Source organism: Canis lupus, chromosome 11 (genome assembly GCF_011100685.1).
Source record: "Canis lupus familiaris isolate Mischka breed German Shepherd chromosome 11, alternate assembly UU_Cfam_GSD_1.0, whole genome shotgun sequence".
NCBI lineage: Eukaryota > Metazoa > Chordata > Mammalia > Carnivora > Canidae > Canis > Canis lupus.
The window spans coordinates 56,855,846-56,916,415 of NC_049232.1; the positions used below are offsets into that span (position 1 = coordinate 56,855,846).

The 60,570-nt window shown below is 42.1% G+C and overlaps 2 long non-coding RNA genes across 2 annotated transcripts; both read left to right on the plus strand.

Annotated features, from left to right (window-relative positions):
* The first annotated feature begins 19,630 nt into the window (after positions 1 to 19,630).
* LOC111097951 lies at positions 19,631 to 26,914 on the plus strand. Its single transcript, XR_005366425.1, has 3 exons — positions 19,631 to 19,881; positions 21,787 to 21,936; positions 26,795 to 26,914. It is a non-coding gene; the product is annotated as an uncharacterized LOC111097951 (long non-coding RNA).
* A 723-nt stretch (positions 26,915 to 27,637) lies between these two features.
* On the plus strand, positions 27,638 to 56,379 carry LOC102153715. The gene is made up of 5 exons (XR_005367049.1): positions 27,638 to 27,938; positions 41,298 to 41,468; positions 49,620 to 49,749; positions 51,449 to 51,956; positions 56,027 to 56,379. It is a non-coding gene; the product is annotated as an uncharacterized LOC102153715 (long non-coding RNA).
* Positions 56,380 to 60,570: the final 4,191 nt, after the last annotated feature.

Below are 60,570 nucleotides of genomic sequence, written 5' to 3' on the forward strand. Positions count from 1 at the left end.
ATCATTAAATCAAAGAATAAGAGCATTGCAGAGGTTCTTAATGCTTAGTGTCTTATTAAAGTTAGGTTACATCGCTATGAGCAATACTTAAGTGTTCTGGTTTCAACATAACATCACCTGTGTTAGGTATCACAATTATCTAACATTTTAGCTAATTTAGAATATATAATGTATAATCTTGTTTAAAAAATTATCCTTCTTTAATCACTGGTGAGATTGGAAGGTTTCCCTTATGTTTTTCACTAATCATGTTGCCTCTTGAATATTCGGACAGCACCAGAATTTCTGCCCTGGTGGTCCAGCTTCCCTATGTTTGTGTTCTTGCATTTCTAACTTGTTTTCCCTGGCTTTGGCTTTATAACCCATTTGCTAATCTCCCTGACACCACTTGATCCTACCTGTGTCTACCAATGTCTACAAACTTGGGTAGGGATTTATAATCATGGATTAAGAGAAAGTCATCTGCAGTTAGAAGTCTGGGTTCTAGTACAAACTCTGATTTTTTTTTAAACTATGTGACAATAACTGATACACTTTTCCTCTCAAGGCCCCTCTTTTCTCACCTATAAAAAGAATAACACCACTTATCCGCTTACCCCACAAGTTATATGAGCACTCAACCCTGTAAAAGCAGGGCTACCTAACTTCTTCCGAAAAAAGCGATATGGTAAATATTTTAGACTTACAAGTCATGTGGTCTCTGTTACAACTACGCAATCCTGCTATGATAGCATGAAAGTAGCACAGACAATGACAGTAAAGGAATGAGCATGACTGTGGTCCAGTAAAACTTTCTTTCTAGATACTCAATTTAATTTTATATTTGTATATAAACATGCTATATTTACATATGTTATATATGCAAAATATATGTATAATAACATATTATAGTATAACACATAATAGATAACTATATATAAATAACATAAATAATATACTTACATTTATATATACATATATAATAAAATTTCATATAATTTATATATATGCTATAACATATAATGATATATGACACAAAATATATTATTTTATGTATTATAGATTTATATATGCGTATTTACATATTATATAATATATAATTGTATATTATAATATATAATGTTATATTTTTAACAACCCCTTGCCAAGGGTCGTAGTTTGCCAAGACCTTTTCTAAAGCCTTATCTAGCAAAAGATCTCATGGTCAACAAATAAGTACAAGGAACAGGCAATAGTATTGTCACTGATTTTTAGTTGTGAAAACAAGACACCAAGAAGGTGAAGTGACCTGCCTAAGGCTGTTTAGCCTTTTTTTTTTTAAAGGAAGCAGAACAGATGCTGAAGAACATTCCTCAGGATGAGGCAGCAGATTCAAGGTAAGGAAATGTAAAGAACAATGGGGTTTGAGTCAGCAAGAGATAAGGAATGGAGGGCCCAGGTCCTAAAGTGCTGACAGTCTTTTAAGTTTTATCCCGAGGATAATAATATCCTGAGGAGCCACTGACAATTCTTGAGGAGCGATGGGATCACTTTGGCCTTAGTGTAGTTTAGGAACAGCAAGCTCAGAGGTGCTTGAGTAGCCAGAGGAGGGAAAGGAGAGGTTGACCTGGGAAGAGAAAATGAGGTCACCCCCACCTCAGGAGTCTTCCAGCCCCAACAGTGCAACTGGGATTCTGACCACATCTATCGTCTCCAAACCCCCAAGCAGTGTCTGCGGCTAGCCACCTTCGCAATGATCCCAGCCCTGGGCCAATTCTTTCCTGCCAGAACTTATTCCCAGACTTCTCCTTCCTCAGCGGGCTCGACACTGCCCCTACCCAAGGCCAGGGGCTACCATGGTCATAATCACTTTAACAGAGAAAGAGCAAGCCCAGCTCCTCTGGCCCTTACAAAGGGGCCCTTGATTCTAACCACCACAAGGCCATGTATTTGCAGGGTCAAGTGCCAGTTTTCCACATTCAAGATGTTTAGTGCTATACAGACAGAGCTCAATCTGCCTGCCACATTCTGCAAATAGTCCTTTGGGCATCTCTGATTATAAATCTTCTCTGTCATGATGTGTAACCATAGTCCTATCTTTCTTTTTAGTCTGCTTTTGAGGAGTTCTATACTCTGGGAGGACAAGACCAGCTAATAGCAACAAAGAAGCAAGAACCTTACTACAATAGGAGCCCAAGTAGTCTAGTAGGAAGAGCACACAATTTGGAAAGTGATGACCAAAGTTCAAGCCATAGATCACTTGACCCCTTGAAGTTTAGTTTCTCAGCTGAAAATGAGGATAATTAGCTTTAAATGAGAAAATATACGTAAAGGCGCATTATAAACTGTTGGGCGCTGTACAAACACTTGTTGACAACGCTATTACCAGGCTTGTACTATTCTCAACAAACACGGTAACTCAAATCATTTCTCTGTTAGCCCCATTCAAAATGTGATGTTCGTCATCTTCTACAGAAACTCTAAGGCAATGTTTTCGGATTTTTTTCCCCCAAGCCTTACTTTCTTTCCTGCATGAATGGGAAACTGAATTCATTATGAATTCTCCTGGCACCAGCACAAATCCAAAGTGCATGTGGTTTGAAGTGACAAATGATAGGATGTTATTGCAGGGGCTCATGGGGGCTGGCAGCGGCATCAGCGGCCTCTGCATGGCACCACAGCTGCCACCTACACTGAGCACATCACAAAGCACCCCATCCCCACCCTGGCATAGGCTCTCAGCCAGGCCCGACTCTCAAATCCCATGGTTGTCAGATACACACTTCTCCCTGCCTTTCTGAAAACTCAGTCACCTCGACAAGAATCCTTTCCTTGGGTTCTGATCAGTGCCTATTTAAAGCTTAAAAAGTCCCTGCATCACCTGGTCCCATCTATTCCTTTTACAATGGGGAAACTGAGGCTGATATAGTAGTAAAGGTGACTTATCCCAAGTTACGTAAGCCCTGGTCTTAGCATTAGGAGACTTTGGTGTGAATTCCTGTCCTGCAACCAACTGGATTTGTGACTTTGGTCAAATCATCATTGTTGAAAGATGATTAATGGTATCATCGATGAAAGCTAGTATTTCAATAGTACTTTGGGATTGATCAGCTGTTTTCACCCTCAAAGCCTTACAGTATACTGTAAGACAGGACAGACGTCGTGCTCTTCTGCATTTTATTGAAGAAGAAATAGAAGCTCAGAGAAACTAAGCGATTTGCAAGGTTACACAACTAGTAACTGGCACCTTCTGGTTCCAAATATCATATTTTCTCCACCAATATATATTGCCGAAATTCCTCAGTAATGAAATGGAATTAAAACTTGTCTTGCAAGATGTATAGAATATATGTGAAAGTGTGCTTGAACTCAAAACTGTTTGACTTATTGGTTCCCAACATTTTGAAAACGAGGACCTATATTAGTTACCCATTGCTGGGGAATAAACCACCCTACAAATTTAGTAGCTTATAACAACAAACATTTATGTTCTCAAACAGTTTCAGGTCAGGAATACAGGGGCGACTTAGCTCTGAGCCAGAGTCCCTAACCAAGTTACAGTCAAGCTGTCAGCCAGGGCTGCAGCCATCTCAAGACTGGGGCCAGAATCCTCTCGCAGGCTCTTTCCTGTGGTTGGTGATGGCAGTTCCTCACTGGCTGTTGGCGTGAGGCCTCTACTCCTCCCCATGGAGGTCTTTCCATCGGCTGTCTGAGTGTCTTCATTATGTGACAGCTGGCATCCTTCAGACTGAGAGATCCAAGAGGGAGACAGAGAAAGTACACCCAAGATGGAAGCCAAAGTGTTTTTATAACCTAATTTTAAGGGAGATACATTGCCACTTCTGCAATCTTCTATTCATTAGAAATGTGTCACTAAGTCCGGCTCATGCTCAAGGGAGAGGATTACACAAAGACGTGAACACCGTGTGATGAGGATTGCGAAAGCCATTTTGGAGGGTGGCTGACATAGGACTTCTTTATTATCCCAAAATCTTTGCTTACTTCTCCCACAAAATCAAGATCATAATTTTTGTATCATGTGTTTTATTGAAAAAATATTAGATTGAACTATATGAAATAGCCCTATATTTGATGATTTGGACTCACAAAAATGGCAATTTCATATGGTTCAATCAAATTTAAAACCTCTGGAAGTTCTTAGATATCTGCTAGCATTTTGTGTTTAAGTTGTATCTTGTTAATCACATTAGCGTATGTGTTCACTGGAAAGCATGTTACTATGTATTGTTGGAGGTACATTATTTATTTGGTTTCCAACAATGGTTGGTGGAAAATGGATTCCCGCCTACCCACCCCCCCTTCCTAGAGTTAACTTGTCTTGCAAGATGTATAGAATACATGGGGATCTAGAACTTCATAGATGCAATCATTGCACAAGCCAGGAATGAGATTCTTTCAACTCCACTAGATGCCAAATGACCTTTCTATAGCAGCATGCTATCTTCCACTAAGTGTCGTTATCAGATATAGAAACAACCTTTTCAAAAAAAAAAAAAAAAAAAAAAAACACAACCTTTTCTGTTCAAATTAACAATTCCAATAAATCAGTTCTGATTTACTAATCACTACCCCATATCAATCAGGGTGGGTTTTTCTGGTCATACTTACCAGTATTGAAGCAATGAAACTGAAGGAATCACTTTTTAACTTCATTTATCATTTTATCCTTCCAATTTCTGATGGACTGTATTTCAGGTCATTGGCCTATTATAAATCCTTGCTGATTTACATGGTTAATGCTTTACTATTAATACTACTCTATAGAAAGTAGTTGATATCAATGATCTGGTCCAGGGAATGGCTTTCCTACATAGTTACTGAGAAACTGCTCTGGGCAGAAGCTGCTCCAGCTCCTCCAGATACAGTGGTGAACAAGAGAGGCAAGATCTCTATTCTCATGGACCTCACATTCCAATGGTTCTCAAACCTGGCTTCTTAGAAATATGGATCCTTGGAACCCCCTGGACTTACTGAATCAGAAAATGTGGCATGGAGGGCAGGAATTCCTAATCCCTAATGCCTCATAGATGACTCTGATGTATCTGAGTCCATGGTCCAGCATTTGGGAGCCACTGGTACATATTTCAATTCTCAATTGCTTACCTCCCATTTACTCTATGACTCACAACAATGATTTCCACTTCATCATTTCACAGAAACTGGTCTTGCTAACATCACCAATGAACTCCTGATAGTCAAGTCCATGGCTTATTTCAGACTTCATCATACTTTCTCCCTTTGTGGCATATTACTGTTGGCCTCATGGTGCTTCTTGAAATCCCCCTCCCTTGGCTTTTCAACATTCTTTTTTGGCTCTCCTCCTACCTTAACTCAGGTTACTCCCTCTCAGTGTCCCACTGATCCTCTTCCTTTCTCCCTGGATAAATGGTGGAGGTGGTGTGTGTGTGTATAATGGAGATAGCAACAGTACCTACCCCACATGATTATTATGAAAAGTAAATGAACTAATATAAATAAAATACTGAACAGTATCTGGTACATAGTAAGGATACTTTCACATCAACATCCTTCCAAACACTCCATAATCCTACTAGTTTAAGCAAATACAAAAATTTGCATTTGAATTAGATTCAGTTGTTAAGCCCAATCTTAGCCCAGAGGATAGGTAACTGCACCCCTAAAACTGTATGCATAATTTTGTATAAACCTGCTTATGTTTGCTTTTCTGAGGATAGAAGCCATTACTCTCATGAGATTCTCAAAGGAGCCCTTGTATCTAAAAACATCCAGAATGCTTTAATATCATCTGCTTGCTGGTCAACACTTCAACAACCATTGCCATTCTCACTGGTTTCTAAAGCACACTTCTTTCCCATCAGGATATGCACCTGTGACTCAAAGACGCTTCTTTTTAATGTTAGTAGAGTCTTCATTCATTAGTGCACTCATTTATTTACTTGTGTAATAGGAAATTATTGGTACTGACTCTACATCTGACGTCGCTAAGTCCAGGGTACAGAGACACACAGACCCTGAAGTCATTCACAAGGCAACTACCTAAGCTGTGATGAAGGCTTAAAGGGACCATAAAATTTGAAAAAGGAACTTGCAGCTTGGCAGCAATAGCTTTAAAATTTGCTACGTTGAACAATAAGAAAAATATTTCTAAGGAAGAGAGATCACTCAGTAGGGAACAGATACATAAGTTAGAGAATGCTTTCTGTTTAACTGGACAGAAGCTAAAGAAAAACAGTCTCCCAAAAAAAAAAAAAGAAAAAGAAAAACAGTCTCCCAAAGTCTTCCACCTATCCTCCTTGCCTATTTATTTTAGTTGTTTTAAATCCAGATCTTCTCTTTACATTCTAGATTTTGTTTTTCAGCTCAGTGTGAATTGTGGATTCTTGGACTCCCTCATCCACAGACACAGCATACAAATTGGGTCTGATCTTGAAGATCTCCAAGCGTAGGGGGTCTCACTACCTTGAGAGGCCCATTCTATATATGAGTGGGCTTAATAATCAGTAATTTCTTTCTTGTCTTGAGCTGAAATATACTTTAATTTTACCCTCAAAGTCCTAATTCCATCCTCTGGGATTGTATATGCCTTCCACGTCAATGTTTTTCATTAATGGGTCATAAAATCAATTTTGGAATTACATTCAGCGTTATGTTCAATGAAGTTAGGGTAGGATAGGAGAATGGAATGGAATAGAATAGAATAGAATAGAATAGAATAGAATAGAATAGAATAGAATAGAATAGAATGATAGAATAGTTCATGGCATGTGAGAGAGACAAGTTTTATTTTTCAAAGTTTTGTTTCAGAGTTTTTGGATTTATGTAAATCCAAAGTTTTTGGATCAAATTTTTTGGATTTATGTAAAATGTGTACTAGGTTGTGATACAGAATGTATTTTTTACTATAGGTTGCCACTGAAAAGTTTGAAATACACCAATTCCTTCAGATAATTTAAGATGGTTGTGTCATGGAGCCCTATGCCTTTTGTTCTCCACATTCAATATCCCAGTCCCCTTGAATGCTCCTCATGTGTCTTTTTTTCAACTCCCTTCCCTACTCGGGTCTCTCTCCTCTGACTATGTTCTGTCTCAAGTCTTCCTACTGAAACGGAATGCACAGGACCTCCCGGCCGTGACAGGACTGGGAGGCAGAGGGACAGTACACTGCTAGGGGCAAGGAGGCAGGCAGGCATTCTCCCTGCTTCAGTGTTTGCTGAGTTCTCTGGTGCCCTCAGCAGTGGAGTACCAAGGTCATTGACTATCACCAGAAAGCTTCCAGGAAGGTATATATGGCAAACATGGATTCAAAAATACATAATGTCCAGCTACTCTACTAGAGCTCAGGCTAGTGCTGAGAGAGAAGTAATACTAGGATCCTGCACCTTATAGGCCCACTCATGGCCATTATCTCACTGAATATATGAGCTAAAGGTTACTTCATTTTACAGTGAGAAACCTGAGGCTCAGAGAAGCAGGCAGAAAGTTCTTGATGTATTTTAAGGACTTGTCATAAAGCTTGTAATAAATGTTTGTCAGACAACCTACAATGTGACATAGGAGACAGTGGTGGTAGCTCTCACTTTAATGGCATTTCATTGTTTTCAAGACACTCTTCTATTCCTTACCCAGATCATCCAGTGATACATGCAGGGAAGATGATAGTTTTCCCATCTTTCAGATGAGAACATGGGCCCAAGGAGATTAAATTACTTATCCAAGGCCACATAGCTGGAGAGTAGCATAGCTAACTCTAACTTAGACCCCAACACCCAACACTACATCCAAAGTTATCTGCAGGGGCCCCACTGCCTGATGCTGACACCGTTACCCAGATCCATAGAAGCAAACTGCTCTTTATCTTTCCTGGCCCATAAATTTGCAAAGAGATCGATGCTAGGGTGCTAATGCTCTACCCGGCTATCCTGTTATGACCACAATGGCAGCAGCCTTTGCTACTCTTAGCATAAGATGGATTCTTCCCGCAAATGGCCAACAAGTTTGGGCCAAGTTATAAACATTATTTACATCAACTTTAGACAGCAGCTGAGTCTGTGGTCAGGGTGCCAGGGAATATATGAGAAAATCCCTGTAGCATGTGGAAGGAAATAAAGACCACCTTGACTGATGGTTGGCTTGATCTATCTGAAGAGGATTAAGTCTGAATGCGACAGAAACGGCTGGGGAACCAAAGCGAAGACAACTCGATGAGGTATGGCCTTCAAAGTTTAAACTTCTAATCTCCAAGGACCAGAGTGACTTTGTAAGGAATTCAAGAAGAACGCAATTCACTCAACATATAATAGGATCCTGAAATCCTAAGAATGTTTTCTTGAAGCCAGAAAAAGGAAAAAAGCGTCCCGGTGCCCACCGTGGGGTGACAGGTGTCAGGCAGACTGTGCCGTGCTACTTTGATAACTCAGTGCTGCAAGGGTATTACAGGCCTGGTGACATTTGCAGGTGTTGACACCTACCCAAACTCATCCTCTAACCGGAGAGCTTAATAGATAGAGGCGAGCAACTAAACATATCCATGCATTCACCCCAAACAGCAGACTGGCAAAGTCAAGCCGAGAAATAAATGGAGTTTCATCTCTGGAGTTTAACCTTAAATCCCAGCACTGGATTCTTGAGGTGATTCTCTTACATCCCTCCTCCCGCCCCCACTCACTGTTTCTCTTCCTTTGGGGGTTCATCTTTTGATAATAAGCTCTACTTGCATTTGCAAAATATGAAAAAGTGAACTTCCAGATGGACTTCTCAAAGTGCAATCCAAACATGAAGGAAACAAGAAATCCAAAAGTCAAAGGCGAGTGGGAGGTTTTCTTCTCCCCCAAATCTCTGGGGAGTCCAATTCATTCAACATGCTCGCATTCTGGTTTCATTTCCATTTTCTATAATAGGAGATGAAGATGTAATATGTCAATGTTGATGTATCAGAGAGATGATGAATTCCAGGCTAAAACACAGCGACATCTGCTTGGAAACGAGATGGAAGAAATTAAGATGCTTACCATGATTATTTTCCTCCCGAGCAAATTTATAGTATCTCTGGTCTCAAGGGCAGAAATTCCAGACAGATTAGCTTTTCATCTCCTAGGTAACTCTCTGAACTGCATAGCTATAGAAATTCATTGCTTTAACACTGGGTGTCCTTATTAGGGAAATATCTTAAATTCTGTGCCAACAAAGAAACTCATTGACTACTAAGCAATAGTCATGAAAATATTTATGACCTGGATTACAAACAGGTGCTCCAAATAGAACAAAAGCTGGGGTTATTCACCACTTGGACTAACTGGGGGGAAAAATTATTTACACCTAGTACAGTACATTTTATGCTTTCAGTAAATATTTTTTCTGGGTTACGTGCCCTCATTTCTAGGAATGGTAAATTTACTCAAGTACCAGAGGGAACTGGCAAATGTGAATAGAGCCATACGAATAATAGGTGCTAGAGCTATAGAACTGCCTATATTATAGTCATTCATAAATCATTCAAAAACAGGTATCCAGTTCCTCCTACGTGCACTACGTGCCTGGTTTTGGCAGTGGAGATGCAAAAATAAATACAACATGACCCCTGCCTACTTCAAAATTTGCCTTATTTATTCTTTAGAAATGTCTTTGGAAACTGTGCAGATATAAGCACGTCCATTTCACAGATGTGGAAGCTGAGGCTAGATGAGGTCACACTCCAGGAAGTGACAAAGTACAGAATGGCACCCCAATTTTCTTTTTTTCAAGCCCAGTGTCCTGCCTACACCCTCATATACAGGCATGATTGAGATGAGACCCAAAGAGGGATTTGGGTGACCCAAGGGCAACCACTTACGTTGTCTGAGGACATCAAAGCTGGCTTTTGACCCATTACTCACATCCCAATGCATTTCATTTGTATTTTCCATCCAGATGTTTCGCACCATGTAGACCCAGCTGTGGTCTCAATCAGGACCAAGCGATACTTTGCATGAATGCCTGGGATACTCACTGAAAAACTCTTCTCTTCTAAATGTGTTTTGAAATGATCCAATGTAGGGAAGGGGTAGCGGCTTTTTTGAAGCAGCTTCTCTCAGAACTTTAGCACTGGAGTTGTAAAATGTTCCCAAAAATATTGCTTGGCGTGAAAACCTCTTTCAATGCAAATGAGCCATTGATAAAAAGGAATTTGTTAAGAGAGACAGGAGTTCGGGTGAAGCTCATTAGCCATTTGGTTGCCAAGGAAGCGAAACTGCCAGAAAAGCCCCAGTTGGATGGGGGAGGAATGCTTAGGGGGTTGGGAGGTGTACACCAAGCACGTGGGGTCATTTGCAGTCAATAAGATACAAGGAGGACATTTTTAATACCGATCTTAGGTACTATTGCTTTGATTTTTTAGATACTAGCAGAATTAATATGTGACTAAAATAGCCATGAGAAAATGGGGAAGCGCACCATAAAATGAAAATGATTTTCGTTCAGAAAACCTGGATTTGCGGATTCCCTCACCTGCTCATTATGCGACCTTGGGCAAGTCCCTGAACTGCTCTGAACTTCCCTTCGCCGTCTCCAAAAGGAAGAGAATCATTCCTACTTCACAGGATAAATATGGCAGATTTGACAGTGCTTATTAAATTGTAAAACAGTGTATGAATCCAAGTTTCCCTTTTCTATTTACACAAAAATTCAGATCCAAATACAGGGATGAACGTCTATCTGTGCTCAAATATTATTCATCACTAATTCAGCCTAACTTTTAGCGGCCCCAGCCTCTGTCATTCAGAGCGCCTTCTGTGGGCACCCTCCACCCTCACCCCTGAGGCTTGGGGTCCGTGACCTCAGACCTGAGAGCGTTGCTGCGTCCCTGACTTGGGAAAGCAGGCCTTCTACGGGTCTTCCAAGCACTCTTACATGCAAAAGGCCACACAGCAACTGATCCAGATGCCTGACCGCTATCTCAAGCTTGACCCTTGACCTCCTCGGCCAGTTCCGCACCACTTCCTCTCATTTCAGTAAATAGCAACTCCGTTCACCCCATAGCTCAAATCAAAAGAGTTAGGGTCAACTTAGGCTCTTCTATTCCATCTGTTCTCTATCAATATCCAATCCAGCCCCCAGTACTGTCAATTTGCCTTTAAAGGGTATCATGCACACCACCACACCTTACCTCCTCCACCACTGTCACCCCACTCCTACCCCAAACATTTCATGTCTGGAATACTGTCAAAGAGTCTTCATTCTTCCTGCTTTTGCTACCCTTACCCTTTTATCATCTGTTCTTGCTATAGCAACCAGCGTGGCCCTTTAAAGATATGTTAGGCCAATCACAAAGACCTCCGGTAGTGTTCTGTCTCATTCAAAATCAAGGTCAACATCTCTACCATGACCCACACCGTGCCATCTGAGCTTCAACTTCATTCCCTTCCAGCTCCCCACTTGACTCCAGTCACTCTAGTGCTCCAACCCACTACTTACACTCTGGCCTGGAGAAATTTGTGCTTGTCATTCCCCTTGCTTGGATCATTTTCACCCCAGATATTTACAAGCTACATTTTTTCACTTTATCCAAGATTCTGCACAAATATTGCTTCTTTACAGAGGCCTTTCCGGGTCTCCTCCACTGCTTATTTTTCTTCTTAGCACTGATTTATATCATATTTTATATTATATTATATGATATGATATTCTCGTTTATTTTCTATCTCCTCGCTGAAACATAAGCCCAGTAATACAATACAAGGGCACACACTGGTCTTTTTCATTTATCACCATATCTGCAGCATTAGATTACACTGGTACATTGTAGATGCTTTAAGAGGCTGTGTGACGCATCCTTGGGCCCATCAGGTGCCTATAGTGTTCAAAGTTCCCAGCCGCCTTGGACATGGCCAGGATTGAGGTGCCTGGGCCTGCAGCACAGATGGAGCCTGAAAAGAACCTCTCTGGGATGACAAAGGGGCCCTGAACTCAGAGGTACATTCCCCAAGCCCTGCTCTCTTGGATTTGATTTCACCAAGGAGTTCCTTAATTGAGTATGATTTCCTTAATTGGCATAAGCCCAAGAAGGCGGGCCTTGCCCTAAGTAATGACCAGACCAAGGAGAAACTTCGACTTCTGTCTCTCATTTTGTTGGTGTATTTTTAATCTATAATGTATTGAAAGCCTCCTCCATCTATCATTTATTGAGGGCTACTCCATGCTAGGCCTTGTGTTAAACAATGTGCATGCGTTGTGTCATTCATATTATTTAAGAAATGAGATCTTAGGGACGCCTGGGTGGCTTAGTGGTTGAGCATCCACCTTTGGCTCAGGGAGTGATTCTGGAGTTCTGGGATCGAGTCCCACATCGGGCTCCCTGCATGGAGCCTGCTTCTCCTTCTGCCTGTGTCTGCCTCTCTGTGTGTCTCTCATGAATAAATAAATAAAATCTTAAAAAAAAAAAAAAAGAAATGAGATCTTATCCCTATTTCACAGGTGATTAAACTGAAGCTCACAGGGGTTCAGTAACTTGTCCAGCATTACATGGACGGAAAACAAACACTGAGACGTGAACCGAAAGGGTTCAGAACACACCACCAAAACAGATTATTTTGGCATATTGGTTATTTGGAGCTGAAGGCACTTGGGAAATAGTAGATGTGGGAGGGGCTCTCTGACTTCCTCTGACTTCCTCCTTCCACCCAGAAACAGGTTATAAAATTTCCCATGGGAAAGGTGACCTCCTTGCCCCAGGAAGACAACATTCTGACCACCAGGGCAGCTGACACCAAAATGGATCATACAAACCAACCTACTAAAATGATCTGCATTCTTCCCACAGTCCCCCTACATATCACCTAGTCACTATCCCATAGCTTACTACCCTAGAAGCATAAACCCCTTTTCCTCTGTCTTGTCATTTTTCTACACATTGATCATTCTTCCTTAAAAAAGGTCTGAAGCATTTCTTAGGGTCTTCATTTTTCTTAGGACCTATTGGTGGCTCCTGTGTACATGTAAAAATATTAAATAAAATGCCTATGCTTTTCTCCTAGTGATCTGGCTCACGTCAGTCTGATTCTCAGGTCCAGCCACAGAACCTAAGGAGGTAATGGAAAAGTGTTTTCTCTTCTATAGAGCCATCCTCTAAACAACAATACCTCCCCACCACATTGTCACTGAATAGAATGTCCCTGTGGAGTCCCCCAGAGATAGGTGACCTGAACTTCTGAGTTACTTCCTGCAGTGTGAAGGGGTATCTCTAGAGCTGATCAGCAGAGACATTGAACCTGAATCACAAGGACCATTCCAGGGAGCTCTAGTGGCTGCTGCCTCCGGCCCCCAGGAGGCTAGGAAAGGGGCAGCCTCTTCTCAGGCCCTGAATGGGTCTCCCAAAGGAAGACTCTGGCCCACTAGGCCAGCCTGAGTTGGGATCATGGGACTCACCCACAGAAAAGGTGAACTTTAACTTGTTTAATGATTGTGAAACTCTTTGGGTTTCAGTTCCTAGGGACTGCCTCTTTCTTCTAATTCTCTTGAACTCTCTGGTCACCAGAAAGATGTCTTTCAAGGGCCCTGTCCTGGGACTGAAGACACCATCCTGACCCTTGAGGCCTACCAGGTCCTCTGAGGTTGGCAGAGGAGATGGGCCCATGTTTGTCTACACGTCTAAGGAAGACACCTTCAGGCAGGCATCACTAAGCTTTGATAAAGGCATTTGTCTCCTGTCTTGTGAGAGGCTGGGTGCTGTCCCTTGTGTAGCTGGCAAATCCCAGCGCATCCTGAAGTGAACTGTCATTACCAAAGATGAAATAAGTGAAAATCCTCAGCAAGACATTCAGATCTCATACAAGTGTCAGTTCTTATGATCCCCCAGACTCTCTCACTGTGCTCTGCACAGGAACTACCAATAACCAAAGTTATTCTCTCCAGAGCATGCTGAGAGAGAAAGCTATTTTGTTGAAGATTGTGTCTTTGACATTCACGCTCCAACAAGGATCGTCTCTTCTGGGCCTAATTTGACTTCTTTATGTGCCAAGAGGAAACTTTCCTTCTGAAGGGCAGGCATACAGATATCTGAAGAGGCCTTTAGAAGGCACTTTATAATTTCCTTGAATTTCCTAGAATGTTTGGAGAATAATGCGTATTGATTAACTGTCTCTTTCAAAATGCTTAAAGTTCTCCTATCCTTTCCTTTTTTTTTTTTTAAAGGGAATTAACAGTGAAGAAAAAGAAAAAAGAGAGAATATACCTATTTACTCACTCACGTTTTCTAACTGCAAAGAGTGTGGCCTAAAATCCTATGAAATGGAATGGAGTCTACACAGGTGCAGTGGAAACCCAGCAGCTTATTCCTGATGAATGTGGAATCTAGGCTGTGGGAATAAGAGAGATGGCAAAGACTCCTGGAGACCATGTCTGGATCTGGCTCTGACACTAGGCTGGCCAGCATGACGGCACAGAGACACGGACAGTGTAGGGTTATCAGAGCCACATGACCTTCTGCTATCCTGTACAAATCTCAGTTTTCCCATCTGCAAAATAGGAACACAAATATCTACTTCACCTAACTTGCAGAGTTGTTCTGATGATCACACATGAAAAATAGGTGAGAGAGGTTTATATCTCATGTAACATCTTACTGTGAATGTCCAATTTTTATAAGTTGTACGAGAGGCGGGTGACTTGCCTTAAGCCCTAGAGAAGGGCTCTTTTATGGCTCCCTTCCTCCTCTCCAAGCTCCTCTCGGGCCTCCAAGCTCTCAGGCAGGGGAAGGGACATACCCCAAATCACACACAGAGACAGAGGCAGAGCCAGGACTGATGTCCTTTCCACCCAACTGTCTTGTGCTGCATCCCTTCTACGTCTTCTTGAGTCAATTTCCACATGCCTAAATGGCTCCTTCAACCCCTATGGAAACCATTCCCCACCTTTACCACACACAATACTGAGACAAGAAGGTCCCAGATCAAGTGTCTGTTAAATATGACCTTAGTTGCATGTACCGTCGTTAGAGGCCCAAAAATATTTTTGCACAGGCCAACCTGACCCATAATAGTTCTCTAATTTTCACTCATTATTTTAATGAGAGACCTTATCAACATCTCCTCTTATTCTCCCCCTGAAAAAATAAATACATTTTTCCCCTATAGAAGTTTAGGTTCACTATTACATGATCATTGCATGCCCGGGGAGAGAAGAGCTCAAAGCTAAAGTGTGTGGAGCTGAGGTAGGGGCAGGGAAACGGGGGTTGTGAAGCAAGAAGAGCAAATGCTGCGACTGCACTTTCTCTAGCAGTATAGGCTAAGCTTTTAGCCTGTGGGATCTGAATTCCTTCTTAAGACAGTCTTAGTAAGGTGGTAGATTCTGTTAAATAATGTCTCCCCAAAACTCTTGTCCACCTGTAATCTCAGAATGTGGCCTTATTTGGAAATTGGATCTCTGTAGATGTGATTAGTTAAGATGAGATGCTACTGGATTGAGGAGGGCCCTGATCCAATGACTGGTGTCCTTGTAAGAAGAGAAAGCCAAGACGAAGACATGCAGAGAGGACACCTATCACCAAGCAAGCAGAGACCAGAGTGATGCATCTATGAGCCAAGGAACACAAGAGTTGCCAGCACACACCAGAAACTAGGAAAAGGCAAGAAAAGACTCCTCTTTAAGCCTTGGGAGAGAATCTGGGTCTGCTGACATCTTGATCTTGGATTTCTAGCCTCTAGAAGTGTGAGACAATAAATTGCTGTTGTTTTAAGCCATCTAGTTTGTGGTACTTTGTTACAGCAGCTCCAGAAAACAAATATACAGGAGATATTAAAATTCCCACAGCCTATATAGAATTAGAAAGTATTTCAAATCCAGCGTCTTTGATCTTGATAAGAACCCCCAGGATGGGTAGGGAATCCTGTGATTAGCCTCCATTTCATGGGTGGGGCCACTGGGGCAAGAGAGATCAAGCAAAATGCCAATGCCACATGAAAGCAAGCTTTGGAGTTGAGATTCAAATCTATATCCATCTTAAGTCAGGTCCAGAGGGATGCTCCCAAAGATACACAACACCCTTCCCATTGCTCCCACCCTTTACCCCCTCGTATGGACAAAGGGGAAAAGTCAGATCTCTTTCTCACCATAATCACTTCCACCAGGCCTGTTTCTGGGTGTCAAGTCAACCCTTCTCAGAGCAGACTTCGGACTCTGGCTTGTGGGTCCAGCAGAGAATCCAAAAACTCATGGATCCTTGAGTCTTGATTTAATAAGACAAAACTGAGCTACATTTGAAATGGTAGTAGACGGTAAGCTTGTTGTTTGGCCTTGAAGGTGAAAACATTTCAACTAATGTGGCTTTTCCTAGTCATTAATTCTCCTGAGGAGAAATTTACTAAGAGTCTTCTCCCTTAAAGGGTTATGAAAATTAGACACTATTAAAATGGAGATGTTAAAATGAAATCAAGCAATTGTTTTAGATGGTAAGATTTTAGTTAATTGACTGAGAGCATTGAATGTCAAGCTCAAGAGTTCTAACTACTCCAGAAGCTATAGGAAACATCATCAGAGGGCTGTGAGTGAGGAGTGATGTGCTCTCTAGAAGCTAACTTGGGAGCCATGAGAAGGGTGGATTAAGACAAGAGACTGGGAGACTATTTGAGGAAGTTGTGGTAAGAGTACAAAAGAGAGAACCGAGGGTGGGGCTGGAGCAGGAGGGTTGGAGTGAGGGGCAGGTCAAAGACGCATGACTGATGTACAATGGCATTTATTCCTGACTGGTGGTGGGAAATTGAAAAAAAGATAAAGCCTGGATTGCCAATGAAGAAAGGAGGGCATGGCAAAGGAAGGCAGGAAGAGGAGTTGGGTCTGGGCACCACTGAAGCTGATGTGCCCATGGGAACCCTGGCCAGTTACCTGAATTTTGGTCTGCTCATATCTGAACTTTATTTTAGTAACAGAAATATAAACTTCTATCTGGCTTAAGTCATTGTTATTTGGGGTTTATCTGTCCCTTGCAATCAAACATGAGCCTAACAAATACCAATACTGGGGCTTTGTTTTCCCCCATGACCACAGTCTCCTTTGAAGAGGTAACTGCTTTACCCCCAAAATATTGCCTAGTTTTGAAAGACGATTCTTCTCCCTCCCAAAGTCTTCATGCTCAATCTGTCTCCAAAGATTATAGTTTCACCTTTATTTTTTTAAAAAGATTTTACTTATTTATTCATAAGAGACACACAGAGAGAGAGAGGCAAAGACACAGGCAGAGGGAGAAGCAGGCTCCATGCAAGGAGCCTGACGTGGGATTCGATCCCCTGACGTGGGTCTCCAGGATCACACCCTGGGCTGAAGTCAGCGCTAAACCGCTGCGCCACCCGGGCTGCCCCAGTTTCTCCTTTAAAGATAAATTTTAGGCTCACCTTTCCAGTGTAGTGTCCTGGAGGATGCTCCTGTCTAGGTGATTGCCCACCTGGATGAACATCTCTCCTTTCCACCCCACCAGTGCAGACACTGCTGACGGCCAGCCACAAACTGCCCTTCAACCTCTTCTTCCCCAACAATTCTGAACCTTTCAAGATCCTCTCAAATCTGGCTTCATCTGATATGACAGCCTTTCCCACCTTTTTCCAACATGAACTTTAGTTCAAATCAAACCAGTCTTCTTTTCCAAAACATTGTGTCCATTCCCAGATCCACAGTTCACTTATTCTTTCTACATGGAATTTTTTCTCACTTGGCTACAGTGTATTTGGCAATCTCATCTTTCAAAGCCTTGAGCAAATTAGTAAGTCACCAGACAGGAGCATGTGTGACCTGAACCAGGACACAAATCCAGCAAGGCTGTAAGCATAGTTGTAAGCAAACTCCCAGCCAGAAACCATAAGCAACTTGAAAGCAGAGATGCTATCCAATATCTCCTCAACACCCATCCTCTCCCCATAATTCTGAGAAAAGTGATCAATACTGAATCTGGAGAGATTCTCTCAATGAAGAAAGAAAAATGATGCGAAATTAAAGTGAAATCATTTAAAGATTCACAGACAAATAACTAAAACTATGTGATAAAATTTACTCATACACACAAATATAATTGGATTTGAAATTTATAATCTACAATGTCATACTCATTAGGATGGTTACTGTCAAAAACCAGAAAACAACAAGTGTTGGTGAGGATGGGGGGAAGTTGGAACCCCTGTGCACTGGTGGGAATATAAAATGGTGCAGCTGCTGTGGAAAACAGCATGGCAGTTCCCCAAAAAATTAAAAATAGAATTATAACAGGATCCAGCAGTTTCATTTCTGGGTATGTACTCCACATAATGGAAAGCAGGGTTTTGGGCAGATATTCATACACCTATGTTCATAGTAGTATTAGTCACGGTAGCCAAAAGTGGGAAGCGTCCACCAATGAATGAATGGATAAACAAAACATGAAATATACACACAATGGTGCCTTAATAAGTCTCAAAAAGGAAATAAATTCTTACAGATACTATGACATGGATGAACCCTGAAGACATTATGCTAAGTTAAAAAGACAAATCCTGTAAGATTCCACTTATATCAGGTACATAGAATAAGCAAATTCATAGAGCCAGAAAACAGAATGGTAGAAGGTGGTTGCTGAGGACTGTGGAGAGGGGGAAAACAAGGAGTTATTGTTTAATGGTTTCAGAGCTTCTACTGGGAAGATGAAGAGAGCTCTAGGGATTGGCTGCACAACAGTGTGAATGTGCTTAACGCTACCGAACAACATACTTCAGAAATAGTTAAGATGGTGAATTTTATGTTATATGGATTTTGCCATGATTAGAAATAATTTTTTAAAATTAGAATCTACATGATTTGGTGTTTGATTCTGGCAACATATTTAAATAACTTAGGCAATTCTTAAATCAAAACATTGATTCCTCCCTCTCCCTAGAAATAGTTATTTAATTAGTTTGAAGTAGAATATTAAATGATTCTAATGTACAACCAGGGGAATTACTGGTAGAGGAATTCAGGAAAAATGCCAGTGACCTCACATATACTTTTTAGATATAGACTCTTAGAAGAAATGTGTGAGAGGAAGAAGAAAGAGCTCAGACATCAGTTTTAGATACCTGAGGGTTCCCTCTGACTGCTTCCAAATTTTGAGATGTTGGACAACTTATGGCAAAGTCTTCAGTGCCCAACCTGATGCCTGGTACACAGCAAGCTATCCATATATATTAGAAATAAATAACACATCTCCCTGGCAGCATAATGACTCTATTGCCATATTGTTCTGAGAATTAGCTACCAGACACAATAGAGGTAAAGTTGCAAATATTGCTTGGCACACAGTAGGCATGCAATAAGCGATAGATATTGTCACTAGTGTTCCAGAAGGATCTTCAGAGGGCATCTCTAGTCTTCTCATTTAGCAGATGAGTACACTCAGGACCAGTTAAGAGGAAGGATTCTTTACTCAGTGCTCATATTATTATATAATGGCCTTCTACTTTCTTAACTTCTGTTTGTTAAGTGCTTTCATGTAAATGTCTATAATAAGACTTCCAAAAATCAGTGCTGCTCTTCAAATCATCATTTACAACAGGAATTGGGATGTGTTCAGACAAGCCTGCAGGTGCCTTGCTTAGCAATGTTATATAGCAGAATGTAGCTCTTTATGACACCCTGTGGAACATCAAACCCAAGACAATGACCTTGAGACTCTGAGGCCAGAGAGAGGAGCACAGACCATGGTGGGGCCTGAGGGTACCATCCTGCAGTTGCCATTTTCCCAGATTCCCAGGTGGCTCTTCTGCACACTAAAGTGGAGAAGCACTGTCATTCTAGAAACCACCTGGAAGTTCATTCATTCAGCATTCAACATTTTCCTGAGCAGTACTCCTTGTGGGCCCTGTCCATGGCACCATCAAGTCCAAGAAGATATCGTTCTATCCCCCAGGAGCTCAAAATCTTCTAAAGGATAGACAAACAGCAGATGATACAGTACGGTGTGATCATTTATTCATTCATTTCACTTAATCATTCAACAAATAACTATCAAGAGCCCACCATGTTCCAGGCATAGATTCACATACAGAAAGGCCACATTGCATAGTGGTTATACCATGGACAGGGCACCTGTGCTGCCAGGGTTTGCATCCTTGCTACTCTGCTCACTACCAGAGTGACACTGGGGAAGTGACCTAACCTCCATATGCCTCAGTTTCTTCATCTATAAAATGGGGAAAATAATGGCACCTCCCTCACAGGGTGATTATGACAATTCTATGAGTTACTATACCTAAAGCCTAGATAAAGCACCTGGTAAGTCCTGAATATATTTCCACAGGAATGAATGTAAGCTTCATGAAAGCCAGGATTTTTGTTTATTTTATCCCTAATACCTACAACAGTATCGGCCACATAGCGGGCAATCACTATTTGTTGAATGGATAAATGAATTTCTGTGGGAGATTGCCAGCAACATGGCAGACTGGACTGGAATTAGCTGTTTCCTCTTCACTTTCAACACATATGTGTTGGGTACTATATAAATAGACATTTTAAAAACACATATCTGGCCTCAAAGATAAATTCCCAGGTACTAAAAAATCAAAGAAAGAAATCACAGATAGAAATTTAAACAGAAGCTGGCAAATTAGAAGTTTCAAAAATGGCCAACTCTTTTAATGATGGTGTTGGTGATGGGAATGGGGATGATGGGGATGATGTAGATGATGGCTGAATGAAGATCAAGAAGAATTATAGGGCACTTGTAATTGAAATACAGGGCACTCTTCCTAGAACAACTCTTTGGGAAGTCATCCCCTCCCCTACTTTTGCCTGTGATACCCACATATTTACCCCACAGATTGCAATCTCCATGAAGGTGGAGCTATCTAGCTCATCTCTTTATTTCAGCTGTTTCGGTTCCTCATGTGATCACTGCACCTCATAAACTGAACTAGGTGTAGAAATTTCCCTGGGGCACTTTCTTCTGGTTCTGGAGCAGCCACACACAGACATAGACTCACATGCCAGTGAGTAGGAGAAAACCAACACGTCAACAATGTCAAACTCCCACCAAGTGTTTCACTTCACTGCTCACCATAGCCACTAAGGTTGCCCACCCTACTTATCACTTCTAAGGAAAGAATTCAAACTTTCATGAGTCTGCAAGAAAGAGATTAATGTTGAGACTCTTTACAACCTGCTACACCCTGCTCTAGCTCTAACTGCTTGGGTACCAATCTATAAGGGATGAGAAGACATTATTGGAATAAATAGGAATATGGTGTTGCTAACTCAGATTTCCACACAGCATCTTTAGACAACTACCAAAATATAAATTGGACCTGCTGAAACTGACATAGCACATTGGAATAGAAATTTTAAAAATATTCTTAGCTGGCATGAAGCAATGCAAGGTGAGTATTTTAGTTCTTTGCATATGCAAAGTGTACAGTGCAAATCCTGGATATACCACCAACTCTGAGACTAGCCAGCTCATATTCTAAAACCAAATAGTACATAGTGTAGGGCTGCTCATTGGGAATAGAGATTCATTTTATTATTTAAATTTTAAACCTTTTAATATACATATCCCCCAAAGCTATCTGATTCTGAAAAATCAAAATTCCTCAATAATTCTAAGTAAAGTGTTAATATATTACATAAATGTAATCTTTTATTTTTAACATAAAGGAAGAGGCACACCATTTTTCTTACTAGAAAATCAGTTTTCTCTTGAATCTACTAAAATATTGAGCAGATATTTAGAGATTCTTCTTTTCACAGGTGCCATGTATCTCTAGCCCTGGAAAACACCCAGCTATTACCTGCCTCTGGTCCCCCAAACACACATACCCATGCTCTGGTCCAGTCTCTGAAAGCCAACTTTGTTTCCAGGGGAAAGGTTACTACTGGGAGGCCCCAGTTGCCCTTCTCATCGGCAGAGGCAGCACAGCACACTGACTGAGGCCCCAGGGTCCGGCTACTCCAGTTGGCCTCCTCCTTGTACAATGACCGTGTGACTGCTCAACCACCATCTGACTGTGGGTAAGTCACTCAAGTTCTCAGAGCCCATCGCTTTGCCTGTACCGCAGTCATAATGCCTTCCTCATCCTGCAGGTGGGAGCTAAAATGAGCGAGCACGTGGGAAGCATGTAGAACAGTGCTTGGCACATAGTAAGTGCCCGGTAAGCATGAGCTATTACTGTTGTTGTCACCGTGCCCTCTCTAACCCTAGATGACTCTTTAATTCGCCTCTACTCTGGCTCAAGTTTGTGTAACCTCACTCCCAAATTTCTACTATGCTTTGGTGCTGGGGCTTTAGAAATGCAGTAGTAGGGGCACCTGGGTGGCTCAGACGGTTGAGTGTCTGCCGTCGGTTTGGGTTACAATCCCAGAGTTTTGGGATTGAGCCCCACATTGGGCTCCCCACTCAATGAGGGGCCTGCTTCTCCCTTTCCATCTCCCTCTGCCTCTGCTCACCCTGCTTGTGCCCTCTCTGTGTCAAATAAATAAATAAAATCTTAAAAAAAAAAAAAAGAAAGAAATGTAGTAGTAGACATTGGGGAAGCTTTCATGAGGGCAATGGCATTAAAGGTGGACATTAAAAATCTCTTCCTCTCTATTTGAGCGCTTATCAGAAAATTAGAAAAGGAGGAAATTGAGGAATTACAAAATCTCCTTAGAATTCTTAAATTTATTATTTTTTTAAAATAGGTTCCACACCCAACATGGAGCTTAAACTCATGACCCCGAGATTAAGAGTCACATGCCCGACTAACTGAGCCAGCACAGTGTCCCTCCTTAAAGTTCTTTATAGGCCAGTCAGAGCCCTTTCAACTATATGTTGAACATATATATGTTCTATATGTTCTCAGACAGGTACCCTTAGCTCTTTCTCTCTTTCCCCCTGTATGTCATATCTTCCCAACCCTGTTATTATGTCTTTTATCCTTCAGAGCTTTTTCTTTAACTTAATTTTTTTTCTAAATTTTCTGAGCCCAAAGGAATGCCATGTGCCAGCTGCAGTAACACCAGGGCTTAGCAGAGCAGAGTAACACATCCAAATTTTCCTTGAGCTTTCTCTATTCCTAAGAATAAGATTAACTTTGAAGAAGACACACAAGACTTTAGTAAGGCAAAAATAACATGAAATGGCTTATTGGAGCCAAATTGCTTTTCACTTGTGCCATTTCTGTCCGTGTCACACACACCTTTTAATTAATACTAAAAGAAGAGTAATGGAATCATTGTTGGGAGAACAGACTGAAATTGATAGGGCTGCTGTAGGTTATGAATGTCGTTCCCTGCATAAGGGCAACCGGCTGAGGGGTTAGTGGGGCCTGAAATCCAGCCTCTGACTCAGAAAGCTGTGCTTCCTAGGACAGCGTGGGATTTACTCAGAAGAGACATCTTTCTCTATTTCACACAAAGACACCATATGGGCTATTGATGGTTACATACAGGGGGCTTAAATAACTAAGCGAATATATTGAGGATAATGGGACCCAGATTTCTTGTCGCCAAAGGAGTTTCAAACGTGGAAAGGGTGTTAGGCTGAAATGGGAGGTGTCAGTGTGAACTCATGGTTTTTTAATATAGGCAGATATAATTTACATGGGTATGTGGAGTGTGTACGTGGGTAATATTTCCTAGCTCTTTCTACACAGAGGGCCTAGGATCCATGATACACCTATAGCAATGATCATACCTTGTAACACGGATCTTGGTTTATAAAATACCTTTCTCCTTTAAAAGGAACCAGAACCCATTAGAAAGATGGAGGATTCCAGGGTTGGGACAATGAAAGTATAACACGAGCCAGAAACATCTTGTGGTTCTAAAAAGTACAAAAGTAGCAAATTTTCAGAACATGTCAAAATTACATAAGGTCAGCTTGAAAGGACTCCCTCCTTCCACCTGTCTCTGGTCTCCCAAACACCCCCATACTCTCATACTTGCCCAAATCAGGGAAAGTCTGAGCATCAAAATAAGTAATGACAGTCATAGATTATAAGTCATTAAATAAAATTATAGTTCTATAAACCCATACTGACACAAATAAGTGAATTTTAAAAATGGGATAGAAAGAAAAGCAACCTTAAAATAGAATAGCAACCAATAAATATAGAATAAATACTAACATTTGGTAGCCATCACAAGAATAATTGATTCGGGCAAAGTCATCAATGAATGCTAAAATTAGTGGGTGAAAGTTTGATCGGGAACAGGATATTTACATCCCAATGTATCATCCCCAAAATTACTGATTAGCAAATACAAAATATTTATTTATTGCTAAGTACAAAATAGTTAATTGATCTTAGAGTGGATAGCCTAGCAAGATACCATTTTTACCGAATGACAAAACTTAACAGTAATGGGACAAATGAACATTATGTACCACCTGATCTGATTCACTAGAAAGGGTTTACCTGATAAGCATACATAAACTGAATCCAATCTTTAGGAAACCCAAGTTTCAAACCAAGTGGAGAGATGTTCTACAAAGTTACGGGATTAAACTCTTCAAGAATATCCATGTTGTGGAAGGTAAGGAAAAAGCAAAGAACTCATCCAGACTAAAGTGGCACAATGACTAAATGCAACACATGACCCTGGATTGTATCCCGGATCTGTAAAAGGCACTATTAGGACAATTAAAACATTTCTAATGGGGTATATAGATATTGATGTTTGTTTTGCAGGTATGTAGGAGAGTTTTGTTTGTTAGGAAATACACACTGAAATATTAAAGAGTATTGAGGCATCTTATCTACAACTCACTTTCAAATGGCTCAATAAAAAGTATATATCAATAGAAAGAGAGGTAAATGTGAGAGAGGTAAATTCACAGGGTTGTGAATATTTGTGTTTTGTTTTGTTTTGTTTTGTTTTGTTTTGTTTCTAAAAAGTGAAGACAAAGGGAAAAGATTTTTAGGCCAAAAAGACCCTAAGAGAATTAATCCCAAATAAGCCTGCCCTGAAAGATAAGGAAAGGAAGGTCCTCTGACAGAAGGAAAATAGTTCCTCCAAAACACTGAAATACAAAAAAGAGTGAAGAACAATGGAAAAGTAAAAAATGTGGGTAAATGTACATGAATAGTAAGTATAACAATGATGCTATATTGTGTGGTCTAAAAGATGTATAGAATAACACAAAATACGGGGAGTGGGGTTAAGTAGAATTTACATTTTAAGGCCCTAGCACTGTTAATGAAGTGATAAAAGTACTAATTTATATTAGATTGTAATAAGCCCAGTTTGCATGTTCTAATCGTGAGGCTAGCCATTAAAGACATAGAAAAAAGAAATATGTAATTATAAATGGAGAGGGGAAATGGAATAGTAACAATAAAAGAACTTTATTAACCCAAAAGAAGAGAAGAAAGAAGCAATAAAGCAAACATAAAACAGGTGGAACAAGTAGAAAAAAGTTAAATTATAGGTATATTAAAATACATATGAATATATCACTTACATAAATATAAATATGAGATACTCCCGTTAAAAGGCAAAGATTGTCAAGCTGAATACAAACAAAATAAAAGACCTAGTCAGAAGTGCTTATGAGTCTTAAATATAGGGACAGGAAAAGATTGAAAGTAAAAGGATAGAAAAGATATATGTACAAACACTAACCAAAAGAAAGTTGATATAGCCCCATAAATGTCAAAATAAATTTTAAGATAAAAACCATCACTAGAAAGAGAGAATCTTTTGATAGTGATAAAAGGTTCAATTCACTAGGAAGATAACACAATCTCTAAATTTGTGTTCATCATAGATAAAGCGAAATAGTGAAAAGCACATCGCTAAACGTTAACATACTTCTCATAATAGCAAGTGGAATAAGGAGGGAAAAAATCAGCAATAACAAAGAAGACTTAAATAATGCAATTAATGAATTTAACCTAATTGACATTTATAGAACACCGCAGGTAAAGATGCAAGGCATGTTCTTTTTTTTCTTCTTTTTTTAAAGATTTTATTTATTCATGAGAGACACACACAGAGAGAGGCAAAGACACAGGCAGAGGGAGAAGCAGGCTCCATGCAGGGAGCCCGACGTGCGACTCGATCCAGGGTCTCCAGGATCACACCCTGGGCTGAAGGCAGCGCTAAACCCCTAAGCCACCGGGGCTGCCCAAGGCATGCTCTTTTTAAGTGCACAAGGAATAGTTCCTAAAATTGACATATGCTAGACCATAAAATGAGCCTTAACAAATTTCAAAGAATTGAAATCATTTGAGGTATGTTTTTTGACCACAGTGGAATTAAGTTAGGTATCAGTCACAAAAAGATGACTCAAATATTCCCATGTTTAGAATAAACAGAATCATTCACAATACCCTCTAAAAGAGATCTGGCTCGGAACAGCAGCTCTGGCCACCTTCCCTGACGCTGCCATGCCCGTTGGCTGTCCTACAGGCAGGTGTGGTCCTGCCTCATTGCCTGGCCCTTTGAATGGTGGGCCTCCTCACGCTGTAGCTCTTGCGGCTGGTCCTGCCTTCACATCCCAGAAGCATCCTGTGGACCCTCTCCTTCTCTCTACCCCACATAGTAATCTGGCCACCAGTCTGTCTCCTGCTTCAGCCTTCAGAAAACCTATATTTCAGCCACCTGAGAATAGTCACCCATGCTCATGCCCTCATGCACCATGTTCTCTGACATACGCTCCTCCTGCTGCCTTACATGTTTCATCTTCTCTCCCGCACAAAACCCCCCTTCACCCGTCTCCTCTGCCTGTGGAACTCCTACTCATCTGTCAAGGTCCTGCTCAAATTTCATCTTCTTTCTTCCTGAGCCCCAGTCAGAATTAAATATGGTCTTGATGGTTATATATCTACTCTAATGCCAATCATATTTGACTCTGGCAGAGGTATATGTCTATCTCTCCCTACAGAACAAGAGCTCCAGGAAGACGTGGACCTTGTCCTGTTCAGATTTATATACCTAAAGACTAGCTCCGTCAATGAGAAGCAGGAACTGTGCCATCACTGAATGAATGAAGCCAGCAGGCATCAATAAATTGTCTTTTAATAAATGAATAAATGTTTTAGAGGTAGTTCCTCCTTACACACCTGAACACCAATACCTGCCATCTCTGCCATCATCAATGTAAGGGTGTGTGCTGATTCACTGATGCATTTACTGAATCCCTAATATCGTGGCAAGCTAGAGGCTGGGCATACAGAGGTAAAAAACAAAAAACAAAAAATAAAAAAAAACAAAAAAAACAAACACGGACCCTGTCTTCACGGAGCTCAGATTCTCCTAGAGTTAACTGTAAACCCATTTAAAGGTACATTGATATGCATATACGCTTAGGATTAATGCATTTCAAAGAAACATATTACTTTCTTAAAACAATATGAAGTTTACATGTTTTTGATAAATGTTATTTAGACCAGTGCGGCTGGTAACACTGGAGAAATTTGGAAATGGTTCCATCACCAACGATTTCATTCTCTGGGTGACTTTGGTTGACACCAAGATCATCAGGCAAAGCTCTGAAATAATACTTATTGAAAGCTGAAAATGTGAATGAGTCTCCACCTGCAAGAAATGATGAATCCTTTTCCAAAAACAGAGATAATTGTTAGCAATTTCAGAAGGTGAACTAGTAAAAGATTCATTCTCATATCGTTCTCATCTGTCTGATAGAGATGGAAGGTTTACATGGGCTTGACTAGTCCCCATGGCAACAGCCTTTCTCCCGGGTTACCATAGGAATTGTGAAGGCCTTTATAAACCTCCATTAGCACAGCCTAGGCCGGCAGCCGTCAGAAACGTCTGCTGAGGAAGACACTGCAAAGTGTCAGCAAGGGCGTTTGGGAATTAATTTTACCCTAGAGTAGCTGTGCAGGTCTGTTTAGCTCCCACCTCTACAGCTATGAACACCAGATAACACTAGAATCAGCCCGATGCCTTGAATGCTTCATATGAGGGGGTTTTCGAAATCTAGCCACAAACATATGACCAGATTTGAAAAGATTATGAGAGATCAGGAAGGATTCTATTCTGACCAAGCCCGACACAGGAGAAAGGTAAATTCATGTGTTTTTCCCCTCCAGGACAGGGCATTAGGGCCATATTAATAATTAATATTAATAATATAATGGATGGTGGGGATGGTTACTCAACAATGTGAATGTTCTTAATACCACTGAACTGTACACTTAAAAATTGTTAAGCTGTTAAAATTTTATGTGTATTTTAGCACATTAAAAATTTTTTAAACCCTAATAGTCATAATTATGATACTACCATTACTGAGCATCTACTATATCCCAGGCGCTAATGCCCGGTGCTTCAGATGTTCTATGTCATATCATCTCACAAGCCTGGGAGCAGCTATCCCTACTTTAAGGATGATTATTATTCCCACACTGAAGATGAGAAATTGGAGATTTAGAGAAACAAAATAAGTTGCTCCAGGGTACACAGCTAGGAGGTGGTGGGTGAGTGCGGTCAAGACCAGGTCTCTGTGACTTTGAGATCCCGGCCCTTAATCATATAACTTCAACATCCACGTCACACACCGTGGAAGCTCGTGGATATGATTAAGACAGCTTCTTTTGAATTGATACGTTTAAGCTTTTGTTGAATTTTGTTTCAATTTTGTTGTTTTTTCGAAGATGTAAAGGGTGATCTCTTCAGGTGTGACTATAAGAGGGCTTTCATTTTTATTCTAACCTTTGAATTATTTTACAACAACCACGTACTTTCAGAAAATATGAAGATATTTCCATTCCTTTAAAGTTGCATTGTATGAAGTTGAATGACTCCTGGTACTTGCAAATTATCAATCTGTACTTAAAAAAAAAAAAAACCTAAAATGTATAGGATAGTTGCATATAGGGAGAAATTGTTTAATAAATAAACTGGAGAGTGGCAGGTCATTTTTAAGCAATGGAAAGCCCCTCTCATCAGAGCAAAGAAAATTACCATGTTTCATACCAAAAAAAAAAAAAAAAAAGTAGAATGCATTTGGTAATTATCTCTTTGGGCTTTGGTCAAGCTACATGGAAGAAGTATGAAAAGAAAACCTCTGGGGAGAAGTAATTCTAAAACCATTGGGAATTTCTTCAGTAGCAAGAAGCAAAGCAGAAATAGCATTTGGTTCTTTAACAATAAGCCTTTGGGACATGCCACCAGAGGGGAGGCATGGTGTCCTACAAGGTTTCTTCCACATGCCAGTCAAAGCTGTGAAGAACACTATCAAGAAGATTCTTCTACCAAGAGCCAAAAACCTGAGTCCCAGCCCCTGAATCTCTCAATGCCCAAGTAGGTAAACAGGAGAAGGAATTACTTTTTTTTCTTTCTTTTCAAAGACGTAAGTGGAAAAGAGGATACTAATTAGCAGGCAATGAAAACATACCAGATTGCATCTACTTTTCTTTATGATTTTGCTTTTGAAGTACAGTTTCTTAAATATCTGGTAATGTTTCTCTTTTGCTGCTTTGATAACTTGTTTTAAACAGTAAAATTGCTTAGTGAGTATAGAATTACAGTTTTGAAAGATGAAAAGATCTGGAGAGCTGTTGCAAAACAATGTAAGTGAACTTAATGCTGCTGAACTATATACACTTTTAAAAAAATGGTTAAGTGGCACATTTTATTTTATGTGTCTTTAGCCAAAAAAAAAAAAAAAATGTTTAAGGGGCAAAATTGATGACATCTGTCTTAGTCGGCTCAGGCTGCTATAACAAAATACCACAGACTGTGTGGCTTAAGCAACAGATAGTTATTTCTCACACTTCTGGAGGCTGGAAGTCCAAGATCAAGTGGCCAGCAAGATTAGCTTCCTGATAAGATCCCTCTTCCGGGCTTGCAGATGACCACCTACTTGCTGTGTCCTCACAAGGCAAAGAGAGTGAACTCTGGTCTCTTCCTCTTCTCATAAAGATATTAATCCCATCATGGGGCCCACCCTCTTGAACTCATCTAAATCTAATTACTCCAGTAATAGGCATCCAGAAGAGACACCCTTTCCTCATTAACAGATAAAATCCAGAACTCTCTTGTTTTGCTTTCATGTTGAGCTCACTTCTAGTCCTGCTTCTGCATTCACTCACCCTTTGACCTCTTGCTCTGCCTTTGTCCATCTCAATGATGGACATGGCTTCTGAATCCAACCTCACCATGAGGGCCCATTCCAGCCTATCTCAAAAGTGGGCTACATTGGACATAAAGCCAAAGGCATTATCAAGACACTGGACAAAAAAATTATAAAACAATAAGCTGATTTTTATCAGGAATAAATTTAAAGCTGTGCTCTTTATGATTAAATCGATTAAATGATTAAATCAATCGTTTCAATCTAGGATTCAAGACATAGCTTGATAGCAGTTCATATGATACAGACTTTGGGCTTTTATTGACCATTACTGACAAATCCAATATTAGTCAACAGTCTAATAAGATCACTAAGATTACCAGCATGATGTTTAGCTGCATCAGAAAGTTGGCAAACTCATTTACTGAAGGGACAGGGAGTATTTTAGAAGGGAAAGGAGTATTTTAGAATTTTAGTATTTTCAAATAGGCCATACAGTCTCTGTGGCAATTACTCAACTCTGTCCCTATCAATCAAAAGCAGCCAGAGACAATGTGTAGAAGAATGGGTGTGGCTATGTTCCAAGAAAACTTTAGTTATACAAACTGGGTCAGTTTCCTGATCCCTTGACTACAAAATGGAGAGCCAAAATCAAGTTGATATTCTCACTGCACCCTGCAGGAATTAAGCCACCAGCTAATTTTTGTTTATTTCTGGACTCTAAAAGTGTAGTTGGTCAGAGACAAGAGAATGGAGATTTTCCTATTGATCAGTATTGATTTATTAATCCATCAACTCGGAGCATCATTTTTCAGTTCAGAGCATCATTTTTCAATTCAGCTAAGAATCCACCTAGAAGTACTCCTATTCCATTTGAACTTCTCCGTCTGGTCCCCAAGGAGAACATGGCTATCCTTGGCAGAGCCTTGCTGAAATCACACCACTCAAATCTACACAGAATTGAAAATTTTGAGAGAGGCTAGAGTGTGGCATATTGGTCCTTAGTGAACCCATGTAGCTCCTGAGGATCATCAATCCTTTAAAATGCTTACCAGGTGATCACATAATAGACTGTCCTAGCTTCTGAGCTACAAGATGGCAAATCTATGGGCAGAAATCGAACACTGGTGGCCTGTTGGCCCTATACATCTACAAATCTGTTTAATTCAGCCTGTACAATACTTTTTAAAATGTTCAAATTGTTGTCCCCATTTGAACATTTAAAAATTTAACTTAAAAATGTTGAAGTTCCAGCAATTAGGGGCATGGCTACAACCAGCTGGAGCTCAGTAACAGCTGGCCCTTTAAGAAAGAGCCTGCCTTTTCCAGCTCACTAAGGTCTCCATCCGCCCTACTTGACTCTTTAGTCATTTTCTGGTCTCCGTAAAACGTTTAAGTTTACAATCTCTTCTACATAACCCACTTTTTCCCCTTTTAGAAAATCATGACTATTCTTAGCTGATTCCAGTCTTCTGACACATCCCCCATTTTTCACAGCTCCTCTGAGATAACCAGAAGTGGCCCAGTAATCTCATTTGCAAGGTCTCGCAGTTCCCTAGAATACAATGTTCCTGGGCAGGAGGCTGGAAGCTTTGTGCTCACTCAGTGTCTTCACCAGTTTGGACTTCGGTGATCTTTTTTATGTCCCTGATTGTTCTACTCTTTCCATTCATAAGGTCATTCTCCTGGGCAGAGCAAAAGAAGGCCAAGAGTTTTGGAATGGCTTTGAAAGCATTTACCCAAGACATTTGCTTTTGCCTTGTTCACTCTTCGACTTGCTCCAAATAGCATTCTGTGTCCTTTATGATGTCCTGGGCATTGTTAACAAGTCAGAATTTATCCTGAGCTTTTGCTTTTCTGACGTCATTTGTACAAATCTTCACCATCCTTTTTTTTTTTTTTTTTTTTTTTTTCCACCATCCTTTATATTCATTCTTTGGTTTCCGGTAATGTCCTTGGAAGAGCCGAGCTCACATGGAGCTCCCTGAGAAGCCAAAGGATTCCTTCTATTTAGAGACCACCTCAGTTTCTTTGTCATCAGGATTGTAGGCAATTTCATGGACAGAATGTCCACATGGGAACCTTCCCAGCCCTGCTGAGACATTTACCACTTTAGTATTTCAAACTCGCTGAATCTTATCTCTGGGTTTCTTTTTCTCCTCCTGGCTAACAGAAGCTTGCTCTCTCTCTCTCTCTCTCTCTCTCTCTCAGTCTTCCTCTCCTTTCTATCATAATTAAGTACAGGAGACGATCTCATCACCTTATCTACCTGCTGGGAGAAAAAAAATTCAGTGTCAAGTAAGGATTTATTAGAAGCTGGTCAGAATCTGAAATTTGCTTACGTCTGACACATTCTGGTTTCCAGCTTTATCCTTTGAATTTGGGAGATGTGGAGAAGCCTCCTGGGGAAAAAAAACTCAAACAGATGCATGTGGCATGGGAAAGTAAATGATAAGGTAGAGGTGTTCAACAGAAAGTAAATTGCAAGAGGATGTGCAGAACCCCTTGGACATAAACTACATCCAAACACGAGGGATTTTGCATGACTAGTTAGATTCAGTGCCAAAGCCTGAGAGTCTATGGAGAGAGAGGTTGCAAATACCACGATGGGGAGCTTTTGCTTGAACCCCCTCTGACTCCTCCATCCAGACAGACACGTGTGCCCTGGAAAGAAGGGAACAATGAGTGAACTAAAGACCTTTCTACCCAAATTGGTTGTGAGCTCCCCTAAGAGACTGAGACCTGGAGAAAGGAAAGGGCCAGCCAGAGGAGCAATGGGTATTAAGTGATGGTGTAGGAGCAAGCTGGGGACAATCAAGATACAACATGAAGACATCTTGTTTCCTTACCAGATCTGCAATCTGAGTCAGGGATTCATTTTTTCCATCCAGCTGGATGATCTTCAGGATGCACTCATGTCAAAAACAACTTCTTTTCTTTTATATTTTTGCCTTTCTCAAGGTTTGACTCATGGCTCATTGAATCTCCACTCAAGGATTTGCTTGTGACATGTAGCAACTACTATATTTGCTGCTTTCTTTTTTTTAAATTTAAATTCAGTTTGCCAACATATAGTACATCATTAGTTTCAGATATAGTTTTCAGTAATTCATCAGTTGCGTATAATACCCAGTGCTCATCCCATCAAGCACCTTCCTCAGTGCCCATCACCCAGTTACCCTATCCCACCCCCCCAATTCCCCTTCAGCAACCCTCAGTTTGTTTCCCAGAGTTAAGAGTCCCTCATGGTTTCTCTTCCTGACTTTTCCCCATTCAGTTTCCCTTCCTTCCCTATGGTCCCTTTCACTATTTTTTATATTCCATATATGAGTGAGATCATATGATAATTGTCTTTCTCCTATTGACTTATTTCACTCAGCATAATACCCTCCAGTTCCATACATATCAGTGTAAATGATAGATATTCTTCCTTTCTGATGGCTAAGTAATATTTCATTGTGTATATAGACCACATCTTCTTTATTTATTCACCTGTTGAAGGACATCTTCGCTCCTTCCATAGTTTGGCTATTCTGGACATTACTGCTATGAACATTGGGGTGCAGGTGTCCCTTTGCTTCACTATATTTGTATCTTTGGGGTAAATACTCAGTAGTGCAGTTGTTGGGTCATAGGGTAACTCTACATGCTTCTTTCTAAGAAGGTAAATACCTCCATTACCATTTTTAGGTATAAGGACCCTCCATCAAGTCTTGAGACTCCTAAAGCTGTATCTCCCTTCTTACATTAAAATATCAAAGTTATTCTATTACATAGTACTAGTAAAGCCTTTCCAACCCTTTGTCTGGTTTTCACCTTTCATTACCTGAGATTCTCCTTGCCCCCACCCCTAGTCTTATGCTTCTGGGTAACTAGTAACCAGCCCTACAATTTTTTTCTGAGTAGTCACTGAGGACACCATGATCTTGCCAGTCCTCATGTGATAATAGTTACTACTAATGATGATGATAAGTGCCACTTATTGGGTAGCTACTGTGAGCTATTCACATCTATTATCTCTTATCTTTTCAAGGGATATTTTTATTTCCACTTTATAGATGAAAAAAAATGGAGACTCAGGTACCGAAATAACTTGCTCAAAGTTCCAAAGCTATTAAGTGGATGGGCTGATCTAACAGGGTCCTGACATCCTCGAAAGAGACAATTGAAGAGAACTTAATGAAGGGAACATGGTAAGGTATGCAGACTCATAGAAAACCTGCAAGGGGTGATAAAGTAACCCATTAATAGAAATAGCAGAAAACTTTTCCTATCCTTGGGCATGAAGGGGCAGGAAAAGCTAGCGGTTGCTGGAACCTGGAGAGAAGCTGTAAGAAAGGGCCAACTGTCAGGAGCAGTCATGGCCAAACTGCAACCCAACAAAAGACAACTGGGCAAATAAATATCCTGACCTCACTTCTTACCTCTGATTACCTGCCAGTACCTCCCATTGACTAAACCCAATAGGGGGCAGGAAAGCAAATCTCAGCCCAGTCCCCAGCACACAGGACAAGGTGAAGAATGGTAGAAAGTGTGTCTGGAGGAAAATGGAGAACATCCCTCAGAACTGAGATCTGAACCCTGGGTTGCCTAACTCCAAAGCCCTTGTTTTTCTCAAAATTCCAGTGTCTTAAATTCCAGACACTTAACTTAGTGTCTTAAGTAAGGGCCCGTAATTTCAGTTTCTAAAACCTTGCTATCCAAACCCAGATTCCATTCTCAGACATGCATCTTAGGTAGTCATTAACTTCCCAGATAACCTTATTTCTTCCAAGTCATCTACCAAATAACAACCTGACAAAGCAAAGAAGAAAGCCATGCCCGTACCCATAAAGTTCCTCTGTGTCCTGTTTAGCATATTAGAATCCCTGGAGATATTGATAACATTTGCCCACACAAATGATTCATTAAGAGTGGGATATCTTAGCAGACTCACCACAGCCCAGACACCTGCTCCAAGAAGTCAGTCCTTTCCTGATTGGAGGACTGGCCAACCCACGGTCCCTTGAAATCCTTCACCCCTTGATTTTCTCTGACCTTTATTCTCTCACCCCATCTACTTCTTTCTTAAGAAGGAATACCAAGAGGCATTCATCAACCTCATTCCTATTCTCCTCAATCAGGCGAATCTATTAAGACTTCCAGTGACTGCTGGTTACTGATTTACTGTATAATCAATATGCCTTCATCCATAGACAGTATCTTCCATGACTTCCCCAAAGATGAGGAAATAGCAATTGTATTGGTCAGTTCCCAAGACAAGAATTGGGCCACTGTTTCAAGCAGGCAGTATCACTGCTTTTAAAAGTCATGTAAAATGTTTAAAAAGTCATGTAAGATAAAACACATTTATGTATGCAGCAAATCTACAAAAAATTAGAATAGGTAAATTTAGCAAAGTCACAGGTTACAAGGTAATTATATAAAATCAATTATATTTTTATAGACTATCAGTGAAAAATTGGAAAATGAAATCAAACAACTACAGTGACATGAAACATAAAGCATTTAGGAATATACTTCACACATATACACAAGACTATACACTGAAAACTACAAAATATCGCTGTGATAAATTGAGAATAACTAAACAAATTGAAAGATATATATATATATATATATATATATATATATATATATATGTTCATGAATTGCAAGTCTCAATATTGTGATGTTATCTGTTTTCTCTAAATTTATTTATAAATTCCTATCAAAACCCCAGCAGTCTTTTTGGTGGAAATTAACACACTGATTCTAAAATGTATATGGAATTGCAAATGATTGAAAATATCCAAAACCAGTTTTGAAAAAGAAGTAGAGACTTGGAGGACTTACCCTACTGGACTTCAAGACTTACAAAGCTATAGTAATCAAGGCAGTGTGGTACTGGTGTCAGGATAGACAATTGGATTAATAGAACAGATTAGAGAGATCACACATATATCACCTTCAACAAAGGTGACAAAGTAATTTAATGGTGAAAGGGCAGTCTTCAATCAGGAATCACTAGATCTCTATATGGGAAAACATATCCTTACCTCACATCATACACAAAAACTAACCTAAAATAGATCATAAAACAAAATGGAAAACTGTAACTATAAAACTCCTTGAGGAGAATATAAGAGAAAATCTTTGAGGCCTTGAAGACAGCAAACATTTTTTTACTCAGGACACAAAAGGCATTAAACATAAAAATAAAAAATTAAAAAAAAAAAACCTGATAAATTTAACAGCAATAGTCCTGAGACTACTGCCTGGGGAGTTTAAGCCAGCTTGGCACCTAGATGAGTCTCTTTTTCTTTGTGTATTTTTGCCCTTGTGTTAACAAGCATGTTAAATTGACCCTTGGCTAAAGCTCTTGAGTTTTACGTAACTCCAGGCCAGCCTGCCAAAGTTCTCTGTGCTGGATTGGGTCTCAGTCCCAGGGAACAATAAAATGTGATTTTTGCCTTTCTTTGCCTTTGTTCTGTGTTAATGTATATCTTTGTAAATATGTCAAGAAAAGAAGAGGCTGAGCTGAGACAGAATTTATGTTCTCCTGGATCCCACACCAAAATAATATTGAACACTGTCAATAAGCCAAGATCATCACAGGCTTCATGTACCACTGCCATGCTTTGTCTCATTCTATGGTTTAAAAACCAGTGTCCCCCTAAGTGTTACATTGGAATCCTTAAATTTAATTAATAGGTGGCCACATTTCCTGGCCCTGACTTGGAGAAGAAAAACGCTTCCCAAGGGGATGTTTCTGTTATAATCTACACTGTCACCTTGGGAATGCAATATACTAGATTGCTGTGGATATCGTTCCCATTACTGAACCTAAGGTCCCACTAAAGGGCCCAGCCCTGGCTTAACTGGGGACATGGACAATGACAAAGATGTGTCTCTGCTTTGGAGGTCTTGGAGATGTTAACTGCTTGAAACTCCCAGAAGGTCCCTGAATCTCTGCCCATCAGAACAATGAGAGGGCCATAGAAACCTAAAGATAAAAGAGGTTGAGGCTGAAGACATCCTTTGAAAGAAGACACACATCTGTGTTTTCATGGCTATGAATCCATTGACTCTGACTTTATCCCTCCCTAGACCTGGATCTGTGGACTTGATTCTTTGTCCTTTTGTGTGAACCCAACAATTTCTGAATTTCTGATCTTGCTAAAACCTGCCCTCAGCACCTTACAGTTCTAGCAATGTCTCCAGCATCAGAGATGTTCCTGTGGATGTGGCCCCAGATGATCCAGTTTACTCCACATTGGTTGCTATTCTGTTCTTAATAAAAGCACAGAACTGAGGAAAGCTTGTAAGGTTTTACCATAGCTCTATCTCCAACTCTTCTGTTCAGTTCTTTTCTGGCCCTTGGAGATGCAAGATGGTCCCTGACTTCCAGAAAATTACCCTCTAGTTAGGGAGCAACTGAAGCAAGTCCTACAACTCTTTGAACTGAGACATGTGCTATTTTCAGGGCTGGTATGATCAAATAGGAAAGTGTAAAGTATATATATGCAATAAATTCACATGATTTCTGCACATATGGAATGTTACATAAAATGTGTCTTCCATTAGAGGCTGTATTAATGAGATCCTTAGTCTGAAAACAATCAAAGTACAAATAATTATTTAATTAGCAGAAGCCTTACTTGAGTTCTAGACTTAAATCAAAACCATAATTAATTACACAGCATACTGTCTTGATCTCCTTTATATACATAATTGAAGATGGTATTTTGGCTAGTTTTTCATGTATTTGCTGTTTTCACATAAGCAAAATGGCGCCATCAGCCAGACCTCTGGGCCACTCTTCCGGCCCAAGAGGACACTCTTTACACTTCATAAGCCTCAGAGATGGTACTGAAATGGGCCTTCGACCTGTCCTCAGAGACTTCTCAGAGTCTACATCAGTCATTCTGCAGAGAAAGGGTTTGTAAGTACCCTATCTTCAACATAAAATTTAAGTCTTATAGCTGAAAAGTCGCAGATTTAACTCCTACTTTGCTTTCCACCCTCTTCCTCCTCCTCAAATCCACCCCTACACAGCCTCACCTGTCTCATCTGTGTACATGTCAATCTCCCCACTAGATCCCAACCTCATTTGGAAATAAAAGCTATATGTCTCTTTCATCTTGAAGAGGCCTCCAACACTGCCTAGTTCAATAATATGCACACTATAAATCCAAATACATATTTTACAATAAATTGATTAATACACTAAAGCCTCTTTCAAAAAAATATATCTTTGGGAGCAGGCTATGACTAGCAAGGACAGTGGGACCCTCACTCCCTTGTATGGAGTTTGGATAGATGAGAAGTTGAAATGGCCAATGGAGAAATGAGGTTATGAAAGACACTGTTGCCAAAAATTGGGAGGTTGTTAATGTGGGGCCCAATCTTTTTCAGAGGCATCACTGGGAGCTTGGGGATTACAGACCATTAAGCCTCACCTCGGTATCAGGACAACAGATGGAGAGTTTAAAGAAGGACAGAATAGTACAACACAGATAAGGTGGATGTGATACTGGGTCTCAGCATGGCTTTCCCCGGGGAGGCTGATCTCTACAGCCAGGCTGAGTTCTCTGATAAGGAGAATGAAGAAACAGACTGTTCAACATGGTTGTACTCCAATCAGATTTGCTCATGTTTTCAGCCAGTATGGGTGGGGAGTAGAACACAGACACTCTAGGAAGAAGAGCCAGAGGGGTTGGCACAGGATCTTGCCTGGATTCAAACATCTTCCTGGCAGCAAATGAATGTGGCTAAGCTGGGTGGCACTGCAGTGGGCTGGGAAGCCCTAAGGAGTCACTTCATGGAAGAGATGCATTCCAGCCAGGTTTGCTGCAGAGAATGTTTTTGTCAGTGAATCCTACCTTCCTACCGATTGCATTCTTCTAAAAAAAAGAAAAAAAAATCAGACATAAATTCTTTTGAAATAAGAACCAATAGTCAAGTGAAGTTTTCCAAAATTTGATCACAGACAGGATGTTCAGAGAGTTACTATACCCAAATGACTGTTGGCTCTTCTTTGAAGAAATAATGAGCACTAGCATCCTCCCAGCCACAAAGGTAGGAACACACGGAAACTGTCTTTAACAACCTCTTGCCAGTTCTATCCCAATAACCTCCCTCTTCTTTCACCCCATTACCACTGCCCTAGGTCAGACTTTATCAGGTTTCACTGGACCAAATGATAGCTTCCCAGCAGGTTCTTCTGCCTCTTGATAATTCCCTTCAAGCTCCCTCCACACAGCATTCCAGATCAACTTCAAAAAGCACATCTGTCATTGTGTCACACTGCCACTCAAAAACCTTCAGAGGCTCCCTCTTGTCTAAACAAAATCTAAACTTTGTAACCTGGAATTCAAGAGCTGCATATTCTGATCCAGATGTGTCTTTCCAATCATTTTTTTTAATTTCCCTGCATTTTCACTTCAAATAAATTTAACTTTAATTAAAATAATATCCACTATTTAGTGATTATAGGCCAGGTTTTCTCTCTCTCTCTCTCTCTCTCTACCACTTTATGAGGTATGTCTTATGATTGATCTCCATGTGATATATGAAGAAATGGGTCCAAACAGATGAAATAACATGCCAAAAGTCATCTAATCAGTAGGCGGCAGAACCAGGTCTCCATCACCACAATCCAGGTGTGGGCCTCTGCCCATCCCCCATAAAACTTCTCCTATTTGGGGAATGCTTGCACTGTCCCTATTTCCTATGACGAAGAAATGTGCATGTTCCTCTTGCCCGATGCTTTTAATTCCTTAGACTGCTTTGTTGTACAACCTGGAACTAAGTTTTCTAGCTCCAATTTTCAATAAAGATCTGACTTGTTAAAGCAGGCCACTCTCATTTATTGCTTGTTCATTTATTTCTAATTCCATTTATCTAAACTGGGAGTTGTCTTTTTCAGAGTGGAACTGTTTTTCCTCCCCTCTTGCCAAGCAATAGAGAAAGAACTGAATAAGTGGCACGTGTTCACTTAAGGAAAATGTTTGGTTTGTGAAATCTCATCTGAATCATCCCTTCTCCATGGCCTGATTTTCACACAGAACTAAAAAGTGTATAAAATGTCCCAGTTGGAAGAGCTAGGTAGAAGGGGCAGTCTGCAGGCACAGAGGAAAGAAGATGTACTGCCATAAATCCCTTAGGATTGTCTGTAGATTGGTGAGCTTCTAACGATGAAACTGATTAGTGGGCAGCCCTGGTGGCCCAGTGGTTTAGCACCACCTTCAGCCCAGGGTGTGATCCTGGAGACCCGGGATCAAGTCCCACGTCAGGCTCCCTGCATGGAGCCTGCTTCTCCCTCTGCCTGTGTCTCTGCCTCTCTCTCTCTGTGTCTCTCATGAATAAATAAATAAAATCTTAAAAAAAAAAAAAACTGGATTAGTGCTCTTGTCACAGCTATTAAGTAATATCAGCTGATTATTTTCACAAGCTCAGTTCTAGAGCCCCTGGGCACATTGACTAGGTTTTTAAAACAAAGAAATAATCCCTTACTATACTTTGCAGACTACCACACTGATATAAAAATGTTTATCCAGATTTTTGAATGAATATGAAGGCTTACGTATAGGATCCATAATGTTATGATAGATTTTTTTCTCTATGTGTTTCTGCATATCCTATATGATAAAACATTTTCATAGTACTCTGCAGTTTATAAGGAATAGTTATGTCATTTCATTTGATCCTCAGATTTTCCTTGAAAGGTAAATGGAATAATTTTAGATAAGGAAGCATGACTCAGATGAGGAAAGTGATTATCTATATCATAAGGAAGATGGATGGAAATGAATGGCTCTTAATTCCACATCCAAAGCTTTTTCCAAACACCTTCTAGATACTTGGCACTGGACTGGGCAAGAGGATGGAACATTGAATGGGACCTCAAGAAACTTACAATGTACCGGAAGGATATACATGGAAAATGGTATAAAGCAACTTTATGGAAGTATGCACAAGGTGTTGTGGAAGCTCTGAGGAAAAGCTCATACATTAGCCAAGGGGCTTAGGAAGGACTGGTAAGCTGAGTCTTAAAGAATGAGTAGGGTTGAGCCAGGCAAAGAGAGGTAGGAAATGATGAGGAATTCCAGGCAAAGGAAGAACCCAAGCAAAGGCACCAAGACCTGCCAGGTTGGGGTGGTGTCAGGTATGGACTCTGTGCAGTTAATTGTTACTGAAACAGAAAGGATTAGACAGGGAGGGCTGATCAATGAGGCTGAAGAGGTCTGCAGATGTTAGGTCAAGGAAGCCCTTGTATGAGAAGAGCCTGGACATTCTCCTGGACATACTGCCTATTTAAATGCTTTAAGCATGGGCTTGTCTGATCAGATTTCTATTTCATCAGATTGTGCTGACTATGGCATGAGGATTGACCAGAAGTGAACAGAAATGGAAGCAGAAAGCCATGCATGAAGGCCGTTGCACCAATCCAGGACAAAGAGAAAGGGGAAGCTTTAATTGGGCAGGATATGCCCATTGATATGATGTGGCTGGCAAAGGAGAAAGAGACATTAAGGTAACTTCCAAGTTTTAACCTGGTACCTAGGGAAGGATGAGTAAATTGTAGAATTTTGGAGGAGACACTGGTTCGGGGGCACACTATGTATGCAGGATGGGTCACCTAGAAATATCTGGAAGATAGTTAAATTCCTGACTCAGAAGAGGTATGAATGAAAAAATGTACTTTGGAGTTAGTGACCTACAGGTATTAAAAATAGAAGTCATAAGGGGAAAAGAGCTCATTTAGGGAGAGTGTGAGACAGTAGACAACTACAGAAACTTCCAATATGTAAGAGGAAGAGGAGCCATGAAGAACCAAGGATAGGGATCCCTGGGTGGCGCAGCGGTTTGGCGCCTGCCTTTGGCCCAGGGCGCGATCCTGGAGACCCGGGATCGAATCCCATGTCGGGCTCCCGGTGCATGGAGCCTGCTTCTCCCTCTGCCTGTGTCTCTGCCTCTCTCTCTCTCTCTCTCTCTGTGACTATCATTAATAAAAAAAAAAAAATCTTAAAAAAAAAAAAAAAAAAAAAAAGAACCAAGGATAGAATTTTCAGCTACCAGGAAAATCAGAAGGCTGCATATCCCAGATGCAAGGAAATCCAGTCTCCAGAAGGAAAAGGATGATTAACAATATTAAATACTGGAAAGTAGCTCAGTAGGATAAGGACTGGAAAAACACCTATTGGATTTAGCAATTAGGAAGTTACTGTTAATTTTAGTGAACAGGTGTTTCAGTGGAATGACAGACAAGAAGCCAGACTGAAGCGGGGTGGAGAGTGGAAGGGGGGTGGGAAATTAGAGGTAGTGAGTGTAGGCAACTCTTTTGAGAGAGTTGGATAAGATCCTACTGAGATAGAGGTAAACATGGAGTACAGGCAATTACTATCCGTTTGTTTGGATTGGAAAAAAAAATGACCATTTTTATATCCTAAGGGAAAGGATTTCATAGAAGGAAAAAGGTCTTGTAGAGAGTTGATGACTGATAGAACAAGGTGCAGGGAGAGAAATGACATCAAGGATACATATCCTCTGAGGCAGAGGGGAAAGGAGGCAATGAATAGGAAGCTGCTGTAAGTTGAGAGAGATGGATTGATACTGGAAGAATCAATTTTCTCAGTGCTGTAGGTGATACGACATTCCACTAGGAATGTAGGGCATAGGGTGCAGGGTTGTATGTGGAATTCAAGGAGAGTGGTAAGTATTCAGAGAGTTACTGAGAAGGAAAGGGTAATCAATCATAGTCTAAAAAGGAGGGGAAAAAAGTAGAAGTAGAAGTAGAAGTTGGGAGAAGGCCAATAGATGGAGAGAAAAATAAGGCTCCAAGAGCCTAGAGGAAGCAAAGTCATGAGGCTGCTAGAAAGGACTTGAAGAATTCAAAAAGGAAACTCTTCTAGGAGATGATCCTTGAGTATGTGACTGAAATTGAGGCAAGGTAATGGTCTCCAGAAAGAAGGAGTTCCAGAAGTATAAGACTAGGATGTGGGATGGTCCAATTCTTATCACTGAAATGTCTTAGGATGAGGATAGCAGGAGTTGAGATGGAAAGATGAGTCATGAATCAGGTGCCAAAGTCTTCAATAAATGAACTACCGTGCTTGGAAGGCTAGAAGATGACAGTGATATAGAAAAGATAATGGATTATATAGCCAAATAGAATAAAATTCAAAATACACTGCAATTTTTAAAACTTGGGTGACAGTGTAATGTTGGTAAACATAAGTGGAGATCCAAGAAAATGTCAACTCTTTTCCTGGCTCCATGGTATGTGGAAAGTGGAAGAATGAGTAGCTTCCACTGGGCAAGTCCCCATGAAGCAATCCGGATCTCAATAAGCAAGGGGAGTGGGTGGGGAGTGGGTCAGCGTGAAGCAGGGACCCAAGTGCACAGTGGAGAGGGGTGGAGAAGGCAGTAGGGAGAAGCAGCTTGCCTTAGTCAAGGAATGAGTGGGACACTAACTGGGGAGAGGAGAGTCAGGTGTGGCCTTTCTTCTGTGATAGAAAACTGTAAAGCTAAGAGGCCTGGCTAGAAGACACCCCCGCCCACCCCCAATCAGATGCCAGGGGGTGGAATCTCAGACCGTGTGTGGCTGGTCTCAGGGAGACCAGGAAGGTCGCTGGAATTTTGCAAACAGATCTCCAGAGCCTTCCCCTTGTCTCCCAATACTCGAAAAGAAAAAAAGAAAGAAAGAAAAAAGTATTCTTAGCTCATCCCACATTAATTTTTATCCAAAATAAATCCTGCAATTAAAAAACATCAACTCTCAATCCTTTTAAATATGCTAAATTAAAATGTGCAAAACAACTATTATCTTCTTCCTTTAAAGAGAAACAGAGAAACCCTTACTTCTGCTTTTTCATATTTTGTAAGAGAAAAAAAATGGAGCAAATGATGTGATTGAAGCCAAGGTTGTCTATAAAGTGTGAAAGCACTTCCTTTCCTTTCCCAGGAGCCAGGACTAACACTAGAAGGGAGAGGAAATTAGCATGAAAGTTTTACTTAAATTACGAGATGGGTGAAGACCTTGCCCAAAGATGGTATCTCCCTGTCTCCTGTGACAGACAATGAATGGCTTTCAAGACCAAGGTTGTTCTCTTTGTTATGTAAATAGCTTCCAAGAAGCCCATAGAATGTTACCTGGGACTGAGGGTGGTGGTAGAGAAAGCCTGCTGACCCAGGAGTACTGACAGTCTGCTGGATCCCTCCTCACTCAGTTACCTGTGCATCCTGTGACTCAGTTTGATCCTCTGTTTCTCTATTTTGAAAAAAAAAAAAATACCAGAACCTGTGCCACCGAGTTACTATGAGGATTAAGTGAAAGGATGATGGGAAAACTGCTTTCTAAGGCATAAAGCACCAGATGCCTGTTTACTGATGCTAGGGCCACCTGCAGTTGCTGCTTCTGCAGCCACTGTCTTAACCCTTGGCCGAAGGAGTGACAGGAGGGCAGAAGAATGGCACCAGGGAGTAGATTGCAGAGGGCAGAGGCTTCAGGCAGGCAGGGTCTCAGACCACACCCAGTAGGAAACCCTTCCTTTACCTGGTTATACCTGTCCCCGTTCATCCATTCGAAAAATTTTCAGAATAGGCATATGAAAGCACACCACTATTACAGTTTTCTTTACAGGCCAATCAAGAAACAAAAGAACTTCTTTTCTTACGTTAAAAGCTTATATATATACACACTCCACAGGTCATCAAACCAATTTCTGCAGAAATGTAAACACATGTGCATATGCACTCACACATGTAGGTATAAACATATACACACATGCACACATACATGGAGATGTGTGCACATGTATACACATATTGACGTATATTCATATATCCAATTCCTGCCGTTGCATCTCCATCTGGATGCCCACCAGTTCCTTAAACCCAAAGCCCAAAGTGGATAAAGAAACTTAGTGGTTGCCAACAATGTCCTGCTTCTGCAGCTCTGTGGGCTCTTCAGGCCTGGGACGAGGCGCAGGCAGCTGGCAGATGGGGGGCGCTGGGCCCCTGGAGCTGCTGGCTGCCGGCCTCCCCTCCTCGAGGCCCCGGGCTTTCTGGGCTCCAGGCTCTCACCCGCACACCTCCTGAGGAAGCACTGCGGAAGCCACGGGATCCCGGGCCCTGGGCCCAGCAGCAGCCTTCCACCCGCACAGCCAGTCCTGCGAGGGAGGAGCAGCAAGTCTCATCCGGAGAGGCCTGGAGGACGGGATTGTATTGCAGACATCTCCGGGAAGAACTCTTTCTCCTCCTCCCTCCTGTCTGTCCTTCCTTCCTTCCTTCCTTCCTTCCTTCCTTCCTTCCTTCCTTCCTCTCTCCGTCCTTTCTTTCCTTCCTGTCTGGCCTGCCTGCCTGCCTTCCTCCTTTCCTTCCTTCTCCTTTCCTTCCTGCCAGCCTTCCTTCCTTCCATCCTTCTTTCCATCCTTCCTTCCTTCAATCCTGCCTTCCTGCCTTTCTTCTTTCCTTCCATCCTGCCTTCCTTCTTTCCTTCCTTTCTTCCTTCCATCCTGCTTTCCTCCTTCCCCTTCCAGTTCATTAAACTCTTATAATTACTAGGCACCCGCTCTGAGCCAAGCCCTATTTCTAGGTACCAGAGATACACTCATGCGTGAGACAGTTAGGACCCCTACACAAGTTGGACTTAAATTATAGTGGAAGGAAGTGCATGGATGAATGAACTCACATCAGCTGGAGATAAAGAGCAAGGGGAATAAAGACCCAAGATGGGAGATGAGAGGGCAGGAGACAGCTTTAGACTGGGCAATCAAGGAAACTTCTCGAAAGAGGCAATGTTTAAGGTAAAACTGGGCACAGAGACCCACCAGGGCAAAAGCCCTGAGGCAGGAGCAGATATGGCTGTGGCTACAGCATGGTGGGCTGGAGGAAGATGGCAGGGCAGCTGTTTTCCTATCTACTACAGACAAAACTGCATCAGCCTTTCACTTTTCAGTGTCATTCTCAACTCCTCCCTATCTCATCTCCACATCCACCATGCCAAGTCCAGTCTGTTCTCTAACCTCTCAGGTCAGGCTCTTGCCTTCCATTTCTGCTGCCACTCTCCTTGTCTCTCTCACCGCGATGCTGGATTCACTCTCCTGCCTGCCTCTGCTTCCTTCCACCTCAGTCTTCAAAAAGCTGCCTGAATGATCCTGGAAGATACAGCTCAGATACAGCTTACCAACCCTCGGTGGCGCCCTGCAGCCATTGGATAGAGCCCAAACCTCTTACCTTCTCTTTGGAAGCCTTTATAACGCAGCCCCCTGTCTACTTTTTGAGCCTATCTCCTCAGCCTAAGTCTAGACTCTACTGTGAGAGGGCCATTTTTCTGAAGTTGGAGTATCGCTCTTCTCCCAAAATGCAAGTGGAATGAGAATTGAAGCCATAATCTGTCATTAATCTTCCAGCATGCATTAGGAAACCAGGGGTTTCTAAAGCTAGCTCCTCTAGATGGCAGAAAACAGGACCAGAAGCGACTCAAAATGAAGAGGAAGGAGGGAAATAATAGGCTCAGTGCTTGGGGTAGGGTTGAAGTTTAAAGCTGAAATTGAAATGAGCAGCTCCTGGGGACAAGTGGAGTGCACAAAGAGTGAGGGTGAAGGAAAGATGGAGAGTCTTCGACAGAGAGTGAGATTGCATTCTTAAATGATTCATGATTCACAGAAGGCCAGAACCAAGCTTGACCTCGGAGGCTGTCAAGTCCTACCTCTCAGCACACAGAGGAGGGTGACCAGCCTAGACTGGGGAAGTGCATCACCCCTAGTCAGAGTACATCCACAAGAGACCCAGTCCGGCCCTCATGCCCCAGACTCCCAGGCCATGCTGCCCTAATTCACCTCCCATGATCTGGTGGATTGACTTCCCGGAGCCAGGCCCAGAAACAGGGAGCCGGATGTTGCTTTAGAATGTGGCAAAAAAAGCCAAAGGGAAGACGGTTTTCTCTAGCCCTCGGGCTTGTACTTTCCCTGGCACACAATGGCGGCACCCAGGTCCAAATCGTCTGGGTCAGAGACAGAGGCTCCTTATCTTCGGCTGTGCTGATGGGACACATAGAGAGGCTGACAGGAAAACAACCAAGTCCATTTATTTGATGGCCATGATAAGTGAATTGGATCAGCTCTGCAGCTGGGCCAAAGAATTGCTTGGAAAGATGTCATTAGGGTGGCCAAGAGAGAAGACTCAACCCCTGGCAGCCAACCTAGTGGCCTCTTTATAGCTAAAAATAGCCATAGCATCATAATCTTTTTAAAGAGGTTTCACATCCATTATATCAAATTCTCCACCCAACATGTCCATGAGGTAGGTACTATTTTCACTATTTAAGGATGAGGAAATGAGAAAGCTGAGGGCACACTCAAGGTCACATGAGCTCATAAGGAGAAGAATTAGAATTTGGATGTAGGTCTTGTGATTTCAAATCCACATGACTAATATTATTTAGCCTTAAAAAGGAATGAAATCCTGACCCATGCTACAACACAGAGGAAGACATTATGCTAAGTGGCAGGAGCCAGACATGGAAGCACAAATACCATAGGATTCCCTTATCTGTGTTACCTAGAGTCATAGAATTCACAGGAAGTGGAGTGGTGGAGTCAGGGGCTGGGAGGAGAGGAGGGAAGTGATTATTTAATGGGAACAGAGTTTCAGTTGGAAAGATGAAGAAGTCCTGGAGAGTGGCAGTGGTTAAAATGGTTAATTTTATGTTATGTATAGCTTTACCACAATAAAAAATAAAATTAATGTCTTTTTTTATCCACATGAATGTAATGACAATGTTTTCTAACAATTCTGTTTTTATTTTTTTTTTTAAGATTTTATTTATTTATTCATGAGAGACACAGAGAGAGAGAGGCAGAGGGAGAAGCAGGCTCCCGGCAGGGAGCCCGACGCGGGACTCGATCCCAGGTCTCCGGGATCATGCCCTGGACTGAAAGCAGCACTAAACCACTGAGCCACCCAGGCTGCCCTAACAATTCCATTTCTAAAACATAGCTTATAGAGTGAGAGAACTGAATGGAGCCCCTAATTTGCAAAGGAGGAAACAGGCCCAGAGAAGGACACAGATGAACATGAGTCAGTTAGAAAGTTGGGGACATATCATGTCCTCCCGGCTTTCTTAATTCTTTCTGGCCTAAACCATCCCTGCCTTTTGTCAAGTGTCTTAGCCTGCTTGGGCAGCCCTAACACAGTCTCACAGCTTGGGGGGCTTAAACACAGGAAATGCATCTTCCCACAGTTCTGAAGGCTGGAAATCCAAGCTCAAAGTGTCAGCTGATTCATTCCTGGTGAGAATCCTCTTCCTAGCTTGCTTATGTATCCTAAGTCCTCATACAGCTGAAGGAAGGACAGAGAGAGAGAGAGAGAGAAAGTGCTCTGTTCTTCTTATAAGGTCACCGATCCTATTAGACCAGGGCCCCACCTTTATTACCTTATTTAACTTTAATTCCTTCCTAAAAACTGAATCTCCAAATATAGTCACATTGTGGGTTAGTACTTTAACAAATGAATTTTAGGGGAACACAATTCAGTCCATAGCAGCCAGCTACCCTCCCCTGGGCACTTACCACATGCCAGGGCCCTGTGCTTTTGCAGGACCTTTCTCTCATCTTTCCAATCTTTCATTGATGGAGTGCCCCAGGACTCAATCGTGGATCTCTACCTTGCCTACCTCCACCCCGTAAAGTGATGAAGTTCAGTTCCATGGATTTCTCCCCAAGTTAGATCTGCAGCCCCGATGTCTCCTCTGAACTCAACATTTCCCTACTTAGAGATGCTCATATATCTCGAATTTAATGTGTCTAAAACTAAACTCTGACTATTCTCCCCAAAACTTGCCCCTTAGCCAGTCTTCCCCATTTCAGCAAGTGGCAACCCCATTCCACCGCTTAGAGTCAGCCTTGACGTCTCTCTTTCCATTCTAGCAAATCCATTTGCAAATCTATGAGCTCTAATTTAAAATTATTATTTCTTGCCTTCTCCCTTGCAAGCATCCTCATACAAATTATTGTCACCTCTGGAACAGACTATTATAACAGCCCCTGTGGTGGGTGCTGTGATGCATTAATTAGATCCCCCTTCCAGATTGAAGTGTTCATCTCCCAGGTGCTGAAATCTCATAGCTGCATCCCTTCATAGGAATGACTCTCAGAAAGGAGTTCTTGCTCCAGGTTGCTCTTCCCCATAAATATCCATGTGGGTCAAGTCCTTCTCTCATCCATGTTTCTGCTCAAATGCCATCTCACTGCAAAGGCCTTCTGACCACTCTTATGCAAACAACATCCCCTTTGTTCTCCAGCTCCCTTACCCTGCTTTAGTTTTTCTTCATAGCATTTATCAGGCTCTGACACTTATTAATTTGTCTATTGTCCTAGAAGTTAAGTTCCAGAAGACCAGGGGATGTATGAGCGCACAAGCATGTGGTTGTATGTGTGCCTGCTTAGCTCCTGCATCTAGAACAGAGTCTGGTGGCACATAGTAGACATTTGTATCAGTTTCCTATGGCTGTTGTAATAAACTACCATAAATTGAGTGGCTTAAACAGCACAAATTTATTACTGTGCAGCTCTGGAGGTCAGAAGTTTAAAATGGATCTCACTAAGCTAAAATTAAGGAGTAGGCTGGGCTGTATTCCTTCCGAAGGCTCTAGGGGAAAAATACATTTCCTTCCCTTTTCCAGTTTTCTGTGGTTCATGGTCCTGTTTTTCCATCTGCAAAGCCAGCAGTGAAACATCTTCAAATATCCTCTCCTGCCACCTTCTTCTTCTGAGGATTTTTGTGACTACCCAGGGCCCATGCCATTAATCCAGGTTAGTCTTCCTATTTTAAGGTCAGCTGATTAGCAACCTTAATTCCATCTACAACCTTAACTCCCCTTTGTCAAGTAACCTAACACACTCATGGGTTCTGGGGATCAGGCCACGGAAACCTGTGGTGGACAGAGGGGTCATCACTGCCAACTATGACACTCAATAAACCTTTGATGAGTAAATGAATGAATAATTATGTAATTTCACTCACTCAGTGATCTATTAACATCAATGCTATTATTCTCCCATTTTACAGACAAGGGAAATAAGGTTAAGTCAACTTGCCCAAGTTCACACCCCTAATAAATAATGGAGCAGAATTCAAATACAGGCAGGCTGACTCAAGTCTGTCTTTGCCCCCACTGGCTTCATCTTCTTGTAGTTTTCAGCTCACAAATCTGTCTCCCCTACTACCTGCTAGATTCAAGGGTTCCTTGAGGGCAGAGACACTGGCTTTGCCTATCGGTAGCCCCAGAGCTTAGCCCGGGATAATGACAGTAATAACAGTGGCAGTTTATCAAACACTTGATATGTGCCGAGCACTGTTACAAACACTTTACTTGCACCCAAAATATTTACTGAGCAAATGTTGAATGGATAAAACCATCTCTTCTCACTGAACCTTTTTTTCTTTTTAAAGATTTTATTTATTTATTCATGAGAGACACAGAGAGAGAGAGAGGCAGAGACACAGGCAGAGGGAGAAGCAGGCTGTATGCAGGGAGCCCGATGTGGGACTCGATCCCGGGTCTCCTGGATCACACCCTGGGCTGAAGGCAGCGCTAAACTGCTGAGCCACCCGGGCTGCCCCTCACTGAACCTTAAGAGCCATGTTTAGACCTATCTAATACTCGAGCTCTATACTAAATGCACAAACTCAGTCATATTAAGTTGGAGAGGCTCTAAAATATCAAGAGTGGGTTTATTCCTGTCTTCTGGTCTGAATCCAGAATCCCAACTCATCATCAATCAGCCTGTCTAATGAATGAACATTCACTGTGAATAGATTTATCTGTTCTAGATTATGACTTTGAGTTGACAAACTTGAAAATAATGACTAAGAGACACAAGGTCTTCCCCATTTCCTGAGCGCTCTCACAGATCCATTAAATTCTCAGAACCTTCCTGCACACAGGCTAGGACGTAGCATGGCTTCCACGGCATCCCAGGGAAGCCAGGCCTCAGAAATCCTCAAGAGCTAGTCCAAGGTCACCCAAGTAGTGAGGACGGCAGTCCAGACTTCCCATCTTCTAATTCCACACTTTTCTACTATGTGGTGCTGCCAAGTAGAACATCATATGCCTTTTAGAAGGGACTGTCCGTGCAGACTGGCAAAACTCAGCTTCCATGTGGATCTGCGGAGTCTCTGCCAGCAGCTTGAGTCTGGTTTTCCCACTCTTTCACATCTCCCAGCTCTCCCAATTACGAGGTTTACAATTTCTCAGTCTGCACAATGGAAGAGGGGCCCTAAGAATGTAAATCACTCCATAAAGTCTATTTTAAAAATAATAAGGAAAGGGGCTAATTGCCATTGGGATGGCTTTTTATTTGTCTTGCAAAAAAATTTTTTTACGGAATATAAATTGTGCATGACATGGGATTCAGGGAAAGAATTTGGCAGGTTTAGGAGATTTCTATTCTGTCTTCTTTTTATCCGCTTTTCTAAGCATCCTTTCTGTTTCCACTGTGCTTTGAAAAGAATGCAAGAGAACTCAGGCTCTGGGGTAAAGAGAAAAAGAAGAATCCTAGAGTTACGGAGCCTGGCTAACCCCTTTTCTGTGAAGATCTGTGTGCTCTTTTGTGCGGTAATGAAGAGATGGAAAGAAAAGAATTGTCCCCACATGATCCACCACTAGGCCAGCCAAAAGGACCTCTGACTCTCGGAGCGAAGCGCACCCCACTGCAGGCTCATTCCCCTCGCTTCTCCGCTGCCAGACGACGCTCTCAGAGAATGGCTCTGTCCCCGCAACGATTGTCCATGATTTGTGGGTCAGGAGCTGCCACGGGAAAAGTATCTAATTCCACTTTCACACACTTGTGGTGTCAGCAACCCAAATACAGAAAGCTATTTTGGCCACACTTTAACTACTCAACTTAAAGGCAACGGCACAGAAAAAGAAGCCCACCTGTTGAAACCAATGAAGAAATCTCCCAAGTCATTTCTGAGCTTAATCATATTGAATTCACCTCGCCTAACATCCTATAAGGTTTGTTGATCCAAGAGACTATGAGGTTTCCAAGTCCAATACATACTGCACATTGCAGCCAGAGAGGACTTTCTAAGGCATGGAATTCTTTCTTCTTTCTTTCTTTCTTTCTTTCTTTCTTTCTTTCTTTCTTTCTTTCTTTCTTTCTTTCTTTCTTTCTTTCTTCTTTTTTTTTTTATAAAGATCTCATTTATGTATTTGAGAGAGAGAGAGAGAGAGAGAGTAGGAGCAGAGGGAGGGGCAGAGGGAGAGGGAGAAGCAGACTCTCCACTGAGAAGGAGCCTGATGTGGGGCTCAATCCTGGGATTCTGGGATCATGACCTGAGCCAAAGGCAGATGCTTAACCCACTGAACCACTCAGGTGCCCCTCTAAAGCATAAATTTCTTCCCTTCAAGGCTATTTTTCAAACTGTCATCAGAGTGATTTTTCTAAATCAAATGCCCATTTATCCCACAAATACATACTCAGCTGCAATTAAGTGTCAGGCACTTTTCTAGGTATGTTAAGTAATCAAGGCAGGCAAGTACTTGTGTTTGTCCAGACAGAGGTGACAACATGACTTAGGGCAAATGAACAGGATTAACCTCACATAACTGCTTAGTCATAGGAAGAGGTCTTGGGATAGGAAGTGGCACGGGCAGGGGGATACTTAGGTGGAGAGACACATCCTTAGAGGCAAGAGAGAGCAGATTGCACCAAGACCTGAGAGAAGAGCATTCCAGACAAAGGAAAGAAGAGATCCAGAAGATAGGAATGACTGTGACTCTCTGAAGAGCATGAAGAAAGCCCAGGAGGCTAGCAGGTAGTATGAAAGAAGGGAAAAGTGGTTGGAGCTGAGGCAGGAGAAATGAAGTAGACACCGGGGTGCCCGAGGGAGAAGAGAATAGATGGGTGGGTTCAAGACACATTTTGGAGGTAGTGCTCACAGAATTTTCCAATGGATTTGACATGGGGAATCATCCTTTGATGAGGATGATTCTGGCCTTAGGGCTCCAGCAACTGAGAGGATGGTGGTGCCATTTTGAATGGGAGCAAGGAAGACAACTGAGCTGGGAGAAAAACAAGTATTTTTCTTTGAATAGGTTACATGTTAAGTACCCACTAGACATTCAAGTGAAATATCAAGTCAAATCCACACTTAGAAAGTGTAGGCTAACTGTATACATTTAAGGGTCCCTGGCATATATCCCTGTTATTTCAAGCCATGGAATTCCTAGGGAGGAGATAAAGAGGGAAAAGAAGAGCTCTGGGGCACTCCAATGTCCAGAGGTTCGTTCAGTGGTGGAAAAGTGATCTTACTATTGTAAGAGAGAATGGCCAGTGTGGTGGGAGGAAAACAAGGAAAGTGTCACATAATAAGCCAGAAGAAAATGATCAAGAAAAAGGGAGCAATTAGCTGTGTCAGATTTTGTTAAATGGTGTATTTTAAAAAAGAGAGAGAAAGAGACACAGAGAGAAATGATCCATGGATTTGGCAAAATGGAAGTCACTGGTGACCTTAAGAGGAACAGTTTCACTGGAATGGTGGCTCGGAAAGGGGAATAAGATCTTGTCCTATCAATACCACTTTCCCATTTGAAACTCATCAATGGTTCTTGTCCTATACATAAAAGGATAAAGGCTACATTCCTTTCCATAAAAGTAACTTCCTGAAATCTAACTCCATAGAGGAAGTCAGTAATTGTCAGAGTTCTTAGTTGCGAATGGAATTCACTTTATGTGAACAGAAAGGGGATTTATGAGAGGATAATAAGTATCTCACAGAATCTCCAGGAAGGCCCAAAACCAGACTTGGATCCCATCATAATCAGATATAACAAATGCAGGAGCCACGTTGTCCGGAGAAACTCCCCATTGTTCTGTAGGACTGTTCTAGTATGAACGGACCTAGTAGCTCCACCACAGTTACCCCAGAAGAAGCAGATGTCCCCAGCACCATGCTTGTCACAAGAGCCAAACTGTCCACACAGTCAATACTCCCATTGTTCATTTCAGCCTCCTGTTGGCAGATCATTAGCCACATGTAGATCCCCTAACGGCAGAGGAGTCTGTGGAATCTACTGTGTCTATGGCACCTTCCAGCATCTATTCCCCCTTCTTTTGGACTACCCTGACTGTTATTAACCTTGTAGTGCCCTGGATTTGGAGGAAGCTGCCTCTAGTCTCAACCTATGGATCATGCTTGTGATTGGCCTATGGCAATGAGCATAGCCCCTTCTTCCAGTCACGGATATAAATTCAGGAATGAATATATGACCCACCCGATGCAGGTTTGGTAAAATGAAAGTAGACATTTGCTTGAGGCTTCTATAAAAGAAACTACCTTAATCTTCCAAGAGAGCTCCCAGAAATAATCTTCTCTCTCTATTCTTGGACCGAAGGCTTATCCCCAAGGAAGAACATAACCCTGGGAGGAGTTAGTTGACAACCGTCTTTTGGCTAGAGTGGTACCAGCCTAAAATGAAGCTGATCCTGCAGAAGCAAGGAGAAAGATGAGAGAAGACAGACTTTAAGAACATTCTTGGGCCACTGAAATAAGCCAATTCTGAAATCTGTCCTACTCCTGTAATCTCCAGTTCCCTAAACAAACAAATTGCTTTTAATGTTTAAGCAAGTTTGAACTGATTTTGATTAGAGGCAATGAAATGCATTATAATTGATTCAGACTCCAACCTATCTCTCGGGGCTCCTTTCTTAGCATCATTTATACGTAAGCCCATCAGCCCATTGACTCTAAAATGCCAGAATTCTATCAAGACTAATCACTCCACCTGGATGCCCTTCCTTCCCTTTCGCCTTTGCTGCTTGCCTAGTTCCTCCTCACACTTAAACACCACTACAACGTCATCTCCTCCCTGAAGTCTTCCTGGATTTCCCTTACCTTGCTCTATCATAGGATGCATCACTGTCTGACCAATATTATGGTAACTTGTGAGGATATGTGCCCCTACATTAGTTCATAAGTCCTTTGAGAGCCAGAAGAGTCTCTTTGTCCTTAGTGCCTTTCAGAGCCTGGAACTGCCCTTGTATCCATCAAGTGTTTGTTAACTCTCCAGGGATTCTCAAAAATGTGTGGGCAGTGGAGATTTCCTGTATTGTGGTCTTCTAGATTCACGCACTGAGACAGCCTTGCAGAAATGTTCCAGTCAATCTCCAGAGAACAAAGTGGCCCTTGATGAGAGCTGCTCCTAGAACCACTGAGCACTCACAGCTCACCTAATCCACTGTCTCATTTTCCAAGGGAGGGACGTGATGCCCGGAGAAGGGAAGGTCATGGGCAGTCGGGACAGAGCTCAGTCTTGAAACTGGTGTTGCCTAATTCACCAACCACTCTTCAGCAGCAAGTTGCTTCTTTCCTATAGGCCCTGAGAGCTGAGGGTGAACAGGACTGGTCATCATTCTGGATGTCTCTGGTGTCTGTGGTCTGTCCCTTGGCCACAGCTGTCTTTCAAAAGCCCTTCTGCTCTCTACCTCCCTCACAGCTAAGTAGAGAAGGCACAGATGGAAACTATGCACAGAGGGGATGATTATCTCTCCTGTCTTATCTTTGGTGGGAAGGGAAAGACCTTATTCCTCTTAAAGGAACCTCTTCTTTCCCTTCACTTTATTGAGATATAATTGGCAAATAAAAACTGTATATGTTTAAGGAGTATAGTGTGATGGTATGATAAATGTATATGCTGTGAAATGATTACCAGGGTCAAGCTACTTAACATAGCCACCACCTCACTTTGTTGCCACTCTTTTTGTGTGTGGAAAGAACACTTGAGACTTACTCCCATAGCAAATTGCAAGTATACAATACAGTGTTATCAATCACGGTCACCATGCTGTATGTCAAATCCCCAGATCTTCATGGGGGGTGCGTGAGTGGCTCAGTCGGTTAAGTGTGTGACTCTTGATTTCAGCTCAGGTCATGATCTCAAAGTTGTGATCTTGGGGTCATGAGATCCAGCCCCACTCAGGGCTCAGTGCTCAACACGGAGTCTGCTTGTCCTTCTCCCTGCCCCCTGCTCCTCCCCCTGTTCTCTCTCTAAAATTAAAAAAAAAAATTTTTTTTAATCTGCAGATCTTGATCATCTTATAACTGGAAGTTTGTACCCTTTGACTGTTGAAGGAAGTCATTGAGAGGATATGACCACTGGTAACGGACATGGGTAACTGGAGGCTCTTTACCTCTCCCCATCCTTGGAATGTACATTCTGCCCACAGTTCCCACACACTGACCATTTCCAAGGTCACAGCCTTGAGAGAGCAATGTGTTGCTGAGACCATCTGGACAGTGTTTCTGACTGAACCTTGTTAAGGCCTCTATGTAAATTTTTCAGATTCTAGTGGGCTGGTGTGGAGATCTACTCGTCTTGTAGCCATCCAACACAAGCCTCGTGTGTAAGTTCCCTTGCTTAATAAAACTGCCACCTACCAAACTAGAATAGCATGCCTATTTCTCCAGCGACCTCCCTGTCCTCTGTGTACTGGGGCCAGTTTCAAATTTCATCTGGGGATCTCCTAAGGTTGCAAACCAGTATTGACCACTGTCTCTCTTTCCCTCAAACCCTAGCCCCTGGCCTACTGCCATTTTGTTCTGTTTCTGTGAGTTCAACTTCTTTTAGAGTCTACATGGAAATGACACCACACATTGTCTCTCTGTGCCTGGGTTTTTTTCTTAGGATCATGTCCTTCAGGCTTATCCTTGTTATCCCAAATGGAAAGATTTCCTTCTTTTCTATGTCTGAATAAAAGTCCTGTGTGTGTGTGTGTGTGTGTGTGTGTGTGTGTGTGTGTAACTCACATTTTCTTTATCCAGTCACCCTCTGATGGACTCTTGAGTTGTTTCCATATCAGCAATATGTGAGCTTATATGAAAAAGAGGAGAGATTCAGAGAGGGTAGGATTTTCCCATGATCTCTATAGCTTCAACTGCCTCCTCCTTCTCTGGTGCATTTGACCTCTCTGAGAAGCAGCTGCTGGCTGGTGTTCGAAATGGGGGTGAGAATAGCTGCAGAGTAAGCTCCTTGGCTGCCCTCTGTCCCCTCCTTCCCAGTCTGGCTCTCTCCTGCCTGGCACTGTGCACTTGCCTGTCTGAGAGGATTCATTTCCCAGACTGAGGCTGGCAGTTACCTTCCAGGCAAGTGAGCAACATGTCCCAGAGTTCCAGAGGACAGAACACGAGACTGTGCCTGCTGGGGGTCAAGGAAGGTTTTAGGTACAAGGTGATGTTGGAGCTCATACTTTAAGGATAAAACGAGTTTGCAAAGTGAGGAAAATGATAATGGTAAGCAGGTGGAAAGATGGTGATGCACCATCAAGGATCAAGGGTAGAGGGATAAGAACCGATGTAAAGGCACAAAGGACTTGACTGGTGGCTCCCCAAATGATATGTGTGTGTCCTAACATTTGGAATCCATGAATATGATTCTTATTTAGAAAAGGGATCTCTGCTGATGGAATTAAGTTAAGGATCTCAAGATGAGTTCTTCCTGGATTATCCTGAATAATTATTATGATGGGTACCCTTACGAGGGAAAAAGACAGAGGGAGATATGAGATAGGAGAGAACGGATTGCCTCAGAGAGGAGAAGGCCATATGAAGCAGCAGGGAGAGATCAGAGGGATAGTGCCATGCCCAAGGAACACGTGGAGCCATAAGAAGCTGGAAGAGGCACGGAAGGATCCTCTCCTAGAGCCCTCAGAGGGATGGCCCGGTCCACCTTGATTTCAGTGATTTCTGGCTTCCCAAACTGTATGAGATCATGTCTCTGGTGTTCTAAGCCACCTAGTGTGTGGTAACTTGTCACAGCAGCCCTCAGAAGCTAATACAGATAGCCAGCTGTTCACTGTGGCAGGAAACCAGCAGCCCCTTCATTTCCGCTTTCTATCAGCTATGGATCCAAGCCATGCTACCCTTCACGAGTGGTAAAGAAAGCAGCCACTTACAGCTAAGCCTGGCTTCTCTTCAAGGAAAGCCAGGCTTGTTAGTCGAAACCAGACACAATAGTAAGGATACCTAGGTTTCTAAAAGGGCTAAGGCCGAGATATGCTACTGTACTAATATGAAGGGACTCAGCCACCCAGGGGATGAAAGCCACCCTCACCACCCTCACCTCTTACTCTGGGACCCACTGAAACCTGAGGGCGTCACTCACTTTGCAAAATCAAAGGGGGAGAACTGCCCCTTGGGCAAAGGTCTGCAGGGAGGTCACTACACTTGAGAACTGAAGAGAAAACCACGTGGGGAAAGAGAACTCAAGAGAGAGAGGAACCCATTGGCAGAAAGTCAGACATCTTTCGGAGGACCTTGGGCCTTTTCTTGTGTGGGCAAAAGTGACTAAGTATCTGCATCTTGTGCCTTGATGCTGGAAGTCCCTTGCTGGATCTGGGAAAGAGCCTCATACCATGACCACACTGTCTGGCTGATGGGTCTGGTGAAGCTTCAGGGGTAAGGTGGGGGGAAGGGCTCTCCCTTCAACCCCCCCGCCCCAAGAGAGTAGCCTTGGGTGCCTCTCTTCTCTGGGGCCAAAGGGTACTGTCCTCCGCGGGCATTGCCATGCAAGACAAGTCATGTCGGGCAATGATGGCACCAGAGACCCCCACCCCAACCAAGCTGGGAGAGGAACTGAGGTAAGGAAGAGGGTTTGCAGCCGGGGAGGGCGTGATCAGATGTGCTTTTTATAGAGCTTTCACTGTAAGAGCAGTGTGGAAAATGGAGTGCACGGGAAGAAACTGGTGACAGAATGTTTCAGTAACAGTCCAAGAGAGATGAAGAAGAGCAGATGAAGGCAGCGGCGCTGTGGGCAGAAGCTCTGACTGGAGACTGAGCTGGGAGCTGTGCTGCTAACCAAGATCTGGACAGAAGGCAAGAAGCACAATTTCTCCATCTGATTCTGCTTCCCAGAAAACTGGGCTCCTGGGGGGGTGGGGGGCACCAGGGACACTCGGGGATCGATAGAATTCCAGGGCATTTCCATGTTCCAGGTTTTCAGTACCTTAAATAAAAAGAAAGAAATGCAACAACAGGGCCAAATAAATTGCAGTTATCTCTGAAATATTTGCTTCAAAAAAAAAAAAAGTACGGCTTTTTGATCACGTGAACAATGCAATGTATGTTGGTGTGCTCTCCAAAGACAATGGTTGTCAATGAAATTATTAACGAATTAACTATACCATCAGGGCTCTAGTCTCATAAAGAGAGAGAATTCTCAGTTGCACGATGACAGTCTTCTCCGAGGCTTGGCAGTGCCTCACTGAGACTGTGTGTATAACCCTGATTCAAGATGAGGCTAAAAATAGACACCGGGGGCTTGACACAAATGTGAGGCCTGGGCATGCGGTCCTCGGGAGTAAACACTGAGGACTGGTTGTGGATACTTTGACAGTTGCACCCTGAAAACCTGCCCAAAGAAATAATTAATCCAAAGCTGCTGGCTGGAAAGAGCTAGAAGCCAGAGGGACCAGGCTGAGTAAGGGCTGGAAGCAGAGGGGGCAGAGCCCGGAAGCATTCCCAAGCCCACCAGCTGGCAGCCACAGGGGTAGGGGTAGGGATGTGCTCAGAGAGTTGAAGGAGACAGCCTGTGGCCACTCTCCGTGCCTCTAGCAGACTGGGCGAGAATGAAGCATGTTCCATGGGAGCCCAGCGCTTCCAGTTGGGTAGGAATTTGTCTCCTGCAAAAGTACTTTTTTGACCCTTATGTCCACTCTCAAGGCTTTTCCTGATTGGGATTCTGACCTGTGTTTTCTCTTTCTCTTACTCTTCCGTCTCTACCACCTGGCACACGTACTATGGAGCAGAAGAGAACTATGAGAAAAGTACTGGCTTTGAGGTCACACTGATCTAGCTTCAAATGCATGGACAGAGCAGTGCATTATTCTGAGCCTCAGCTTCTCAACCTGTAAAATGGGAGTGGTATTACTCATTCTCGTAGGATTTGTTGTGAAGATGAACAAGTAATGGCAATGAATGGGCCTTGTGATCCCGAAGCACCCCAGGCACTGGCCCAAAGGGAGGCCATTCTGCTTGTAATTAGCATGGGGAACTCCTCCTGGTGCAGGGCCTGGAGTCAGGGATACAGCCACAGAATTATGACTTGCACCCTAGGCTTCCACCCAGCTATCATCCCTCCCCGTGACTCAGTGCCATGGGATATCTTCTTACCCCAACTTCTCTTTCTCTGTTGCCCGTAAGTACCTGTCTCCTACTCCAGCTGCCTCTTGCATGGCCTAATTTGGATCTGTTCTTCCCATTGGCCTTGAGCAGCATCCTGAAGGCCTGAAGGTGCCCTTCACCACCACACCTGTCCCACAAGGGCTGTCACATGGGCACTTGCTTTGAACATGGCTTGTCTCTAGTGGTTGGAGGAGCAGAATGAGGAGGGGACGTATGGTCGCAGTGATCTTCCAACAAGTATGCCTCTCCCCAGCTCCATAAACAAGGCTTCGGGGTTGCATTCAAAAGTTGTTCCTCAAAGCTCAGCTAACGTGTTTCCCTGAACATGTTATCATGTTATCAGAAAGCCCCTTGATATTTCTGATGCTGTGAATTCTGAGTCCCATCTGCCTTCTTTAATGGCCCCAAGCACTCTGGGACATACATGATAGTGATGTGAGTTCAAATAG